The 60,948-nt window shown below is 43.5% G+C and overlaps 1 protein-coding gene and 1 long non-coding RNA gene across 3 annotated transcripts; one reads left to right on the top strand and one right to left on the bottom strand.

Moving 5' to 3' along the window:
* Window positions 1-206: 206 nt before the first annotated feature.
* On the bottom strand, window positions 207-9,211 carry LOC142601010 (uncharacterized). 2 transcript variants are annotated; one of them, XR_012834564.1, is made up of 4 exons: window positions 9,129-9,211; window positions 3,975-4,067; window positions 2,697-2,750; window positions 207-1,473 (listed from the first exon to the last, which is right to left on the bottom strand). It is a non-coding gene; the product is annotated as an uncharacterized LOC142601010 (long non-coding RNA). The 2 variants fall into 2 exon arrangements; XR_012834563.1 differs by lacking the exon at window positions 9,129-9,211 and adding an exon at window positions 5,197-7,258.
* A 402-nt stretch (window positions 9,212-9,613) lies between these two features.
* On the top strand, window positions 9,614-14,642 carry DUSP6 (dual specificity phosphatase 6). Its single transcript, XM_075748269.1, has 3 exons — window positions 9,614-10,599; window positions 11,234-11,671; window positions 13,097-14,642. The coding sequence occupies exons 1-3, from the start codon at window positions 10,197-10,199 to the stop codon at window positions 13,402-13,404; spliced, it is 1,149 nt and encodes a 382-aa protein (XP_075604384.1). The 5' UTR covers window positions 9,614-10,196; the 3' UTR covers window positions 13,405-14,642.
* The last annotated feature ends 46,306 nt before the right edge of the window (window positions 14,643-60,948 follow it).

Raw genomic sequence — 60,948 nt, 5'->3', positions numbered from 1 at the left:
AGTTTTCATGTTTATCCAGATCCGAAAGAAAGCCATTGGCTAGTTTGACTGAAGGATTTTGGTACCAAAGGCACAACTTAGAACAAGTAAGAAAGAAAACAGTTATGAGTTTTTGTTTCATATTTAATCTTCAGAGTGAAGTCTTCTCTGAAAATGCCATTTGGACACTGACCTAGTCTGACCAATTTTGGTATCTTGCTCTTGGGAAACAAACCAGTTCTCCTTCTTTCCATGTGTAATACATGTAGAAAGGCAGTTGCCTCGTAATTTAATCCACCACACTTCGGTGGGGTACCAAACCAACGCACCTTGAATATAGGCCATAAGGCATTTCAAGGGTTAGTCTGGAGGTCGTTTTATCATTCTTTAGACCAAAAACTATATAAGTAAAAAAGTCAGGCAAACCAAAAACTCAAAAAAGAAAAAAAAAAAGAAAAAAAAAAGAGAAAAGGTATTGAGGGTGGGTGTGATGATGAAAATGCTGACGGGCCCTTGCATTCAGTGGCAGTAATTAGCTTTACCATAGTAAATTCCAGGCATATGGCACAGCAACTTCCGCATCCTCTTATATGATTTAAAACGGTTCTCACAAATGTTCGTCTCACTGTAACTGTGAAAAATCTCCTGTTTTCTTAAGAATAAAACCACTCCAATATCATGCTCTGACAACTGATGCTTAAAAAAATGCCCCCCAAATCCACTTAAGGCAATGATGTGTGTTTAATGCAAGAGAACAACAATTAGTATATTTTTGACTGAAAAGAACTCAGTTAAGCTGCCAGAAATGTCAAAAGTTCTTCACTACCCTGACACTTACATAATTGTTCTGTGAACACCCACACGCCGGAATAGACCTACTCCACCAAAAATTGCAGGGCTGACTCACTAAGTGTTCCTCTACATATCTGAAGATCTAACCATCTAGGATACATCATCTATAGCGTAATTCCAATGTGATTTCCCTGATTCAATAAAGTTACACTTCACTCACGGGAAAAAAAAAAAAAAAAAGGATCATCTGTATCTTTGGGATCCTGCCCACCCATCACGGAGGAAGCAGCCAAGAATGGCAGTGCTGCGGAGGGTATCTGCTCTCCAAAATCCTACCTGAGCCCCATATAAGGGCAGGGCTGGGATTAGATGTGGCTGGCTGTGGTCTTCTGGTCTTCTACTTGCTGAAACAAGATACAGAAGCAACTGTACCTGCAGCCTACTCAGATTTGACCTCCATGCTGTGTAATGTTCGTCTTTCCAAATCTAGTTATTACAGCTGGCCATGAACCCTCTTATCTGCAGGACAGCACTCCCCTCCCTGCAGTTCATCCTAACCCTGCGCAGAGGCACTGACCTGGCGCAGATGGGAAACGGAGCAGGGCACTCCTTCCTGGTCCTTGCTTCCTGCACGCTGCTGTCTTATTCCCATTCAAATTCAGATGTGATCCAGAAATCCTTAACTTCTCCAATCTGATGGGACTGCAAAATGGGACTGGAAGCAAAATCAAAATAGTAAACCAACATTTATTAGTTACTGGAGAAAACCGCTAAGAAAGAGCAGGGAGACTCCAGTGCATCGTTGGAAAGCATAGGGGTGTAAGCATCTTTACAACTACCTCTTGTGAACATCTGAACAGAGATTTATGTGCACGGTTTAGCCAGAATTGGAAACTTTGTGAAAATGGTTTATACTTCACACCTATACTACAAAACTGCTCAGAGAAAGTAATAGTTTAATATAATTTACCTTTGTGCTATATGCTGGTGGCACCAATGTACCAAATGAGTAACATAAATTGTGACCATAAATGGTACTGTAATCATCATGCCATTGTGCTCTGGCATATCAAGTGACAACTTGGTATTTGGATGGGACGGTTCTACCATTACATCCTCATAAATATCTAAGCATACTAAAGCCGGGATAAACTTAACAGCAGTAATTCTCTTGTCAATATTTGCAGAGATTACACTTGTACACACCCAATCTTCAAGGTGTGTTGTACGCTGCAAAACTCTTAAATGCTGAATCAAAGACGAAGAAATAACTACCATCCCCATTTATGGCTATGCCTTGAGATGTATGCCTTTCAAAAGAACTGTACACCTTAAATATATACTTTCCTAGTAATGTGCACAACACAATACTGCCCCGGACATTTTTAATACTGTTTGATGATTAGGGCATTATCCTTTCCCCATTTGTTCTATTTACACCGAATTCTTTCTACTGGTTTCTCTTCCCTCTCCCACTGACCAATGTCTCTTCAGCTTCCAGATGAAGTTACTAGGTTGATCTGTGGGACTTAGGAGTTGTGGTGATTGACCCCTTGAGACCACTGCAGTTTGACAGTTTTTTTATCTCCTTTCTTTTTTTTTTTTTTTTTTTTCCTCTGGCGGGGTGGTGGCAGGGGGAGTGGTGGTGGTGGTGCAAAATGTAGCAAACTAAACCAGAAAGCTGGGCCCTTGCATGGCAGGACACAAAGACTTCTGTCACATGCTGTCCCTGGAAGCCAGCAACCAGCTGGTGCTTCAAATCCAGCATGTCCAACCGAGTAGGGCATTTTAGCACCTAGGTTGGGCCATCACTTGGGTGCTTCCCCCTCTATAAACTTTTCCCAAACTATGTCTGACAGCAGCACATCACCAGGGAAACCCCCAGCCCCAGTAATGAAGAAATTTGTCTCTGTCAATGCACTTACCCTATTTGGTGCAGGTCCTGCCTGGCCCAGGAGAGGTCCCCATGCAGGTTACATCTGTGAAAAGTAAAGCAGATGTGTTAAATGGGAGTTGCAGGTGCCAGGACATCTATCTGTCCATGTCTCTCTCCCTGTGACACCCTGGAGCCAAACTGTGTGCTCAGCTCAATCAGGTCCCCAGGACACATTCCAGTGGCCATATAAAAAACAGACAACGGAAAGTGAATTGTTCATGCCTGGGTTGGACTCCTAATTGCCTCTCTTTGGAATGAGAACATCAGATAGCTGCACAGCATTTCTTTTCCTGAATATGCCTGTCCCAGGATGAAGATCTTTTTCTTACGTAATTTGCTGTCCTTGCTCTGCTCTCTGCACAGCTGATTTACCCTGCACTGTGCAAACGCAGTCCTTGTTTACTGTTTTCACAGCCTAGAACAAGCCTTCAGTCATCCCATGGGCAGGCTTTATTCCCATGGTCAGAAGAAGAGAGAAATTTGAGATCGGGGGACCGCATAAAAGCAGAGGAAAATAAATCTTTAGCATTGGGAAGAGAGAGCTGCTTTCTACACTTGCTTGATGCTGTCAGGTTTGCTTCCGTGTAGGATGAGTGAACGAGATGAAAATGGGACAGTGCTATTGAAGGAACATACTTTAGCGATAGCACTAATGCCTCCCCAGGTAAGCCCACAGGTTAGTGCCCACTAAGCCCTTCCAAGCACATCAAAATGGGCAGCACTAAAGAGATTATAGCATTTTCTCAGCAGCCTCATCTGCCGTGATGTATGCGCCCAGTATAGCATGATACAGGCTGTCCCTGAATAGCAGGCAACAGCAGAGAGACACACACCAGCGTGCGAAACACGAGAAGAGGTTTGGGGCACTATTGAACCCTGGGACTGGCAAAGAAAGAATATAAGCACACTGTTGTCCCTATACAAATAGCACAATATACCTGCACCATGGATCAGGACTTTTGAATAAGGAGTTGCTGTTTTCCTCAGCTAAGGTAACAGAACCGTATGAATCTGGATTCCAATGAGTAAGCTAAATTATTAACTTAATCACTGCCACCAAATTTAAGGGCATATCAGTATTTCTACGCAATCACAGTCTCAGTACTACTTTAAAAATTTAGTCTGCTTCTCTTTTTTGGCTCTATTATACAGTCCATTTTTATTTGAAAGTTTTCAAATGCAAATGTAATTAATTATAAGAAAAGTATGCACACACATAGCCTTCTGTTCTCTTCATGTTTATTATTTTTAAGACAGAGCTGCCCACCTGTGCTACGTTTCTGTTGCCAACAGAATGTAAACCACTGTGAAGTGATACACAGGTCAGTGCCGCCAAAACTGCCACTACCAACAGCAGTACCTGGTGGGAGGAAAAAAAAGGAAAATAAAAAAGAAGGAAAAAAAAAAAGGTTAGAGTGCTGGCCTGTGTGCTTGACCAATACACTGTGAGCCTGGCTAAATGTGTGCCTTGCACTGCCCTCCTGCAAGCTTAGTTTCATTCTCTAAGAAAGGAGAATGCTTCAGCCATTAGCGCTCTGCTGTCAAACAAAACTGCTCACCTTTGCACACCCCAAGGAACCATTTGGAGAACTCACCTATGAGCTACAGTCAGAAGGGAACTTAGTTTATAGTACAAGAAGTCAAAAGCAAACAAAACCTCTTGAATAAATGCATGCCTGTAGTAGCTGTTAAGTATTTTAAAGCATCATTCCTAAGTAATTGCTAATTACATTACTTTATTACAAGGCACAATTAAATATGTGCTTGAAGTCATCCAGCTATTTGCTGTTTCAAGGAAAGCACTTGAGTCAAAAGGATTTCCTAAATGGAGTCATTCAGTGTTTTATTTCTCCAACTTCAGGAATTATTTCAGATGCAAATAATTGGACATTGAATAATCAGTTAAATGCCATTTCCATAAATTGTTTGTGCTTTACATAAAACAAGTAAAATGCTCTGTAGGGCAGTTTTGTTCTCCCTTTGAGGCACCCTGGACTGACCAGTTCTGCACCAAAGGCACTGAACTTTACGGCCAGTTTGGTCTAGGATGATTTGTTTATTTCTATTTTCAAATAGATCATTCACACAAACCAACACAAACAGACCATTAATTCTCACTTTTACTGAAATTAAAAGGAACTGTGAGAGGGACTTACAGATAAACCTAGAGGTGAGAATCACAGACTGTAAGGTAAGCACCTAAAAGTAAGGGCTGGTTACACGAGGCACCATTTAGAGACAGCGAAAGGAACTGAGCAGCTCCATAGTGCAGTTTGTCCTCTCTGAAGACCCCTTGAAAGTGGTTATTAAGCGAAATAAGTAACTAAAATGTGAATATGTAACTTCTGACGTCTAAAGCTGACTGACTACTAAGCTGAATCACAGGCATCTGCTGGTTCAGTCAAAGGTGACAATCAAGATCCTCAAAATTCATGCCTAAGTGTGATCTGTCAGTGGAGAAACCTGTCTCCACGACATTTTGCAAGCACCTGCATTTCCAGAGTTGAGTTGAGTTGGCCTCTCAACCAAAATCCTGATGCCAGCATGTTTCATGCTCTTTGGCCTTCTCCAGCAGGCCATCCCAGAGCGTACTTCACTCGCTTGACATCAAACAGTGCCGAGACAAGAAAGTGTCTCTGCCACTTTGATTCAGGTCATCAGCGGGATGTGGAAAACCAAGGCTGGAGTCCCTGCTTTCATAAATATTGATTGATACAACATGGGAAAGGTCAGACCAAAAAGCCTTCCCTATTTTAGGCTCCATCTTCTCATACAAAGACAGGCTCCTATCGAATTCCGCTCCAAATCAAGTAGAAGAGAGGAGTGAACATGCACCTTTAGAGGAAGAAAGCATGTACATAAGGAAAAAAACTTTCCCATCCCTGATGTCTACTGCAAGAGGAAACTTCATCAGTACTTAGCCTCCTGCTGCCTGTGCATCGCTGCCTCAGTATCCCAGGCTGTGAAGCATCTCACAGTGGCCCAGTTGGCCTGGTTTCAAAATGTCATAGATACCTGCCTTTTTGGTACGTCTCTCTCCCATTACACTATGTAGATAGCCTGTCTGCCTAATTCAGGGCCAGGGCTACTATTACAGGGAGAGACATGAAGGAATTGGGCAAAGCAACACTGAATTCTAATCTCCATCCTCCATGCCAGACTCTTGTCCTCTGTGTCTGCATCTCTGGCCAAGACAAGCTCAGGTTATAAACACTCATGGAGATCTATTCAGGCCTCTGCACATGCTAAGAATGAGCAGAAGGTTTACAGTCCAAAAACCAGTAAAATAGGCTTTTCGTGATGAATATGCTCTGAGCTGGGTGGAAGAGGTTTCATTTGCAGCCAGGAAGGTATAAAATGACGAACAAACCACAAACAAGACAAACCTCACCCAGAAATACACATTTCATGGTTCAAAAGCTAATTTTGCTAATGAATGGATGAATGAGGGGATCATGGTTAACAGGAATAGGCTCTTCTTGCTGCCTAGGTACTATAAAAACTTCTGGAAGTTGAAGATAAGTGATCTCCTGGTGAGGCTTGGGCTGTAGATTTGGTCTCTGACAAAGCACCAAATGGTAGCATGGTTAACTGAGTCCGCTCCTGCATCCTTCAGCAACTGACAGGACAGAGCGGTTCAGACAGAGAGGACAAGTGAGCACATACACACATGTGAACACAAAGATAACAGCGTCTCACATACAGTTTTCATTCCCCTTTGGAGTTCTTTAGCTGGTATGTGTTGATGGAAGTACTACTACAAATTCAAAGGGTGTAATTTGTATTTTACTTGTTTAACTCTGCTGCAGTGCAAAATCTCCTGCCTGGCTCCCAACCCACCAAATGCCACTGTCAGACTGCTGCCATGCAATGTGCTGGCTATAGCCATCATCGTTACAAGTCTCTGCCCCAGCTCCAGTTGTACTGGGAAATACAACTCTCTTGAGCGTGCTTCATCTAACATTGTATTGCCTTCATATACTTAACCTTAATGCTCAGAACATTTCAATCAGATCTGACAGTACTAATGATAAAAATCTCTTTAAATGCTATCATTATTTATTGTTGCATTTCTACTAGGCAGGTATCTCAGTGGGTTTGATAAACTGCTTGCATAATACGTAGCTTTCGGTTAAAATGTTGAATGACTAAGATTTTTATTTTAAACCACTGCCATAAAACGTCACTGAAAATGCCCTGAAGATGATAATCAGAACATATTTTCTTCCTAAAATATTTTAGTCATCAGAGGCAAGTTTACCTTGTATGAATATGGAAGTGTTAGATGGAAGTAATTTGGGGCTTGTTCTGTTTTCTTCGAATCCTAACTCTGCAATGTGCTGATGTTTTGCTGTGCATCTTCATTTTAAAAAATGTGATCAAAGTACAATGTAACCCTAAAGAACAATATTAATTAATAATAACATAGATTACAAGGAACAAATTGTATTTATCATTGTGTCAAGCTTGCTGGGAATTGTCACAATATTATACTGAAATTGTCCCTGTCTTTAACTTTCAGGTCACGTTCACAATAGTTTAACGTGACTCCTTCTGCTTGTTTTCTGTGTTGACCCCTTAGTTGACAATTGATTATTTGAGGATTCTTCTGGCTGTGGCTCCTGTTGAGATGAAGGTTAACAGAGAGAATACAGCTTATTACTAGAATAAATGAGTAATAAGAAATGTTCGAGATGGTTGTAAGACAAGCATCGCATTATACTGTACCTTAAGAGATAACTACAGTTGAGGTGGTTTGAGAATTTCTATTTCAGTTGCTCATGCTTTATAGAACTTCCATTTCCAGAACTTCTATTTCTCAAGACTGAATTCCATGGCTAGTAAGGCTGAGGTCTGGGTTATTTTATTTTGTAAAATTTGAACAAACATTGATCTGATATACTTGAGAAGAAGGGTAAAGAATAAATCTGGTGCTGATTTTAAGAAAAAAAAAAAAAAGTAGGATTTAAACTATGACCCGATTATTCATTTTACCAGGACTGTGCTATTTGGTGTACTAATACAGAGTGACCAACAGTGCCAGCCCCAAAGAATTTGCTGTCCTGCTTGAGCCCTGACATGGGTGAAAACAGAACATTTCGATATAGCGGGGGGGACGGGACGGGACGACAGAATATCAGAAAATAAATAAATAAAAATCAAAGGCTGCTGCTTTGATCTGTCACTGCTCTGAACATTTAAACACGATACCCTGAATACACGGAGCTGAATAGCAAGTGAAGCACCTGGTAAGAACAGCCTGGAAACTCTTTAATGGTGGGCAAGGTGGACTGGACAATTTGCCCCCACTGAGCAGTTGCACAAAGTACGTGTGGTGCATGTCTGGTGAGTTGCACATCAGCCTGGCCAAACCCCGTGTTTAAGAAGGGGGCAAGGTTTCTGTGACACCTCAGTCCCATTTTCAAGCAAGCCTCTGAAAGAGGCAGCAAGCTGGGATCCTCTCAGAATCTCTCCTGGGGAAGATGTTGTTAATACCATCTGGGGGCCAGCCTTGCTCGAAACTGCAGCAACTGATGTGCCAACTTCAATTAACATCACGGGTGTTTTCTGTGCAGAATACACGGGACTGCCCATGCCACTGCCTGTTCTCAGGGTCAACGCTCTCCAGCCACTCGGTACCTGAGGAACCTCCTTCAGCTGGGGTTAAAAATAATCAGCCCTGAAGCACAGCAACAGTGTAAACGAGATTAGCCTCTTCAGAACAATTTCACTCCCGGGCAGATGTTGGCGACGGGATTAGCATTTCGGCCAGGCTTCTCCCGATTTATTTTCGCTCCTCGCTTTTCACTTACCCATTTGCTAACCCGCACCTGGGAACAACCCCGCCCGGCTCGGCCCCCGGCCCCGTTCCACCGGCCACCCGGCGCCGCTCCGCCCGGTTACCCCCGGCCCCAGCTACCCGGCGCCGCGCCGCCGGGCCGGGCCCCGAAGCCCCCCGCCCCCTCCCGCCTCCCGGTGCGACGGAGACCGCAGTGCTCTTCCGCTCGGCCGGGGCCGGGGGGAAGCGCCGGACGGCGGCGGCAGGGCCCCACCCGCAGGCCGCCCCGCCGGAGGAGCCGGTGCGGCGGCCGGGAGCCGCCTGCGCGGGGGGCTGCCAGGTGCGAGGGGTCCCGTCGGGCCGGGCCGGACCCCGCCGTGCTGGCGGCGGGCAGGGCGCTCCCCGCGCCGCCGGGGGTGGCTGCGGGCTCCGCGCTGGCGGCGACCCCACGCCGCAGCCGGGCGAGCGCGGTTCAGGTCCCGGCTACCTGAGAGGGGCCGGCCGCGCCGAGGCGGGCCGCTTTCCCCGGTCACGTTTTTGGGGTGCCCGCAGGCTGCTCCCGAGGCGGTGCCGGCTCCCCGGCTGCGCTTCGTGCAGCGAATAAAGCCGGGCCGCGTAGGAAGAGATTAGCTCGGAGTTTACCCTTCACCCGTGTAGGGATCAGCTGAGGACAGAGGCTACCCGCCTCCCTAAAAACGGGATTCCCGGAACGCCCTAGTGAAAAGCCGGGCCGGGATCAGCGCTGGGGAATTAGGGGCGGGGGACGGGGACGCGGCCGGCCCCCCGCGGGTGTCGCATTTAGGGAGAGAAAACATGGAGGGAGACAGAAGGTGCCTTTCGTTCCGCCGGCGGCTGGTGCCCGCGGAGGCGAGGGGAGGGGAGGGCCGGGCCGCGCCCCCTCACCTGCCCCCACCGCCCCCGCCCGCTGCGCCGCGGCTGCCGCTTGTTTGCACTCGGCTTATCCGGAGCGGAAATTCCTTTCCGTTTTTGTGAATGACAAACTCATTAACGATTCATCAACACAACCTGTTCCAGCCGGCCCGTCGCCGCGGCAACAGCCCCTTCCGCGCGCCCCCATTGGCTGCGCCGGAGAATGTATCCATTGAGACGTCCCGCGGTTGTACCCATTGAGGAGCCGCCGGGAGCCGGGCTGCGGCCGAGGGGCGCTGCTGGCGGGGGCGCCGGGCGGGGAAGGGGCAGCGGCGGTGGCAGCGGTACCGGCACCGGCACCGCCGCGGTGTTTCCGCGCTGAGCGGGGGAGCCCCGCTCGGCGGCACGTTAATTGGATTTCATTCACTCGGGGCGGAGGAAAAGCCCAAAGGCTCGGGCTGCAGCGGCGATTAGGCAGGTTCATTCAGGGATTCATTGACAAAAAAAAAAAAAAAAAAAGAGAAAAAGCGGGCAGGCTGGCTGCGCGCACGCAGGGACAGGCGCACCGACACACACACACGCGCGCTCACACTTACACGCACGCCGGGGCCGGGGTTGCTTCTCCCTCCCCGTGACTCCACCGCCGCCCGGCGCGGGGGAGGTGGCGCGGAGGGGGGGGGGGGGGGGGGGGGGGCTGCGTGATTCATTTTCCTGGGGCGGAGAGAGATAAGTTGTGCGGAGTTGGAGGGGTGCAGCCCGCCCGCCGAGCCAGCCGCATGCCTCTGTGAGAGAGAGAGAGGGGCGCTTCCAGAGCACGCTCCGCTCCCCCCGTCCTTCCTCATGCTAGATACGTTCAGACCCGTCCCTTTCGCGTCGGAAATGGCGATTAGTAAATCCGTGGCGTGGCTGAACGAGCAGCTGGAGATGGGCAACGACCGGCTGCTGCTGATGGACTGTCGGCCGCAGGAGTTGTACGAGTCGTCCCACATCGAGTCGGCCATCAACGTGGCCATCCCCGGCATCATGCTGCGGCGGCTGCAGAAGGGCAACCTGCCCCTGCGCTCCCTCGTCGCCAGCAGCGAGGAGGACCGGGAGCGCTTCGCCCGCCGGTGCGGCACCGACACGGTGGTGCTGTACGACGAGCACAGCCGCGACTGGAACGAGAACACGGGCGGCGAGTCCGTGCTGGGGCTGCTCCTCAAGCGCCTCAAAGACGAAGGCTGCAAGGCGTTTTATCTGGAAGGTGAGAAGGGCCGCCGGGGTTGGAGGGGGGGGGAGGTCGCTGCCTGCTTGCCCGGGAGCCCGGGGCTGTGGGTGAGGAGGAGGCGAGCCCCGCGGCTCTCTGCCCGGGGAAGGGAGGGTGGGTGGGTGTCCGCAGCGTCCCCCGGGCATTGCGCGCTGACGCTCCGGGAGGACACTAACCTGGGCAGGGGGCTTCTCCTCTTGCCCTCTCGCCCCCCCCAGCATCCCTGTCCTCGCTTTGTTTAAAGAGACCTCGAGGACTGGAATCGCTGTAGCAGTGTGGGGAGGACAGGGCTAACGGGGAGCCCGGCGTGAGCCGGGGAGGGCAGACGGAATTGCCGCCGGGGCATCTCTCCAGAGGTCCCCGCAGGGCGAAGCGCCACAGAGCTTTAATCCTGAATATTACGAGCCCTCCGCCGCAGCGGGTGATTTCCTTAAACCTTCTCTTAGGTTAGTTCATCTGCGTGAGTGTATGACATATTTTCTTTTCTTTTTCCTGGGGCTCGAGAGGGTGGGAAGCAGATGCCCTTTGCATACAGGGCTGTACTAGGGAGGTAAATCGGCTTGCCATCTTATATCAGGTTGCATTCTCCCCCCCCCCCCCCCCCCCCCCCCCGCCTTGCTTTTCTCCCCAGGTGGTTTCAGCAAGTTCCAGGCCGAGTTCGCCCTGCACTGCGAAACTAACCTAGACAGTTCATGTAGCAGCAGCTCTCCTCCTTTGCCAGTCCTGGGTTTGGGAGGCCTCCGAATCAGCTCCGATTCCTCATCAGACATTGAATCTGACATTGACAGAGACCCCAATAGTGCCACCGACTCCGATGGCAGCCCTCTCTCCAACAACCAGCCTTCCTTCCCGGTGGAGATTTTACCCTACCTCTACTTAGGCTGTGCCAAGGACTCCACTAATCTGGACGTTTTAGAAGAGTTTGGCATTAAATACATCTTGAATGTTACCCCCAACCTGCCTAATCTCTTTGAAAACGCCGGCGAATTCAAGTACAAACAGATTCCGATCTCTGACCATTGGAGCCAAAATCTGTCTCAGTTCTTTCCTGAGGCCATCTCCTTTATAGGTGAGACCCGGTTATTTGCTAACAGTTATATGTCAAGTGGCACAATCCAATTTCTTCTGCAGGATTCAGGAGATTGCAGGCGAGAAGCGGTAGCAGCGTTTCTGGCAGTCTCTAGGGGATGCCCCGCATTCTTAAGCCGGCTTAAGTTGCGGGGCGGCTGGGGACTGTTTGGGGGGTTATTGAGGAGCCCTGGTGAATTGGAAGCGCCGTTTGCAGGTTGCAAGCGCGTACCTGGTTTGGCTGGCTGTGGGATTCTTCCCTGAGCCGCTTGTGTCGGAGCTGGGGACTGAGCAACGCGCAGGATGGGAGATCTTTTTAAATCTCTTCCTGGCGGTGTGTGTGTGGGGAGGTAAATGACCTCGGGGTTGATGGCTTATTCGTCCTTTGTTGTTGTTTTTTGTTGTGGGGTTTTTTTCGACCTTCTTGAGGTTACTGAAGAACAGTATAATAAAAGGAAACGATCAGGGAAGCTAACTTTAGCTTTGAAATACAAGTTATTCAAAAGCGGTATCCCTGGCAAATGTATAGTCAGAGCTTTAATTAAATCTCCTGGTAATAATGATATACCTCTCGGGCTCGGTGCCTCGGTTAGCCAGCCCTTAGGCATTACCCGTCAGCTTTAGAAACGCGTCCCCTTGGGCTCAAGGAGTTCTGGTTAGAATTTGCACTGTCCTTCGTTTTGGGGAGGACTAAAATCACCCCATCGGGGTGCAGTGGGGTGGGCATCGCATTATCTGTTGGGAAGCTGTGCTGTAATCCGGTTGAATGATACCGGTAATAGTGGAGAATGTAGGTAATCTGAGCCCAGCAGGAAGAAATGTGGGCTGGAAGCCACAAAGAAACTAATCTCCAGGCATTGTAATGCATTTCCTATTACAAAGGAACCCATTTTCAACCAATGTTGACATCCTGTTCCTCCTAATGGGCTGTCCCCTGTGACTTCCCTCATTCTTTTAAAATGCCTGAATACCTCCATTGTTAGCTGCACAACAGTTGGAGAATAATTTAATAGACCTTTGCAGTCTGCTGGTCTGTATAAAAGGCATTCAGTGACATATTGCAGGATTTCCATGCTGGGGCAAGGGGACTGTAAGAATTTAAGGCAAATCTCCAGGCAAAAGCGTGTCTTTTAAAACTGACTTTTGAAACAGTGTCATGCAGCGTATCCTGTTCCCTTTGTGTCATTCTTAGTTTTCTCAGCTCTTGGACTCGGGTACATATACGGGGGGGGGGGGGGGGGGGGGGGGTGGATTCTCCTCTTGTCCTGGTTTTAAGCCGGTGAAGTTAACTCTTGCGTTGCACTGCTGGCCACTGGGATCAGAATCGTCCTTTCTTCCTACCTGATACTAATCTCACTTGTGTTGAGAGATCAGTTACCAATCCCCTGTCTTACGTGTCCTTCTCTGCCTCTTTGTGTCTCTACAGATGAAGCTCGGGGGAAGAACTGCGGTGTCCTGGTGCATTGCTTAGCAGGGATCAGCCGGTCGGTCACAGTGACGGTGGCCTACCTCATGCAGAAGCTCAACTTGTCCATGAACGATGCCTATGATATCGTCAAGATGAAGAAGTCCAACATTTCACCCAACTTCAACTTCATGGGTCAGCTGCTGGACTTTGAGCGAACTCTGGGGCTGAGCAGCCCCTGTGACAATCGAGTGCCAAACCAGCAGCTGTATTTCACCACTCCTTCCAACCAGAACGTCTTCCAGGTGGATTCCCTGCAGTCCACGTGAGCTCCCACTGCCTCCCTTCTCCTGTCCGTTTCATGGGATCACTCCTCACTGGTTTCTCTTTGGCAGTGATAAAGAAAATGCAGCTTTCTCTTTTTCTGGCCTCTGCTATCAAAAAGCAGCTGCCAGTGCAAGCTAGGAAAGGTTACACAGTATGGAATTGGCTATTGCGAAGGGAGGGAACGTGGTGAGCTCTCCGGGAAGGACCGTGGTGACCAGGGGGCAGGTGGGCAGTGTGCTCATCCCTGCTTGCGCAGTGGCTTGGGTCCCAGGACTTCCAGGGGGGGTAGGTAGGGTAAGGCTGGACAGGCTGAGCACGTGTTCTCTAGAGACTGGAACTGTCCTGCTTCCCCCTCTGCTTTCGGATCTGTGACACACATCTTTGTCTTCAGTGAAGACTGGTTATTTTTGTTTGTTTGTTTGTTTTAATTTAGAGGAGCCAAAGAAAGAGACTTCAGCTTAGTGTATTTGGAGTACTTGTTTGCCGGGAGCTCGGTAGTATTCTACTTGATCAATGTAAATATCTAATCTTAAATCGATTTGCAATTTTTTTTTTTTTTGAATTAACATGTATTCAAGAAATCAATCCAAGGGACATCTATGTTTTTGTTCTCTTCATAAATTCTGCTTTATTTGTTTGTTCTTTTTATTTTTTTAATTGCAAAGAATAAATTTGCAGCATGCTTAATTTTATTGTTCAATTGAAGCAAGCTTTCCCTGAGGGAGAAATGGCAACGGTAAGAAGTTTGCAAATCATGTTTTGTGAGCAAGTACAGTCTATTCTTTCATATATTTTTCTTTTCCTTGTGGTGATTTTTTTTTTCCTCACGCTCTTGATGTAGTTTCCACATTATATATATATTTTTTTTAAATTAAATTAATTTTTTGCCTTACCTTTTGTAAATAGATCATCTGGGAGGAGATTTGTCTTTGAATGCGAAAGATTTTTGATCACTTTTTAAAACTTTCAGATGTGCTAAACGGTGCATTACCTCTGTACAAATTCTTCAGGGAGCTTCACCTCAAATGCAATATTTTGCGTCTTTTTCTTTTTTTTTTTTGTATAAAACTGGAAGTATGTGTGAGCATTTGTACCTGTGTATACGCACAGTGAACCTGCACATGGTTGCCAATAAGGGAGAGTCTAATTCACGGTGTAAAAGTTTTAAGATGGAATTTATTATAAGAATGTAAAACCTTAAATTATTAATAAATAAATAACTATTTTTGGCTATTGAGAACCTGGCTGGTTTATTCCCCCTTTCCCCTCTGTATGGGTGTGGTTAGTTGCATATACACATATGGTTATGTTTAAAGGTAACGATTGCTTTCAATAACTTTTGTACAGCCCCTAAGACAATAAAGCGTTGATTTCCCCTTCAGTCCACTGGTGCCTAAATGAATAAACAGTGCATGTGCTGGATTCTTGTCTTGCTTTAGTGAAGGGAATGCTTTTGAAGACCTTTAGGTTAATTGCAAAATATTCTGGCATCCCTTTGCTACTCCAGGGATGCACCTGACCCTGGGCAATAAGGATATTTTTTTAATTTTTTTTTTTTTGAGTAAGGAGCTGCTGTTTTCTGGATTTGTTTACAATTTTTGGCAACTCTATTACAGATGCTAGGAGATGGGTTCATGCTCTCCTTATCTTTCTGGCAGGAACTCATTTCAGAGATCCATCAGCAGTCTGCAGCCTGTAAATGATTTTTCTGTTGCTGTTCAGCCCCGTTACAACTTAGCAGGTGAAGGCAAGGAGGAAAAGTCTCTATATACCCTTAGTCACCTCATTTCCTCTTTGGACCCTTCAAGTAGTCCTCTCTCTGCAGAAGGAAAAAGGGGGATTATAGCAGATTGCAAAACTTCCTGCTGCAACTTATTTTCATTAATGTCCTTCCTGATGAGAAGTGGCCCAAGGTAGGATGATGCCAAAATCTAGAAGCAGTACCACAGTGATGGGCTGATGCTGCAGCTGTGGCTGTCGGCTGGAGTTCTGCAGAATTCCTAGCAGCCGGAGCACATTTCAAGTAATTTTAGAAACTGCAAGTGTGTGAAATGAAAAGCAAACAAAACATGGGAAAAAAGTGAGTCAGTGTCTCATGCAGTAGTGGCCTAGATTGAGTGCATAAACTGTGAAAGTAGAAGTGGGTTGCAGTTAAACTTGGCTTGTGTTAATCCAGTTTTGAACGGTTTCCGCTCTTGGCATTCCCTTTGCTGCTCTGTTCAAAGTGGAGATTTGCAAGCAGCTCTAGCAATTTCCTGTCCAGCTGCAGCTCAAGTGACTCCCTTGTTTTTTTTGTTTTTTTTCTTTCTTTTTATTTATTTTTTTTTTTAATATGGTCTGTGGATAATTTTAGCCAGTTTCCTCTTTGTGGATTATTAATCTGCTTTCCTTGTAGAACCTACATAGCTGTGTCCCTACTGTTCTGCTGAAGTCAACAGATGGCCTCCCCGCCACTTCCTCTCGTTTCGCTGTGGGTTTGTTGTCAGGCGGCTTCTGAAATTAATAGTGTTTTCTGGCCGGCTGCCACAGGCCATTACCACAAAGGGGAAGTAACACATCTGAATAGCAGGAAGCTGGGCAGGGTCACAGCGTGAACTGAACCTGTTGCGCGCAATCGGGCCTCTCCCGTTCAGCAAGTGGAGGGCTCCTCTTCCCTCCCCCTTTTTAATACGCCTCGCACAGAGAAGGGGCTGACATCGAATGTCTCAGCTGTTTGCACCGGGCAAATATTTCCGGCTGAATGAATTGCAAATGTTAATTGTGACTAGGTGCCCGTTAAGGTGAGGAGGTAAACAGCAGTGATGTAGCCCAGGGGAGGAGGGCCTTGGCTTTCTTTGCAAGCTGCTTTGAAAAGTTAGTGCTCACAAGGGCTTCCTGCTTCCTTCCTGCTTCGCCGAATGACTAACACCAAATGGGTACTTCTGCAATTCATCATTTTTTGGGACAAGCAAGCAAAGAAGACTAGCTTTGCTCACACACACACACAGACAGACAGAGCTGAGTTGGGCAGAAAACTTGTTCCAGACTTTTCCTCGAGTGAGGCCTGAACCAGGGCTGTTAGTCAGAAACCTTGGCTGAACTTGAACCAGGACTGGGTGAGAACAACTTTGGTCACAGGCTAAACCCAAACCAGAACTGGAGCCAAACCAAAACCTGGTTCCACTGATTTTGCTGGGGGTGTTCACACTCGCTCACGTGCCGGCTCTGAGTTACAAATGGTTTGGAGGGAAAAGCAGTGAGGGCTCTCAGCAGCGATGATCGCCCTTCCCACGCAGGTTCCCGAATAACTCTGCCCCAGCATGGTGAAGGGAACGGCTCATGCTCCATGAGCACTTGCTAGCTTTTCTGAGGCCGGGCTTTGCTTGCTCCTGCAGTCCTCCCCTGGCACTTGGTTCAAAATAACTCGCTTCCTTTCTCCCCTCCCTCATTTCAGTCCTTGCTGGGATGGGGCAGAGGTCTTGGGCTTCTGGCGAGTTTGGCAGCTATTGCAGTTCCTCAGCTGGTAAAGTAATTTGTAAAGGGAAGAATAAATCCTTTGTGCCTGTAGGGACAGGCCCAATGTGTATAGGGGAAAGGGGGGGAATGTTCCCCCTTTGCAGCCAAAAAATCATCAACCTGCTTCATAGTATAATGTAGGAGTGTGAGGTACTGAATTCCTTCAGAAGCTATGGAGATATTAGGAGGGAAAACCGTACCCTCAGGAGTGATCAGAACTTTCTCACATGACTCATCTGTGCCTTTAACACAAAGGGTGAAATTGTGTCCTGTGGCATCCAAGCCCCCTTTGCTCTGGTAAGGCCAAGGCTGCCCTCAGTGTTTGGGTGTGCATTAGCACTTTGCTTTCCATTTTCTGTGCAATAACATGGTGTAGCTCATTGTTCTGGTTCCCCTTCTTGTATTTCCTCTTTCCCACTCAAACCCTTTCAAACCATTCTATGGCCACCTTCGAAATATCTTCCAACTCTTTCTGGTTTTTGTTGTTGTTGCAGCCATAATTCTCTCTTTACCCATTCTCTTTCTTGTCCTTTTTTAATGCTCCTCTTTCCCCTATGCCTTCTGTTCCTCCACTGGCCTTTTCCTAAGCTCCCTGGTCCTTTCTTACTTCTCTTTTGTTTTCTTACCCTCTTTCTTTTCCCCGTTACTGTCTCACTGTCAATCTCATGTTTCCTAAATCAACTCCACTTTCACCCAGCCTGAACCCTCCCTGCTCCCCTTTGTTTTCACAGTGAAAAACAGGAGGAGTCTGATGGACTTGGTCAGTTGTAGTGAGCTATAGGAAAGATGTATATGAGAGGAAGACGTAAGAGAATACCACTGCTGTCCTCTTGACACTTCCTAGAAGATGACCTTATTCCCCGTCTCCGTTGCCTGTCGCTGTGTAGCTTTGGCTCCACATGGCTTCCCTGGGTCCTCTCTATGTAGCACCCACCACTCTGCCACTCCTAACAGGGAAGGTGGCCGTGAGGAAGCAGCCTTTCCTCGGCGCCCGTCCAGCGTCACAGGGCACTGACCCCCTCTGACAAGCAGGGACTGGTCAGGAAAGTGGGGAGAAACTGTAAATGTGACCCCCAAAGGCGGCTCTGGTAGCAAAACTGAATCCGGGCTTAACAATCGTGTCTGGAGAACATTTCTTCGGCTTCTCTGAAAACTTTATCCAAAATTTTTTCCCATTTGAGAAGCATGATGACACTTTATTCAGAGCTCTAGGAAAAATAATTGCATGTGAACGTTTAAACAAGGCTACAGCTTAGGTCCTCTCTCCACACTGCTATAAATCACCAAAGGCTTTGCCTGAGTGAAGGTGGTGGAACAAATTGCTAAGCTCAGTTCAGTGCCCCCCTGGACCTTGAGTGTGCGTGTTCAGCATTGCCCAGTTACCCCAGGAACACAAGTATGGGGCCAGACCCCTCCATCATGCAGCAGTGCATATGAGTGACTCCTGGGCCTCCAGTGAGATGCCGCATTCAAAGAAGGTGGCTGAGTTTACTCCAAACACCTTGCAGCCAAAGGGAAATAAAGGCTACCCACTGGTGTCTTCTCATGGTGTGTGGTGACACTGGGGTGTACAAACTCTGCCTTTTCCTCCCCCCACCAACAGCCAGAAATGGATGGTGCTGCATCATGCGTCTTCTGTCTTCATTGCCAAATTGAGAGATAAGCATGTGCTGTAAGTCAGTAGATAGCACAGGCAGAAAACTGGTATGGGAGTTGCTGTGCTCTTTTGAGTAAAGTGCTTGTCTGTGTAAGGAAAGGAAAAAAGCGTGTTAGATGCTTTCTGTTGTTTGTTATCGTAGGGATCTGCAAGCGCTGAGGGAATTTTGGAGTGCTCACAGCCATAGCTTTTCCTCATAAGGCAAAGATGAAGGATGTTGACTTACCACAAACACAAGGAGATGATTATCAGATGGAAAGTGGGGGTATGGAGTCTGTTTAGGAAATATTTCTTAATGACAGAAGTTGCATTCAGGACTATATTTGAGAGATGCAACGGAAAGTGCGCCCTGCTCTATTTCACAGCTGTGATCCCCAGGACGCAGGAAGCACGCAGAAATGCTGGCACTCTCCCATCCCTAGGCTGTTCCAGCACTGCAGATACCAGTGACATAAAATGATACTACGTGGGAGGTCTGTTTACCATAATGTGGAGACCATGGTGAAGCACTTTGCTCATTTTGCCGGAGGCACAAGTGCTTTGGAAAGTCCTGGTGCCGAGATCTTCCACCTTCCCAAATGGGCAATGTCCTTGCTTAACTCCAAGACTTTTATTTTAATGAACTTCTCTGTTTTTCTGTTAAAGCCATGTTTTGGGGCATTATGGAAGTCTCTTTTTTCATCTTTTTTTCCTGCTGACCTCAACTCTGTAGGAAATAAATTCCCATCTGCAAGTGAAGCCATCTGAAAAACAGATTGATGGCTGGCACTTGGTTTACTCAGTGCAAAAGTTCTTTATAGTTTAAAGGTGGCGGTTTTCCTCTTTGCTGGGAAATGATGTCCTTACAAAAACAGACTGGAAGCACTAGTATTTAGTATTTCTGAAAACACGTTAACTGTTCGGTTGGTGGGTTGAACACTCATATGACATCAGTCAGCATAGCAGCAGAGACTACCAGTGGAGACTCCACCACAGACTAGTTGTCCTGAACCCCTTGAAGACATTATCTGCCTCTGTATAGATACCATTGTGGACATTATTGATTTTTGTAGATCCTTTTATGCTGTGTACAGTAATATTACAGGATTCTGAACTAGGCATAGAGCTAGAAAGTCAAAACATCTCAATGCGGTGAGACAGAACTTTTCTCCTTATTTTTAAAAATGATAATTTTAGTGTCCTGGGGACCTACTAACACATAAAAAATTAATAATTCAGAATCAGTGAGAGTTCAGCTTGATTGATTCGAATCTAAATTGCATTTTCTGTGTCAGTATTTCTTTCACATTCGTTTGAGAGGTTTCTAGGCCAACCTTGCTCTCTGTGGAGAAATGTAGCGCACCTCCTCTCATCTGGGCTGAGACTCAGTCCATGCTGAAGCCCAGCACTGAGCTGATATTCCATTTAAGCATTAGGAATTCAGTAATTCTCAGAACCTGTACAGGATGTTTTTGTTACAAATACAGACAAAAATGTGTCTGATTTCTGGGAATATGAAACAGGAACAACAAATTAGTCTTTCACACACACACCTTTACAATCCCTCACCTGTTGGTTTTTTTTGTTTGTTTTGTTTTAAGTGAAATTTTGCAGGCTACTGTATGTGAACAAAAGCTTTTTAATATTTGCAAATTACCAGCAGAGCAGACAGCAATGTCTATTATTAAGGTGGACCAATGCTTCCTCTTCTAAAAGGACTTTCTTTTCAGATGTTTACAACTTGCTAAAGTTTGTTTGGACTCGAATATAAATGCCTTAGGCTGATCTATAAAGAAGAAAAGAAAGGAATATCCCTCTGAAAATGTCATCCTAAAAGACTTGGCCCTTTTTTTCTAAAGAAAATGCCTTGTTTTTTGTCTGTGTAACAAAATCTGTTACTGTTTCTTTGAACAGCTTCGGCACTCTGTGCCTGGAGGAAGGACACCAAATCTGGCAGGGTGTGTCGGGAATGTGCCTGGCACTGCTTCCCTGAAAAGCTCAGTTTGCCCAAGATTTGAGCAGTTGGAAGATGGTGATTTGCACATGCCAAGCAACTGCATCTTGAACTTTTTTTATAAGTTAGCAGTGATTAAATTTAGCTGAGCCGGCTCCTGGTGTGGAGCAGCCTGTGGAAATGCCAGCCCCACTGAGCAGCAGCGAGGGCACAGGGGGGGCAGCGCCGGGGGGGACTCCCCAGTCATTTCTGCCTCTGCAACGCAGCACCCTGGGAGGAGGGAGGGAACCTGTGATGTTCTGTCAGTGGGGTAGAGGATTGTGCAGTAAGTCTGCCCCCAAACTGGTAAGTTTGATTGCACAGCTATGCTGTTTCTGTGCCTGAGCAGTACCAGTCACAGCTAGCTCGAGTGTATCTATCTGCTCTGTGCAGTATAAATACTCTTTACATCCCTGTTTTCTCCGGGCAAAGTATGGGTGAGAACAGTCATCTAAGGAGAGTTTGGGGGTTAGACAGAGGAGAAAATGCATGTCAGCTGACAGAAAGCAGGATACCATGGTGATGTTGCTGAAAAGGCAAGAGATGAGAAAATGTAGCTTTTTCTGGGGTTCATCGGCAGTTAAACTTTGTATGCTTTGAGGCATCTCAGGTGGCAGCTAGGTGCACAAGTTCTTCTTGCTTCTAAGCTTCAAAGTGCTTGACATTGCAACCTTAATAATATTCTTCTAATAGTGTTTTTTACTTCATGCCAGCAATACATATTTCAACCTCTCTGACAAGATCTAAATGAATGGCATTCCTATGGCTTTACACAAGAGTAGCGGAGATCACACTCAAGCCTTCAGTTTGTAATTACAGTGTTAAGGTTTTAAAAGACTCTGTCAATTATGGTGGAATAAAATTAATAGGACTCTCATTTTTTATGCTTCAAAGTGTATGTAAGCTTCCTTTGGCAAGGATTTAATCATCTGGGCTGTTTATACAGTACCTTGGCTAATGAGAGCTGGTTAGAGCTATGGGGCATTATTGTGATGTTGTTAATAAATACGATAGTTATCTGTGGTCAAAAGAAAATTTCCCTTTTTCCTGAGTCCTGCACAGCCAGGTACAGTGGGTAGGTTGATTTAAATAATGTGCATATTGCTATATTCCAGAATGACAGTTCTTATCTACATCCTTGGATTGCTGAGTCTTATTACAGAGTTCAATGAGCTTATTCCTGTCAGTGAAGTTATTCACAAGCTTAACTATTGGCTAAATCAGACACTGGGGCATTCTTTTGGCTGTGAAAATACATTGCACACTGCAGGCTGCATAAAAATTGATAATATCGACTAATGATTGAAGAAGCCAGGAATTTTTGCACAGGGCAATTTCTCACATTACTAGAATTTTCTGAATTAACTAATGAGCTAATGAGCCCTTGTGTTTTGGCTGCTCAGAATAAAGGAGGAAGAAACAGTTTGTTTGGGAAATACAGAGCCCTCACACCCTGGGGAGCTAGTCCCACAGAGGACTATCAAACAGGGAACGTAGGCAACTCAGTCCTAAGTCACAAGCCACTTAAAAGTCCATCCTACCCTTTTCCTTTTGAGAGCATCACGGACGGGACACATAGTTCATGTTGTTGCAGCTCTATAAATGGAGCCCTTGAAATAAAGCTGAAGTAATACAGTGATGAATCAGGCCCAGGAGCTGTGTGTGTGAGTGCCATTACTTGAGGGGAAAAAAGGAAAAACAGACTTTCTAATGTATTCTTGTAAATGTGAATTACTGTTATTGAAGAAACATAGAAAGGAACCTGTATTGTTCCAAAGTGAATGTCAAATGATTCTGTTCCTTGTACCTTCTACCTACAGTGATGATGACGATTGATTCATTCCCTGTAGAAGTTTCTAGCTGTTTTCGTATCTTGGGTGTCTGCCTAGAAGTCACAGTTGTTGTCAGGCAGGTCTTTGATCTGTTGGTAATCACAGACATGGCTAAAGACAGTGGGTTTGCTTCTTTCAGAATCAGTACCAGAGAGTTTAATAAATGCTCTTTTATACAAAGATGGTAGGAAGCAGACATGGGTTATGGCCCAAGGCAAGGAGAGCATGACAAAGCTTGAGCAGTACTAAACCGCTTGGTCTGTGTGTGCAAGAACAAGAATATGATGGGCAAGCTGTTGTTTGTAAAGAAAAGAAAAAAGTCACCAGACTATAAGGGAAGCAGTCATCAAATTGAGATGGAGCAGACAGTCAGGGTGCAGGGTACAATCTGATGCTAGGCCAGGCAATCAGATGATCAGATGCCTCTGAAAAGGCAGTCTATTCCCTTTCTCCTTCTTCTCAGCTTTCAGTTGTGTCCTCTTGTTTCTTCCTTTGCTGTCAAAAGCACTTGCCTGTCTGCAAAACTTTGCAAAACTTACCAATATTTCTTCTGGTGTTCTAGCCCTGATGTAGCACACCATGAAGTCAGAAAAGCACCAGACACAAGGAAATGCTGGGGATAAGAGGATGCAATTAATGGCAATAGAGGGACAGACAGAACTGAATCTTTTGGCACTAGCTTGAGATGAGATTGCCTTAGCTATAAAATCCTACTATGGCCCCAGTGTCTGGGCTTAGAATTAATAGGAAAGACAGTCTGGGGGGTTTCTGGACAAGAAAAATGCCTCCTGATGTCTGCTTCTGTTAGGTTCATGGAAAAAGTCTTCAAGAATTAAAATGGGGTGGTACCAGAGGGCACACTAGACTCACATACTTGATTGCTCTCCTAAAGGCAACAAGCCTGCAAGATCCCCAAACTGGCTTGCTATCTGCCCAACAGGGTAACACCCACGTGCAAAACTATGAGTTCCTCAAGGAAGAAAGCTTTTATTCTGCAGCATCATTTTCTGTCTACTTTTTCTTCCCATTTTTAATAGACCTTTGTGTAACAGCCACATGTACTTTTAAATCATATTCTAAAATCAAAAGCTATTCTAATTGAAGAAGTATTGTGTGGTGTTTTGATGGGCAGTTTTCACCGACAGCCACAAAATAACATTTTGCAGAGTTCAAACAGAAAAGAGTATGGATGGAGGCATTTGAATTAGGAGACAGGTTTGCATTTCAGTCTGAGAGGTATCTGACTAAAGACCAATTTGTTATATTCACACAAATACAGAATTGCTTCATGGTACAGTTACACTGGTTAGTTTAACCTGTGAGGCATTTAAACCAGACAAAAGTTAAACAGATTTTGTGTTGCTGCTCATGTAGCAGAGAGCAGTTACTTCTAATCTGATCCTTGAAGAAACACATCCCAATGTCTGTTGTACCATGGGCACTGCTCCTGCGCTAGGTTTCAGAAAAGAAGGCACCCTTCACTTCGGTGGATTTTAGCAGAGTTTTTGTGCCATCCATCCAGGATAATTCACATGGCCATAATTAACATAAAAATGCACTTGTCATTTTCTATCTCCATGTCAGAAGAATGCTTCAAAAGAAAAAAAATATGCTTTGTGTCCATGATTAGTCATCACCAGTAATTTATTTTACTCTGATATAATTAAAAGAAAATATATTCAAAACCTACCCATCACAAAAGAAAGCTGTTCCTAATGAGACCTGTTTCATTTAGCTCATGTATGGAGAAAGTTTACATTTTCCTGAAGGTACTGCCAATCTGGGGTTCCTAAAAACCCCTGGGAAATGCCAACAAAATGACAGGGAACTCAAGAAGACTGGCTATTGCCTTTTCTTCTAGAGAGACTGGAAAGTCTCCTTCTATTGACAGCCCAGGGGGGAGCTCTAGGATGCCACCTCCTCAGGAGGAAGGTGTGGGGCTGGAGACATCCATCCCTGTGCTCCCAAGTGTCCCACCACGCAGAGCTGACCGTTGTTCTTGTTACCATTAGGCTTGTACAAAACACTTATTCTGCCGTGATGGTACCTGTGCCAGCTACTCTGGGAGCCTTCAGCTTTGCAGAGGACACATGAGAAGATGCTTCTGACAGCTCAGCTTGGAAGCACAAAGCTGTATATGCTTTACTGTGCTTGGCTTAATCCAGTTGGCAGTTGCAGCAGCATTAAATGTATTTTTGCCTTGAGAATTGAAGTGCAAGGCAATTCCACTGCTGTGCTAATTACCATCACACACTTAGGATTTCCAAAGATACCCCTTGCCTGGGTTCAGCCGAAGCATTTCCATCCATTTCCCAAAAGCGAGGGAGGTGGCCAGGGTGCCATGGCAGAGCCCAGCGGGACCTGGCATGGGAAATAGCTGGCCTCAACATTTCCACTCTTCCGCTCCCATATAGGGACTCAAAATCCACTGGCAGCAGCAGGCAAAGGCCTGCTCACAGCGACGAGGGAGAACAAAGTGCCGCCGATCCTGTTGGAGCTGTCAGCTTTGATAGCGGCGAGGGGGTAGCAGCGTATTTGTTATCCTTGACAGCAGTGAGCGGAATTAATTTTGGAGTGACTCCATGATGTGGAATGAGGGCTGCCCTGCTCCACGATGGATTTCCAGGCAAAATCTGTGATCTTATTTTGAATGATTTAATATTTTCAGTGGTTAGGCTCTAATCCCTTGAAAAATTGGAATCTCTCCTCGACCTATGCTATGTGCAAGCAGCGGAGGCACGAAAACCAGCCTTGTGCTTGCTATATCCAGGACATTGCACGGACACCACTCTCTTCTGGAGCACGTTTCCTCCGCTGTACGTGTGAGTCTGGGCTTGTTTATCCCTCCAGCCACCCAGCAAGTCCCATTTGTCCGTAGGACTTGTAAGCCAAGAGCAGAAACCTCTCCATTTCTAATGAATTTTGCACTGGGGCTTTGGGAGAGAGAGAAGATATTTAAGAAATAGATTATTTAATTTAGTAAATCAAACAGCTTTAGGAAATAGGGTGGCCCAAATACCAGGTGACATAAAAACCAAGATCTTTTACTTTTGTCTTACTGAATAAAGAGGCTAAAAATAAATTCCCAAATGGAAGTAAGTCAATAGATCCTTTATTGCTAAGTATGCTTTCACCTTTTGAAATAAATGCTCTAGCCTTCCCTTCGCTTCTTGCATTCAGCTAGTTTCCAGAGCAAAAGCAGTCAATTCTGCATTATCTCAGTAGGACAGTTTTAATTTTAACACTATCTGCCCTGATCTCTCTTTGTCCAGTTAACATTTCCTTGACCTAGAGTTCAACCCCTTTTACAAAGTAACCTCAGGCTTTGATGGCAGTAATTCTACCTTCACCCCAACACCCCAACGGATTCTGAATACACAACCTCCAGGCCCAAAGGAGAAGATTAGCAGACTTTACACTAATTACTTGTTATTGTGTAGTTGTTAAAAAAGATTTTGGCTCCACAAAATGAGGCTGTAGCCAGACAGAAGTTAGCCTGGGGTTCAAAAGTCTAGCAATCTTTGGCTCCACAGGCCTATAAAAGCAAAGTGTTGACTGAATGCAAACAGCTTGCATGGTGAGAGGCCCCCTCGGAGGGGGTGACAGCAGTCCATCCGTCACGGGAGGCAGCGGGGGTCAGAGGAGTCCTTCTAATGACTCCTCGCTGGCCTGTTAATGGATAGCTCCATTTGATTCCTCCGTCAGTGGGAATGCCAGGCTTTGCGATAGCTGCAATGCGCAGACCTTCGTGTGCACACTCTGCTCTTGGGGTCTTTGAAAGGATGAGCCATGTTTAACTCACAGCTGGAAAAAGTACCCCTGGTGCAGTAGGTGCCTGCAACGTACTAACCTGCTACTTCTCTAGATGCTCATTTTAGGTCGGTGTAATGAGCACCTATCAACAATTAATGATGGTTGTTGCACGGGGGTGGGGCGGGGGGGAAGGATCAGGGGTGCCTTTGGTCAAGTGAGAAGCAGTCAGTCAACTCCTCACCTTCAAGCATTAAATGTCATGAGAGGTCAAAAGGTTTTGTGAGGAATGCAAAGTTTGGAATATTTTTAATTAAGCTACATCCTTTGAAATTCTTTCAAGTCAATCTTCAAACAAATCAGGTCTTAAATCAACACCCTTTAAAAGCACATACACCTCTGATAAGTGCCTTCGTGCAAGCTCTACTGGGTATCACAGAAAGTGAATAATTTAATTTTATGTGAGTTATTAAAAACCTCCGCTTATTTTTGTGTTCATTCACCATAGGATATATTAATATTTCTTTTCCCTGAATACCAGGATTCCTTATCCTATGTAAAGTTGGTGTGTTTGTGTCTGAATAGGTTTACTATCTGCATTTACCAATGTGTTAAATATAAGGGTTACGAGGAGAGTTTGGAATATCGATGTTTTTGTTAACCTAAAACATGCTTGCTTCTTTGTTTGTTTTTTTATAATCTATTTTTATGAAATGCTTGTCTCTTAGAGAGTTACTGATTGGGGGATATTTTCATCACCCTATAAATAGAAGCTGCAGTTGACATACAAATAACTGTACTAGTCACTGGAGTTTAAGGCCCTTTTGGAAAGTTTTACTTGCATGAAAATATTTGGCAGCTGGCTAAATCCCACAACAAATTACATAAACCAGTGAAATCAAACTTGACCCAAACATTTAAAAAACACTAAATGCCATTAGAACTTAGCAGCTGATTTGGTTTCCATCCTGGCTGTCATTTTCAGATCTGTACACTTTCTGTGTTATTTTTGTGATCAGCACACATGGGATTCAAAAGACTCTCTGCTAACAAAGACCTTTGATCCCTGGATTAACTCTTCTAACACTCTCCTTAAGCAACTAGGAAAATAAAATTATTACCTCATTATCTATTTTGAGAGAATACTTTAACCGGCCTCTGAGGAGAAGGGCTGGAGGGGCCGCCCCAGCCTCCCCAGTGAAAGCTGACGGCGAGGGGTGGCACCTATCAGTGTGAATAGTTCAAATTCCAGCCATAAGCCTGACTCGAGCCCAGCGAAGTCCTCCTGCTGGAAGCTCCGGAGTCTGCCCTGGCTTCTCCAGGGCTGTGTCTGTGCTACCAGGGCAGCTGCCCCAAGGGTAGTGTCTGACCCCAGGCCAAGTGGTGCAAGATGACTCCCATCCATGTTGTTCAGGAGTAACTGCTCTCTTTAGAGCAGCGTGGCCAGATTTGGGATAGTGCTTGGCCCAGGTCTGCTCTGGTCCCATAGGGCCCTGAGAACTTATTATTAAGCATTTGTGATTTACTAATTCAAAGAATGTACTGCCTGCTTGTGGTGTGCCATGACAGCACGTAGGGGATTTGAGGACACAAGGCCTATTGGAATAACATCAGACAACTGTCATGGGCTGAGGGAGTTAAACTTGCTGCAGTCCAAGTCCATTTTGTCTGTCTGGAGCAGAGCCTGGAGCAAACTATTCTGTCAACTGCGTCCAGGCTTCCTCTCCAAGGAAACTAGTCATTTTGCTTCTGAAGGGAGCCTGGGAGTGAGAGAGCATATATGCAGCATGAATGATGAGAGGATCAGATGCTGGCAGCAAACAGGAAGCTGAAGTATGTGACAGTGGAGACGTCTGTTGATCTTTGATGGGGGCCTGTTTCATCCATGGCAAGGGTATCGTTTATGCTTGAAAATAACCCACATTTAGTACTTGATGCAGCCAATGCTTACTTCATTTAAACTCAGATACTCAGTTTGCAGCAGCGGAGCTACACAGCAAAGGCCTTTATGGAAAGCTTAGCTGCAAGTCCCCTTTCACTCTGAATACGGTTACCGCACAGGTGCAGCTACATCTGTTGTCAAATTTGGCCTAATCTGGAATGAAGACAGTATCTAATGAAATTGTACCTTGTCTGTACTCTGAAGGCCTGCATTTTTGCCACTATACTTTGAGCTGGTTCAGTTTTAAATATGTCACATATCCTGTTTCATGAGAAGCAGAACAAGGAAGCCCAACTTCCTATGGATTTTCATCTGACCTTCTCACAATAATCACAGTTTCTCTCAAAAGTCTGTAAGACTTCCCCAGTCCCCTCAGGTCTGCTACACATCCGCACATTAATCCTTACTCACTCCTATTTCCTCTAATTTCCCATTTTTTCTTCACCTCATTTCACCTCTGTGTCCCTTAACTGCGGCTGAGGTAGCACAGTGCTCCAGATGCTGTGACCCATATGCACGCTGATCAGAAAACAGAGATGCATGGTGATTGTCCAGCCAGAAGGTTTTGTGGGGCTCATACTGAAACTTTTCTCTGTTTCTCTTTTCTCTAATTTGCATTAGTTGCTTTCCTCTGCCCACCTGTTGATTTTCACAAGGCTTGTAGGAACTTATCTCCCATCGGAAATTCTCCCTTTTTGTCTGACATGATTGTTAGCAGCTGTCAGATTTAAAAGCTACTCAGGTAGGAGGTGAATAGCAGACAAACTGAGATTCAAATGGAAAGACAGCATGAATAGAGAAGCTCAGGTTCCTCCGGAAATGAGGCTTAAAGAGAAGGTGATGGTGAAATCACCTTGGAGCTCCACCGGCAGCCGGCATAAAGAACGCAGCTGCCAAGCAGGGCAAAGCTGTTCCTCAAAGCTGGTTTCTACCAGTTTCTACCAGTTTTTCTCAGAACATAGTGTGACCAGAGTGAAAAGGAAGTTCCTCTAAACGTGATTTCCTTATGCCTTCTTGCCAGGTTGCTGTATTCACACGGAATGTCACTGCAGTGTCTGGGAGACACCAATACCACAGTATCACTAGCACCGATGGGCAGAGTTTAAACAATTAAGCCGAGAGGCTTTTTGGCTATGTAACAAAGCAGTGTTACACATTATTTTACCACTTTAGCTTCACTTACACCTTCAATACATAAGTCACCTGAGATGAGTAAACTGATGATAATGCATATAAAGCAAAGCCATTTGGATACAGATAGTGAAGATCTGCTCTGTTACATGCCTCTGAAGTCAGCAGGGTCCCAAATCTGACACAGTGCATATCCAGAGTAACAGCCTCCAGAAACCTTTTACGTTTGTACTCTTGGTGAGTATTTTTGTCTGGACAAAGCTGACAATTCATGCTTATTTTTGCTTTTGAACTTTACAGCTAACACATGTGACTGAACCAAGGGCTATATACTGCAGAGGATTTTAATCCAAAAGCAGGAATGAGGGTGTTTCTGAGGAGCCTAAATCTAAAATCATGACAGAAAACCTTGTTTGTAGAAAAAGCTGCTAACCTTAGTATATGCTTACTCTTTAACTTGAAATTTTCCTGGTGCCTAGAGTTATATGTCTGTGCTTTGTCACAGAGATCTCTTTTGAGCAAAAGGACGTGCAGGTCTCATCTGAGACCAGCAGTAGCTATTCCATCATCTAAGTTCCTTGGGAGACACTTCATGCTCAGAGCATCCTTAATATAGGCTGGTGGCATAAAGCCTCTCAGTAAAGTAGTGCTGGCCACTTTCTTTTGAAAAGCTAGGGATTTAGGAGTCCAACTCTTGTGGAATGGCTTATATTTCTTCTCTAGAAGATCTAGAGCCCTTCTCAGCATGAGAGATTTCAAACCCAACTCACAGGAAAACCCATCTATTTTGTCAGTAATGGCACTGTTCAACAAGGGGCCAGGACTGCAATGCCTTAGTAGCAGTCGCTTTGTAGAGCTCACCTATGAGGGACAGGCTGACTGCTAGGACCATGGAGTCACTCCTCTTTCTCATCAGTCTTTACCTCTTTGCTTCATACTTTAGCAGAGGGATAGAAGTGTCTCCTCAGTTCCAGGCTAATCAATAGCCTGCCTATCCATGTAATCCCACTTTACAGGGGAGATATGGCTCTAATCCTCTGCAGGACATAATAGAAAAGGTTGGTTCCTTCTCTATGGATACCATGTAAGAAAAAAGTGCAGATTCACCCTTTCCAGAGATGAGAATCTGGGAGTTTGGACCTCAGGGATATTGCAAGACCCTTCCTTGCAGATGTCTGTCAGAGACCTTAACTCTCAAAGAGAAAAGTGATTTCAAACACAACCCTAATCTTAGTGTTTCTTATTGACTAACTCTAAATGACTGCCTCAGTAAGTGGGCTGTTTAGATTACCTGTCTGAGGTGTGTAACTAGCAGCTGGTACTGGATGTTCAGGTGTCTGTCAGACTCATATCCCTAAAAGTAAAGCAGTATGAGTGTAACTTTATCCCGTATTTCTAATAATAGGTGCTTAGGCCTGAACAGAAGACATCGGCCAAAATTTGAGATGCCACAGAGAGTATCTCACTGGAAAAACTTCTTGGTGGCTCCTACAGGGAGGCAAAACAGATAACTTAAAAACATAGTCAGACCATTCACTCTATAAATCAACACAGCCCAAATCACTCATCAGAGAGGAACACGAGGTCTATAAACAACAGCTCCTTGCCGCGGACAAGTTAAATCAATGATAAAGATCTGAAACTCATAGTGCGTCAGAGATTTCCTTCTTTAAGCTCTCTTGTGTATTTGCCTGTCTCCATTCTTACATGGCCCCTTTTACAACAGAAACAGAATGCCTTTTTTTGCAGGACAGCACAACCCTTTATGCAGAGAGCCAAAACTGACAGGCTTAAGTGCCAAGAGTCCTTCTGTAGTGACATCTCTTCTATGTTGTAGGAAGTATTGATGGCTTTTTGTTTGTCATTTCAGCTGCACAGACTAGAAATATATGTGGCTTCACTGTGTATTTTCTATTCCAGGCATGAATCCCATTGGCCTTTCACATGCAGGAACCCCTGGTGACCTCAGCTGAAGTTTTCTAGGGTGAAAAAGAAGGGTTATTCAATCACTGGAATTCTACGCCAGGCCTTGGGAGATCTTGCTTGTGATCTCTTCACAGCATTTCTACACTTTTTTTTTTTCAGTGAGTCATATAGTCTCTCAGGTCTTCATGTGTAAAACAAAGGTAACAGCACTTCACACAACACCGTGAAGGTTAGCACATGACTTTCCTCCAGCAAAACGGAAGACTGCTAATGAAAGTAAACCATACAAAAATTACTGCTGGTATCTGAATTCTTCCAACAACCTGAGACAGTTCTTGCTTTTACTATTAAGCCACACAGATGCCTAGAAGAACTATAGATCTGAACAGAAATCTTGGTGATACCAAGATGTGTTTATTGAAGAAACACTGTTACCACTATCATTTCTACCTGTGGAAAGCTTTTTTAATGTTCACAGAAAATAATCCTGGGTTCAACTGTTAGCAGGAATGTCAAGAATATGAATTACCCTGATTCTCTCCTTTGGGAATATTTATGCATCAGTCAGTGTAGCGGGCTACATTTATGAAGGTAAATAGGAGGTGAAGGGGAAGATAATGAAAAAAGAATTTGTTCCATCTCTTCAATGCACTTCATACCGTGTGGTGCTGCAGCAAGGGAAAATATTCTGGCAAAGATTACATCCATCCTAGCTCTGGTTCTTAGTCTGATTGCTAATCTCTTCTTGAACTTGCTACAATCAGTCATCAGCCTCAGGGTCTGGTGGCAAAACTACAGCTGTGCCCCTGAATGACCCAGATTCACCTATCTACTTATTCACCCCAAGAGATTTTAAGAGAAGTGATGACTGAAATCAATGTATATAAAACTTTAGCATGGAAGTGCGAATCTTTGCAATCTCAGGTGGCCATGTTATATTCTCTTCTTTACAAACTCATGAAGGTCCACTGAAAAAGTATGGCCCCACACTTGTAGGAGAAAAGCTGTTCCAGGTCATAACGTTCTGATGGTTACAAAATTTTTCCTAAGTTCTAGGTTATGTTGACCCTTGGCCAGTTTACACTTGGTCTTAATCATCCTGACATTGTCCTTTAGCTCTACTATTTTTTCCTCTCTCCTCTGTTTTACCCCTGAGGTGCAGCAAACATATCACCTCACAGTTCTTGTTTTGCTGGACAAGTTAAGTGCTTTCAGTTGCTTGTCATTACTTTGTTCACTATATTTCTTTCAGCTTGCATTCATCTTTCTTGAACACAAGCAATCATCCGAACTATATACAGAGGAGTTTTCACAATTACAATGACATTAATAGTTTCTTTTCTCTCCTGGAAAAAGGATTTATGGGAATGCAGTTGCCTTCTTCACAGACAGATCACATTGATGGAACATAATCATCCTGTGAGCAACTGATGCTCTCAGTTATTTCTCCCTCTCATTTATTTCCAACCAGTGTGTTCTAGTAAAAAAAAAAAAAAAAAATCTTCTTATTAGTAATTGAGAGACTTTGCAATCATAATCATAGAATCATAGGATCATTTAGGTTGCAAAAGACCTTTAAGATCATCTAGTCCAACATAATGTTGCATTTTACGCCATTTCTGTTATTCTAGACTTCAAAGTTTTCCTGTTCTTCCTTTAAAATAGCCTGCTCTCTCACTGTGATGACAAATATTTTCAAGTAAGAATTGTCACCAGCTTTCATTAGCTCATTTCTATTTCTGTGCCAATTTCTCTGGTGACAGTATTGAACAGGATGGCCCCTGACTGATCTTTTAGAAACTCCTTTGCTAGTCTTCCTCTAGCCAGAAGTTCTCCTTTCAACATTACCCATTGTCTTCTCTTCGTTATTCTCCTATATTTGCAGTAAACCTCTTTGTTGTATTAATAATTTCCCAGTGATGCTCCTCAAATGACTTACCCACCTTTCATTTGTCCTGAAAGACAGTTATCACAGGAAGATATCTGGATAGCCTGTCATGGTAAACACATGCTGCACTTTATTTGATTTCTTCATTTTTTTCCACATCTCTAACTAATATTTCTTCAAAATGTTATTTAGATACTGTTACTGATTTAACAAAAAACCCAGGAGGTGTTGGTATTTCATTCTGGACAAAGGTGGATTATCTGGAAATTGAAATCACTCTCTAAGCTGGGAGACAATACAAAACAGTGAGGTAACCTTTTTCTTGCATTGATTTTCCCACATCTACTCTAATTGGGAGACTTAATTTTATGATCTATGTAAATGTCATCTTTAGAAAAATACTTCTTTCAAAAAGAAGGACAGTACTCTCTTCAGGTGTAATAATTAAACACTACTAAAAAGATCTCAGAATATGATACCTTGTTTGTTTTCTGCTCTGATCCAGTATGTCTCAGTGACACTTATTTTAGGTACTTATCATTAAGAATTTATGGGATGTTCTTTTCAAGAGCCCTCATGGCAGTGAATAAAGGAGATATTTGTCTAGATATTGGTGCTCACATTAGCACTCATAATGCATTCTACTGTATTACCCAGTGGGGTCATGAATTACAGGAAACAAACTTCCACTTTCTGGGTGGCTCCTTTACAAAATAGTTGTAAAATCCATCCCTAGCAGAGCTTTGTACATAACTAAACAATGATCTGCTAATTGATCTTTAGGGATCATTTTAGTTCCCACTGAAATTAATGGAAAGGTTCCCGTCTCTTTTGCTAAGAGCTGGGTCATGCCTCTAGTGGGAAAGGTGATTAGATCAGGAATATTCATGGGAATTAATAGCAACTAAAACTAATCTAAAATAATTCTATAAGAAATGCTTATACAAAAAGACTATGTAACTCACCTTGCTTTAGAAGCACTGTGTTTGATCAAAATGTGTGGTAACAGACTCATCATCTGGGGAGAAATTGTTTTAACTAAAGAAAGATCTCATTATGAAGCTTCTAATTTCCCTGTTTAGCAATTGCAAAGTGAATGTTTTGGGAATCAAACAAACAAAAGTTTCACATATCAAATATTATCCATTGGCTGAATGTTGTGTGTAAGCAAGGATGATGGTTCTTTCTTCACCATCACACCAGGGTCTTGAGCTGCTGCAGTTTGAATTAAGGAGCCAAATCTCTATGGCAAGAGTCTGCAAGATGTTTGACTGCTGGATTTTGTCACAAAGAGGGATTTGTACCACTCATTCACCAGAAAGTTAAACAATCTAATCAGAAGTTTGTGGAGCTGTCCAGTTCGCATAAGCCTGCTGAAATTTAAAACAAACATTACGTATGTGGAAAGCAGCCGGAAGTAGAATATCCTTTAGAAACCAGCTGTCTGTTTACTGCCCAGCTTATAATGAAGCTGTTTGTTTTCAACTTGGATGTCACTTGTATTGTCAGATACTCAGTTAATATTGTATACACGTGATATAACCATAAAGGTGGTTTTTATGTCTTTGGTGTTTCCATGTTAAGATACATCTCTATTCGTGGTCATTCTCTCCTTCTCAAGAAATAATTGAGATGAACAACCATAATAAGACAGCTACTATGAAGTTTGGAAAGACATGAAGATCAAGGACCAGTCGTTCTGGCTAGGTTAAACAGATAATGACCAGAGGCAAGTATGTGATAATCAACAGAAGGCGCAAATACTTGATTTCAGATGAACCAAGTGATGAAGACAAAAATACAGATTTTTTTTTTTACCTTATTTATACTTTTCATAAACTTAAAAATAATTTATTCCACATGGGAGATCTCATCTGGATTTGGCACTAACACAAGATCATGCGTGCCAATGAATTCCCACATCAGATACCCTTGTAGAACGTAAGCTTTTGGGGAGGCTGTGGGTCCTTATCAGGTGTATTTACCCACAATGTGTAACTCCTGACTCAGAGAGCTCGTTTTACAACTTTGCTGAGAACATACGGGGAGTGCCTGGGTGTGGGATTGCCCTTCTGTCAAGAAAAGAACCAAAACAAAATTTATAGCAAGGAGTGTTCGGAGCAGGTATCCTATGTGAATGAATATCCTGTATGGGCTGCAGGCTAATTATGTCCTCTGCTCATTTGCTAAGGTGCTGTCGTTCAGTGTATACATGTATTTATTTTGCATCTTTACAAACAGAAAGTGGAAGTCCAACCTAGTTAGCCTAGTTTGATAGGTAGTTCACTATAAGTCTGGACAATTAATCTTTTCCACAGAGATATGCATATCCACTTGGTGAAACTCCACCTGACCACCTGCTGTTGGTTACAGCTGGTTACAGGTCAGGCTGGCGGGCTTCAGAGCAATGCTGCTGTTTCTGAGGCTGCTTGGACCTTCAATGGACCAAACTGAAAGAAACAATGTACAGGGCTTTAATGGTCCTGATGGTGTCCACCACAGACACACAGTGCAGACCTTTCTGTGCATCCTCACAACGCTCGTGAAAGCTGTGGCATCAACATCCACACACTGCAAGAGGGCAGGGTGCCTGGGTTAATCTGTCTTAAGAGAAAACTTGCTCATTTAGTTTACCACAAAGTTATATCCACTTTGTTGGGTCAGAAGGTATGCTAAAGTGGCTACCCTTAGGGAGCTGTGTGCTGTGTGGTTACACAGCTTCCTGGGGAGATGCTCGCTGGGCAAATGGCTCTCAGGATCTTCAGGTTAGGCTCTGCCAGATGGGACACTCAGCCTTGTCAGCAGGCCAGCACGTCTATGGGCTGGTAGTGCGTGAATTGGGGAATGGGCACAGTGGCGCAACAGCAGAAACAGAGGCACAGAGCTCAGGGTCTTCCCACCACGTAAAGAAGGAGTCAAAGGTATGAGAACAAGAAAGACATGAGTAATAGGCTGCAGCCACTGCGTTTCTATTTTGCTCCAGGAAGAGGACAGTTGAGGACATGCCAAGTAGCCCCACCATCTGATCCTGGGACAGGGACAGCAGGGACACGGCTTTAGCCCATACCATTTCTGTCATGGCAAGGAGTCACGCAGAATGTTGTCCTCAAAATCAGCCAGAATTTGCAGGCTGACATTTTACATGAACTGGGTGGAAACCCATGCTGAAATCTGTGGTGGTTCAGCTGTCCCAGGTTCAGGGCAGCGGTGTCCATTAGGAGGGTGGTATGTGTACACAGCTAGGGAGTAGTTGTGTTGACCACCTGTGTTTTACCTACTGGAACGAATCTGTCACAGCCCTAATTTTCACCTTTCAATTAAAGAGCCTTTTAAGGTCTCCGATTTTTGACCAGTGTTTTAATGAGTTAAAAAACTTTTAATAAACTGTTGGCATTATTGTGTCAATTGTATCATCTGGGTAAGAAGCTTAACCCAATGTCTAAAACTGAATGCATTTGTTGAGTCTATTTTTAATCTTTAAACATGAAATCTAAATATATTTCTAGACAGTCAGAAAGGTGATTATCTCTGTTCTCTCCATCTAAGGCAATGTGCTTTCCTAATAATGTTATTTATAGCTAGAGGCTGTTAAAGTGTAGCACAGACAGTCTGCCTACATATCATGTAAAACTGCTTGCTGGAGTAATTACACATTTTTCTTAAGCAATGTGGTAACAGAGAGATGGCTGAGTACTAAGTAGGTGCTTGCCTGGCTGCTTACCTGCATGTCCCAAAAGCTCATTTCAGCTCCAGACGTGCTGGATCTGAAGGATCTTGCCATTCTGTGCCATGCTCTCCCTTTACAAATTTTTGCTGAATGACTCTGATGCACAGCTTACAGCTGTAAGTCTCCTCTGACAGGGTAAGCTGCAAAGCGACCCCACACTTTTCAGACTTTAAAGCCATTGTAATTAGTCCAAAGTGAGCCACACAGATGGCTGGAGAGTGATGCAGAGCACCACCACCTGTCTTACAACTGAGAGGCTGTGCTTGGAACATGAGCGTTGGTCCCCAAATCAAATACTCTGTGGGTCTGCTCAAGGTGGTCCTGGATGCTTTTTGGAAATGATTATTCACCTCCTTCCAGATAAAGAAAGATTAAATAGATGAGGATTTCAGCTTAAAAAAGAGCTGGGGCCTATGAAGGAACTTCTAATATCATATATGGTGAAGGGAAGAAAAATTCAGAACCATGATTCACTATTTGTAGCGATTTGGAAATGAAAGCATACCCAATGAAGTGATTTGGTTTAAAACCCCCACAAAAAAGGAATTGTTTTCAAGCAGCACATACATACATAGCGGAACTCATTGCCACAGGATATTCTGGAAGCCAAAAGTTTACATGTGTTCAAAAAGGGATCAGACGAATTCTTGCAAGAACAGCCCATGCCAACTATTTTGGATGGAACCTCTGGCTCAGGAAGTCCATAAGCTGACTGTCAGAAGCGGGTTGGATACCTCAGGGAAAGATCACCATGTTAATTGCATATGTTTCTGCTATTCCTTAAACAACTTTTACTAGCCATTATCAAAATTGGTAGATTGGGCTAGACAGAGTTTTGATCAACTAAAGTACATCAGTTCTTATACTTTAATGTTCTGCTCCTTGCCTGCCAAAGAAACAACTTCAACTGGATGTTTTTATAGCTAGCAAAGAAAATGTAGAAAAAGGCAGACTGAAAATTGAAAGATGCAGTCTCAAAATAAAGAACTTATGACAAACTAGGAAATAAGTGTCATTTGAACTGATAATTTTTTTCATCATGATGAATTCTAAACAGTTAGATAGATAAAGGGATATTAGGGAACTCAGCAGGAAAGTTAAAAATATGGACCTTGATCAAGAGTATCCCAGTAAACCAAGATTATAGTGGATAATCATGCCTAAGCAAATCTCTAACTTAATAGTGTTAACTATTCTGTTCAAGGATGAGGAAAACAAGATGAAAGAGAATTCTAAAAGCAGCAGAACTGGCCAGGGAGGGAAAAAATCAGGAGAAGACTCATTTCCAGCAGCCAGGGGAGAGACAGATGAGTAATTTGAGATAAATTTTAAAAAAGCCAGCAAGATTTAAAAAAAAAAAAAAAAAAAAAAGAGCGAGAGACAAGAATAAAGCCCAAGAATACTCATATTTTCTTGTATTTACTCTGTGTTCTATGTGCTTGGTACATTTGCTGAAAATTATTAATAATGATAGGTTTGAAAGGTGGTTTTCAGACTGCTGTAATTCAGGGCCCAAATGTCAAAGGATAAAGGGAAACATTGGAACTTATCTGGAATGACCTTAAAGATAGAAAAATGGGGAAAAAAATGCAATAGTACGATGAAAGATTGATCTATAGGTTAAGGTATTAGGTATGCTTTGAGACACGGCTCCACTCCCTTTGCTCTGAGTGGGCTTTTCTGAGTAGTCACAGTCAAGTCTTCAGTGTGTTTGGCCTTTGGTACGCCATGTGTGTGGTCTGTTTGCACTTCTTGAGGCAGGACCAGTCTCTCCTTCCCGCAGTCAGCCTAAGCAGAGTGTCACCCTAGCACTGATGTGGTGGCATAGCTGTAAACCAGGTGGTACTAACAGAAAGCAAGACTGCACAGAAACCAGTAGCGAATCAGTCACTTTTATTACAGGAAAAACAGGAAACATCTGAAAGAGGCTATCAGACTTCCAAAAGGTGGCAATTTGTTTGTAAAGACATTGCTAAAACATTACAGTAATTTTCACCATATAAGGTAAAGAAAAGGAATAGATACAGCAAAGATTTCTTTCCTCCATAGGAAGCAGAATTTCTCAAAGAAATTGATATGTTAGGAGAAGCAAGCTGAAAAAAAGCAAAAATTAGGAGGAATGTTAAAGCTCTTGTGCTGGGAAGAATTCTTGTTGTTGTCCCCAGGCAAAGAAACAAGTTCAAATGCTTTAACCATCCTTTGGAATGAGGGATGTTTCAGCACTCTCCAGAAGTTAATCTTGCTTTTGCCATGTGAGTCGCTTCTATGGACTAGCCAGGAAACTATTGACTTGAGTAGCTATCCTATTAGGGAAAGCAAAGCTGTTCATGTAGATCACAGTTAAAGCACAGGATAAATTATGATTTAATTATAGCTATTAAATATGAAGTCACGCATGACTAATTGGAGGAATTGCCAGAAAGAATTTTAAAGGGAAGCCAAGGACTTCATAATCCTGGAATTCTGAAAAGTTTTCTATTGAGTGCAAGTGAAAAAACCACATTGTGGATTTGTCTAGACAGCACAGGTACATGAGCTAGTTCTGCGTGTGAGTTATCTGGGGACCCTGGACCAGCACAGCTGTTAGCACAGTGTTGTGCCCCTGAATCAGGGCTAATTAGTACGCATTGCAGTAGCATAAGTAATACTGCTTCCAGTTTGGGAGATATTTGTTTACTACCCACTCTGGTTATCTCTGACACTGCAATGAAGGCAATGACCCTCTGAGATTAGAAATGAAATATGTTCAAATGGTGTGAAGAAGTGTTTGAATAATCTCCATCAAAGGACAGATATCAACCTTCCCATAGAAGATATCCCAAAGATATCTAAAAGATGAAGTTGCTCAGAGTTGAAAGAGATATGATTATGGAGCATTTTTAGCCAGATATGCTTTTGCTACAGCGTAAGTATATGTCTCATTTGTTTCAGGAGAAGATGCATGCTGAAGTCTACGCAAAGGCAATTAATCACTGCCATGATGTAGACAGGGTTTTTTGGTGCACTTAGAAGACACTTCTGAAGCCTTGCCAATTCTAGACTCAGCTTTAGGGATTTTTTCAGACTAGGACGAAGTAACAGGGCATTTTTCCAACTAAGTTAGTGCAAGCTACCCAGCATAATTTAATGGAAAATTACCATCGCTTTTGCTATAGCTCCGTGTCTCCTGCTCAGTTCTAGTCAGTTGGGCAGATGAATGAGAAGACTGATTTTTAAATCAGAGGAGACCTTACTGATGTTCTTGTGTTGACCATTTGCTGGACTTGTACTTCATTTAGTCATTCAGATTATTCTCACATCGAGTCAAGCTTCAGATCACTACTGGGGTGGCAATCAGGGAGTACAACTGGATAAATGGGCTCTGCATTTTAAATGAGCAGGGTTGCTGTTATAGGAGGTACAAAGACAGCTGAAGGAAGGAAGGAAGGAATGGCTAGACTGTGTTCACTAGCTGAAAAAGAGGAAAACAGTAGCTCTGTAGTAGTCTTGTGGAGTCCGAGCATTTAGTTTCTTGCTAATGGTCAAAATGTAGTTCGGGCCTTTTGTCCCTGTGGTCTCATTTTGGAAAAGCTGAAAATTTTGAGAGCAAAACTCTACCTGGAGAAGATGATGAGGCTTAGCTTTTGGTCACTAAAATTAAATTAAACTGCGCTGTTCGTGACCGGTATGCATGTGTGTGTGGGGTGTGTGTGTATTTTACCTCAATGTGACTCATGTTTCATAGCTGTGACTATGTTTGCTAAATTCTTCCTCCAAATTTCCAAAATGGTATAAGCCTTCCTAGCTTTAAAAATGAAAGGGCTGCTACAAGTTATTAAAGTAGAGGCAGTTAACTTATATCTGTAGCAACAGAGAAGATTCAGTAGACTGCTCCAAAATCAATACAGAAAAAAACAGCCTATTAGAAAAGAGTAGGGAAAGCAGGTCTGTATTCTCTGGGGAAGTAAAAGGATGGGAGGCCCACATATTTCTAAATGAAGAGTAAGGAAGATGTTAAAAGGCTGTTGGAAGTCATGTCAGAGGGAAATAAGAGAGGGGAATTACCCTGTTACGATGGTGTTTCTTTAAACAAAGATTTTAAAAATATGTACTATAAATAGCGTTCTCCTGAGAGAGAACTAGTGTGTGCACACAGTTCTCAATAGAAAATGAAAAAATCTGGGAAGATAAAAAATATAGTTGGAGCCAAAAGCCACCCCAGATCAGGCTTGCTGACATATCATCACAAAATGTGCTGTAACCTTCTAGATTACAATAACAAATAAAACGTAAGTACCTGTGTGAGGGAGATAATCTCCCGAACCGTGTTTGGGACATTAGCAACATGAAAGTTATGGTAATGCATTAACTCGTGGTTTATAGAGCTATCGTGACATATTTCCATGGGCTGGTAGCAAAACTAATTTCTGTTTTTATACAGAACCAATAGGTACAAAGCCAATACAAATCCACAGACCAATAGCTTAGGGATACTCATGGCAAAGCTGCATGCCAGAACACAGTAGTTGGGGAAATGGCAGGTGTTACCTTTTAGTATGTGTCATCATTTGGAGCTTGTCTGATGCTAGTTTCCTGGCACATCATGTCTTGGAGTTGCTACAACAAAATATTTGTCCTCAGATATCACTACACCGATTATTTCTCATCACGTCATACAGCAGAGAAGAAAAGGGGAATCTCAGGTTTTACTTCTCTTTTTGTTTCCATGGACACCGTTTTCTAACTCTGTATGGAATCAAGATCTGCTGCCTTCATTAACTTCGTTTTTGGAATGAACTTCCCTATCAGCCTTTACAAGTCATTGAAATAATTTGGAAAAAAAAGAAAAGAAAGAAAACAAACACAAGACTGAAAATCCACATAATACAATTCCAAGTAAACAGGAAGCTGTAGGTTAAGGCTGAATAGAAAACATCATTTAAGAAATTGTCTTAGAGGGAGTTTTATGAGGGTGTAACACTACAATTTAATATAAAAGCTCTCTTTTAATATTTTTTAAAGATAGATTTTACACTTTTTGGTTTACTTTTTGCTTGCTAGCACAGCTTGTTGCATATTATGTGTAATATACGCTTGTGCGCCTTGCTTGCCAGGAACCTGTGGCAATAAGATATCTGTGTTTATAAAAAAAAATAAAAAAAATGTTCAGGTATTTTCATCTCGAATGCCTCCCACCTAACACCTTGTTAAAGTAACTCTTAGCAATTTCCCATTATTTTACTGTTTCTAAGGGTTACTTCTTTATACGTGCAGAAGCTATTGTTCCTCATGAGAGTTTAAACCTGTGGCAAGTCCAACATTTAAGAAAGCAAACTCTTAGCCTGTGGTTGTGTAATGAGTTGTTGACTAGCCTTGGGTTTGCAGCAGCCACCAAAAGCTGCTCAGGGCTAAGGAAAGGATTTGTTCATTGAATGGCAGGGCCAAATGAACACAATAGGGTCAGGCTCCATCTGCACCATTTGCTGCAGAATTTCCTTCCTTCCCTGTGCTGTGCATCTGCTGGGAGCTGCTGCTTGCCAGCTGCCAGTTCCCACTGTCCCCCTTCTGCCAAAAACCAGCTGAGGTAAGTGGGATGTATTGGAAAATTAGGGTCTGGGAAAGAGGAAGAACTGCACTGAGCCAGAAATACCAGGGATCAGGGAGAGGTGAATGAAAAGGTGTGTGACTTGGTGTGCAATGGACAGTCCAAGCTCACTCTTGCAAAGGGGTGTTTTGGCTGAGAATAGAGGACAGGAAACAGAAGGATTTGTGAGGAAGGATTTAGAGATGGGAGCAAATAGTTTTTAGAATGACAACACTAACATTAAGTAAATTTTGAATTTTATAAATATATTAACGATATATTTCTATCCAGTACTGCAGTTCAGTTGTAAAAGCAAATGCTAGTCAGTGTTGGAACAATTTTTATGCTGCATTGCCACTGCTTCTTACTTGGCTGCTGGAAGATTTCTACATAAGGAAACTCTAAACCAGATCCTTAAAGAGACACATTGGCCACCAGTCTTGTGGGTAGTGAGTAGGCTAAACAGATCTGCAGGATTTGTTTCCTTTTCTGTGTACTTTATACACAGGTGATTTAATCTACAATTTAAGTGTCTTTTGAGGCTAGTAAGTATTTCTGAAAGCAGATAAAATGCCTGTTCTATGTGCTTCTTAAACTAAATTTTATCAAACTTCTAGAAGTATTTACTTTTGACTAAAGAACAAGATGTTGGGGCCTAAAGGTTAATTTTTCTGCAAGTGGCATTGCAGTGCCTGAAAGACTTAGAGTGAAACCAATTCTTCAATTAAAATGATGGCTTCTTCCCATCAAAATGTACACTGAAAATTAGCATCAGTCCAGCACAGCAAAATTCACTTAATGGAAGATTGGCCTTGTTCCACAGAGGTGTACTCCCCTTCTCATTGCATTCCAGATACCCAAAGATTTATTGAGGTTGCTCAAAAGAGCTGCTTCTCTTTGAACACACCTTACTCATAGCCTGGTCTAGTTGTCAAAACCAGCCTACCCTTATGGAGGCTTGGACTCTAACGCTAATAAACCTGGCCAATGCATCTAACCTTAAAACTCAGAAGTTTTGCACTGCAAGAGGCAGATAACATCAGTAACTCTCAATCCCCTAGAAAATGTGATAGACTTTCATCTTATCTTTGTGCCATCTCCTGAGCCAGCAGATGTTCAGTTCCTCCTGGGCAGGAGAGTAAGAACCAGCTAAAATGTCTGCAGCAGCTGTTCATACTCATGCCTCCACCCTGGAGGACCTGAGCTGCTGCTGACAGCTGCACTCTACGTTTTGCAATCCTTCCCTTCCGTGAATCATCTTTCAAACCCCAACGGAGGCCACAACCACAATCTGAGCAAAAATAATACCCACACATAATGTCAAGCGGATATTTAGAAGTCCTGTTTTGGAACTTACTTGTCTGCAGAGGTATCAATGAAAATGTGTGCATATTTAGTGTTCTTAAAGTACAGGTTGTATTTCTACTTGCATTTGCTCTATGTGTGCATGTAAATGTATGGGAATATTAAACTTACAGCATCCAGTTCATATAGAGTCTCTCAACTTTCAAAATCAGAAGTCATTAAAATACTGCTTAGAAGAAACTTTGGTGGTCAATGTGTACTGCCTCCCATACCAAATGGTTGTCTGTAGCCACCATCAGATCAGGTCAACCATGACTTTGTCTAGCCAAGTCCTGAAAACCTCCAAGGATGGAGATCCCATATTCCCCTGGGCAATCTCGCCCTGGTGCTGCACTGCCCTTCTTGTGAAGAAGTTTTTGTTGTAGTTCAGTCTCAGCTTCTATCCATTGCCTGTGATATTTTCAGGCAAAATGAAATTAGACATGAAGTAGGACTTGTAAAACCTTTTGTGCTCCAGGTTGCATAGGAATCTGTACAACTAACACTGCCGAGCTGGGTACTAAAGCTTGCCTGAGCATGTGTTTGTATGCAGAAAACAGGCACCAGCCCTCCTACTGGCTGCTCCATAAATGACTGAAATCATTGTGCATGCTCTAATTGTGTATGTGCTACTCTAACCACCTGGGATTTTGAAAAAACAGGTTTGAAAGTGTGAACACGCGATATCTGTTTCCTTTAAAATCATAATTGTTCCTGGCTTCAGTTTATTGTGCCAAATGCAGCAGGAAGTGAATGTCAATAAAGGATTTTTAACTGGATGTAGACACTGCTGAGGTATACAAACATTTATTAGAGGTAGTCATGGTAACTAGAACAATGTATTACACAGACTTAATATGCAATTCTTATAAATGTAGTATTCCACCGCTCCAAAGACAGAAACTTTTGACTATTCCAGGCTCTGAACTGGCTACTCAAAATTGGTGTCAAATACATCACTGGGAATAAACTTTTAAAATTCATAGAAGAGTTAAAACTGATTGCAGGATTACTTAAATTCAAGAATCAACTTAAAATTCACACTTCAGAGAGTGGGAACTATCTCATTCTCCATCAGAAAATGATAACCTGAGTTAAAAGCCTCACAGGCATGTTATAAAAATATTTCCAGGATCAGATTATCTTGGATTTATAATATTTATCTTCCTTCAAGCCAGAAATTTCTCTCTGCTGGGAACAATAGTCTGACTTGAATTTGTTCCTTCATTGATTGGTGCATTCAAATTTCACAATGAACTGACATCAACACTTGCTGTGAAAACTGCCTGCAGATGCAGGGCTGAGTGTTTGTCCCTGAACTTCCACCAGCGGACTGTGCAAATATTTCTGTGTAGAAGAATCTCTCCTGGGTGACAAATAACCGCACCATTCTAGTGACAGGGCTTTAATTAAGTCTCTCTTCTGTGATCAGCAGAACCTGCTCTGCTTGACATGAGAATCTTCTGTCATCTGCTTTTGCCTCTGGTCATCATTAGGAGAATGAAAGTCTCAAAATCAGTCAAAGCAAATGAAAAGGAAAACGTAAAATTACTCTCTAGAATGTTTAAAATAATTTTCCACTTAGAAACAGGAAAAATCCTCTGGTTCCTTGCTGAATTTTATTTTGTCCAGTATCACATATGAATTCTGACTTGTTATTACTAGCTGCTTAAAAGTCAAGTTGACAGATTTGTCATTAATCATAGAAAAACAATAACACAAGCATATTCTCTTAGAGGAAAATCTCCTCTCCCAATTACACTCACTCATTTTTGCAATACCTTATGCTGGTACTGGAAATAGAGGCCAATTTTGCATCTTTCAAGCTAAAGACTGCCCTTTTAATCTCTTAAATCTGAAATTAGATGGATGAGATGTGTGATGTGTGGGTGTGAATGTGCATGTCAGGACACAACCCTGCAATTCCTTTCGTCTTTCTTCAGAGGTGAACACTGAATTATGCACAGCTTCTAATCTTCAAATGATTCAGATGTTCGAATCCTTATTAGTATCACTATCTCAGCCTGCTTTTAGAAAGAACTAGATTAGCAGAGCAGGTACATAGCACTCTGCACGTCTCCACAATGATTCACAAGTCTGGTGTCTCTGTGTTTGCTATTGCCAGGTGACCCAAGAGAGGAACTGAAGTATTACAGAAAATTGCATTGAAGTTGAAATTGAGGAGAGAGATTAGTGGAAAATCCTCAAGAATCTGGGAAAAGGGGACAGTGGGGAGGTACAGAGGAGGGACACGATGGATAGAAGGGTTGTACAAAGAGAAGGGAGATCTGTAAAGATGTGGTCTGGCAGGCATAGACCTGGCTTTGGTCTAGTGGCACCAAACGGTGGATGTGATTTTCCTTGTGACGGTCTCTATTGTATCTCTAAGTTCTGTGCTTGCAAAGGGCTTTTTGGGGAGGATTTTATTTTTGGAGGGGGAGGATAGCAATTTTGTGTTTCCTCTGAGCCCCTGGTGTAACAGTACACAGCCATCTGATGTCTCTCTGCTACAGCCCTGTCTTCTGAGACCAAAGGGCCACCAAAGCATGCACTTAACATTTGGTGCCTGCAAAATAAAAACATTTTCAGTCCTTTTGGCTGCAGCCACTTGAATAAAGTTTAAATGTTTTTTTCCTCCTTTCTTTCCCATTTGAACTAACAACCTGAGAGCTGACAGAGCAGCTTGACTGAGTGTGAATCAACAAAAACCTCCATGATAATTGACATAAATTTCTAGGTTACAGTCGAGGCACTGTACAGCTCATGTTTTGGCATGCAGCTGGCCACTCAGGACTGGTTTGGTGCCTTTGACAGTACAGAGTGCATCGTGAATGACCCCATCTTCTGAAAAGCTTCCATGATATGGCTATTTTCAGGTTATGAAGAAGGTGGCTTATGGTTGCACGAAAGCATTTCAGGTCACAACAGAAGTCTTTCCTGATTCCTTCAGGAAAGAAGGTAGTCCTTTCAAGTCGTGGTAAATTATTGGCACCGATTACAGTGCATCACCTACCATTTCTGCTATGATCCGCTAATCTACAATGCAGGAACTAACCGTGCCTAAGGGAGCTCCTCTGGGATGAACATCACTCAGCATGTTGGTCAGCATGATGCTCACCAACCAACTCCTGCACTGCTCCAAAACCACTGCTTTCTGTAAAATGACGTTATTTCCCTCAGGTCTCCGTTGTAACTCCACTGTGACAGCCTAAGCTACACTGGGACCCTCCTAGACCCAGGAAAAGGAGGTGTAAGATTTTAAGAGCAAAACTTAAATATTACTTATCACTGTTGTTTTCTTTGGTCCAGAGGAAAGATGAGGACAAATATTGAATGCTCATGAAAGTGCAAAACTGGAAAACAGGATTTAGACCCAGGAAAAGGAGTGCAGAAATTTTCCTGATTATTACAAAAAGAAGCTGAACTACTGCATTTTTAATAGTAACTACTGTGAATGGGGGTTTGAATAAGTTGGTTCAGCAAGCCCTTAGAATGACTATAAATCTGTGAGAAGTACAGAACTGTATAACAGCTTCATTAGGGTAAGAAGTGCCCAGTCTCTTGCAAGATGAAGGTAAGATGTAAGCAGGCCAATCTGTGGTTATTATCACTGTATTTGCACCAGATAGTATGAATAATTAGTAATAACAATAAAGCCACTGTGTAATATCTGTTGCTAAAAATGGCAAATATTTTGTGATAAAAAGAAATAATTTCAAATGAAGAGTGAGTTTTGGTGACATGGTAAGCTTGAAATGACGAATGTTCCCATTTTTCGTGGTTTAACCCCAGCTGGTAACTAAGCACCATGCAGTCGCTTGCTCACCCCTGCCTCCCCAATGGGATGGGGGGGAGAATGGAAAAAGCCTCATGTGTTGAGGTAAAGACAGTTTAATAGGATGACAAAGGAAGAGAATAATAATAGTAATAACATAGAATAATAATATTAATAATAGTAATAACAGCAACGACAATAATAATAAAGTGATGCACAAATGCAATTTTTCACCACATGCAGAAGGGAAAAAACCCCAAACAACTCAATGCCCAGTCTGTTTTCAAGCAGCAATCCCACCTCTCAGATTGCTTCCCCAGTTACATATGGAGCATGATGTTATACAGTAGGAAATATCCCTTTGGCCAGCCCGGATCAGCTGTCCTGGCTGTGCTCTCCCAGCTTCTTCTGCACCTGAGAGGGCACAGTGAGAAGCTGAAAAGTCCTTGACTTGGTGTAGACACTACAACTACCTAGCAACAACTAAAAACATCAGTGTGCTATCAACATTATTCTCATACTAAACCCAAAATACAGCACTATACCGACTACTATAGAGAAAATTATCTCAACCAAAACCAGGACACCATAGATTCCAGGAAATAAGGTTTCTGATGTTTTCTCTGAATGATTGAGGAGATGCGTGTGGTTCAGGCCTGCCTGGTGATAGATACACATGTACATGCCATTCTGTAAATGCTGTGCCTATCTGTCTATGCACAGATAGATACTTCTATAGATAGACATATTTATATTTCTGGGCAGATACATAGGTAAGTGTACATATTTATAAATTTAAAGGATTATACAGTGGCTGTATTACTCAAATATATTGCAGATCTAAGTGGGAAATCATCATTGAAACAAGAGAAATGTAGTGTATAACTCATCTTTTGAAACATGTTACAGGAGTGTACCTTCTCGTACTCTATAATTTAAAACCCCCAGACCCTTAAATGGGCAATTTCTTGCAGATCCAGATAACGCAAACTTATGTCTTTATTGTTCATTGCAACTCTGGTCCAATCAGCAGCTGAAGTCATGGAGATTGTATATGTTTACCAATATCATAATAGATGTAATGGGCAAAATCCTTTCCATGTTCCTCATTCTGCCAAAAGCCCAATGTCTTTGACTTTTCACTTTGAATGATCATTCTCCACAAGCCAAGCGTGAAGAACTCAGGCTAAGATTTCACTCACCTTCATTTTATATCATTTGCAGTGTACAATGGAGAATCAGACTGAATGATTCTATGCAGTTTGTTAAATCATTCAGGATTTCACCCCATGTCATTCTGATTACCTAAAGAAAATTTGTATATTTTTGGGGACTAGGTTTATAGAAAAGAAAAGAATAGTCCCGAAAGGAAGATTTATTTATGACTAGAAAAAAATAGGGGCCTGTGTATGTGTGATTCACTCTGTTTATATTTATTCATCTATCTGCTTGGACCACATGCATAAAAATTTAGTATAATTCAAATAGAACAGAATCTGCTCAGTCTTTTTTAATGATGCAGCATAAAATGGTGCACATAAGAGATTTTATACTGCATTTCCTTTTATGTTAAGCTAGGAAGAAATGAGAAACCTGCAATAATTTTTTACAAACTGGGAAGATTTTGTGTATTTTTAGCTTGATCTGGAAGCAATAAAGATATATTCCTAATTTCTTGCAGTACTTAGATTTTATGACAACCCAAATAAACCCTCCCAAACTTGCCAGTAGTACCTATTAGATGCAAAACAGAGTCAAATTCAGTGGTTACCCTCTGACTGGTTAGAGTGTAGGAGGGTGTTAATTAAAAATTCAAATTGTCATTTTGGTGTCAGGAGGTCAAGTGACCTGGGTTAACAACTTAAAGTTACAGGACAAAGCCCTCTGGTTTTGTGACTTTGAAGATGCTTTGGTCCTGCAGGCTGTCCCCAGCAGCCTTGGCAGGAGCAGCCCTATACCCACTGTCTTCTCCAGGCACCTGGACCATCCAGCCTTAATGCCCTGAATGCACCTCCCGGAAAGCACAAGTGGCACAGCTGTTTTCATGTTTTAAAGGAAACTTTTGGGGGTCTAGAGGAGAAAAAGAAGCTTGAGGAGAGTGGTGAGGTTTTGGCTGTGGCAAAGTAGGAGAGACTGATGTCCCAGCTTCACACTTCCTAGATGAGAGCCTGTGGGATGAGGGATCTTGATCTCACACTCCTGCAGGGAGACAGACACAAAGAATAATTTTTCTCCAGCTCTGTAAGAGATCTGTAGGAGAAAAGATGTGGGCTCCAGATCCCAAGGGGCTGGAGGTGCTTGCTGTTAGCTCTGAAGTGGGAACTCAACTTCTGAAAAGGGAGTCAGTTGAGACACTTTTCTGTGTAATTTCTAATTGGTTGTATTTATGTAACTGCCTAATCAGAGCTGGGATTCATCTTAATGAATGTCAGCTGCTTAGAAGAGGTAAATGCCCAACTCTGGGTTTGGGATTTCCCTCTGGGAACCAGGTATGTAAAACACAGCACAGGCATTGTAATACCTGACTTAATATGCCGTGGCACTTTATGAGTTACATCCTCTAGGTATTTAGCTAGCAATCTCTGCAAATATTATATAAATGCAAATATAAAAGACCTGGCTTCAGTTGTCCCTGCCTTATTTCTTTTGTTTACTTGTAAATGGGTATGGATCCTCACATACAGGATGTTCTAAAAAATAATGATCAAATTCTTTTTATCTGAATTAGAAAAAATGTTTGTAACTGCAGTGTAATTATTAGAGTTACACCACTATGTCAGTGGAACAAAAATGATACACATGATCTGTAACCAATTACAAGGACACCTTAGAGTTCACATTTCAGTATCTTCAAGAAACTGTTCAGAGATGGCCTTAGTCTGGTGCCTTTGCTGATGTCTCTTTGCAAGTTAAGTGATGAAATATCTGCTGAAATCAGTTTGCCTTTCTTTGTCGAAACCTTTGTAAACTACATGAACAAGGGGCAGAATGAGGTCCCAGCAACCAACAGAAGAAGAGCTAGCCCTCAAAATACTGTGTTGATCCCTTTACCCGAAAAAGACATTTGCTCTTTGCCAGCCAAAAGTTGGAATTTAAGTAAACCATTCGTTATCCTTGTTCCAACCAAGCAGGTGTGTGACAGATGATACAACAAAGCTGCGAGCAAAAGGGGAGCACAATGCGAAAACCATTAGATAATAATTCTTATTGTTACAAGAATAATATAGTTGTTATGAGCACTACAAACCATTCATCTTAGTACCAAAGCACTAAAAGCTGAAATCCATCTTTGTTTTCCTTTCCTAAGGCACTAAAAGAAATGAACTCAAAGATCTACAGACCCCACAGGGACATGTCACATTTTCATTTCCTCCTCCTTTAGAGATAACAATGGATCCCTGAAGGCTGTTCCTCTTGTCTAGTTAAGGTTAATGACTTGTGCTTGATGACATTAAAACCTGCTTCTGCCACTGTTTTGTCTGCTTTGATGAGTGATTGACAGCCCACCAGAGCATGGGGGAGAAAGGAAAACTCAGTGCAGCCTGCCTCACCTGTAAATCTCCAAGCTGAACTCTGGCAGCTGGATACCAGGGAGCAAAAGTGCAGCCGTGCCACCTGACCTTGGCGATCCCTTCTGCTCCACAGTCTAGGGATGGAGGGATGGAGCTTGCGGGAACTGCCGTGGGCAGGTGGGACAAGGCCCTCGGGGTTGGAAAGGCGACTGGGAGAACAGCAAGGCGCCAGGAGCCCAGCACCCACCGCAGAGGAGCAAACAGGGTGGTCATTTGCCTTTGTGCTGGTCTCAGTCACTTTCAGGGAATGCGAGAAAAAAACTTTATTCTTCGAGTCACGTGATGTTAAAATTTCATTGGAGGGGAGCAGGCAGAGGTGTCTGTAACCTCGACAGAGTTCTTCTGAGAACTGTTAAAAGTGTGTTCTCCCAACTCCTCTTTTTCCTAGAGTGGGGTTGAAAAAAAGAGCAATCGTTCACACATATCTTTGTTGGATATAATTTTCTTACATCTCGATCCTTAAAGATTAGCATGTCACAGGCATCTCTGTTACCTAGCAACTAGGATAAAGCCAAGAAAAAGGCCTAAATATCAATTCCTAAAGAGTAATATAAACACTAATACAGTAAGCTTTAAACTCTTAAGGAGTCTTCCTTTTATTATTAATGAAACTATCATGCCTTTTCCCAACATAATAAAGAAATTCTCATCTTAATGAACTCTGCCGCTATTGATCCATGTCTATCTTTGAAGCAGCCCTTGTGCTCTTCAAACGTTTTGTTGGCACAGCTTTACACCATAAACCTTTCATGTTAGCCACTGAACATCAAAATTACTTTGGTGACTTCTGGCATGATGAAAGTAAACAAGATAATTCCTTATCTAGAGGCAGCTGAAAAAAACCCTCATCTTTGAATGATCTCAGATATTGTGACAACTTGCAAACCTGATCTGTACCTCGCATTTCTCCTCTGACATTCCTCCTTTGTAAAGGAGGAATTTTTTGCAGTTTGAGAAACTGCAGAACAGAAGTAGTACCACAGATCCTTCTTGCTGTGTTCGTTCATAAAGCTATTCAGCGTGATTAACAAACAAAGTTCCTATTCTAGCTGCTCCAAGAGTCATTACATACGGGAAAGGACTGCTCATTAAATAGTGATAGGAGCCAAGTCTCTATCAGACTCCAGAAAAAAATGCAGTCCCTTGGGGACTGCAAAAGCACCAGAAGAACTTGTAGCAGGCTTCACAGTAATCTTCCAGGGGGACGATAATGGCTCTGAATTCCTGTTCCCACAGGCCAAAGATGACCTTCTGATTCAGTTAGCTTGCAGGCAGAGCTTGTGAGTAACAGTTTTACACAGATGCAATTAAAACCAGAATTTGACCCAAAGACTCTTCTGTACATGTATTCATAGAATCATAGAATCAGTTAAGTTGTAAAGACCCTTAAGATTATCGAGCCCCGCCACCAACCTAGCACTGCAAAATTCACCACTAAACCATGTCCCTAAGCGCCATGTCTACTCATCTTTTAAAGACCTCTGGGGATGGTGACTCAACCACTTCCCTGGGAAGCCTGTTCCAGTGCTTGACAACCCTTTTGGTGAAGAAATTTTTCCTAATATCCAATCTAAACCTCCCCTGGTGCAACTGAGGCCTTTCCCTGTCATCCTGTCATTTATAAACATGAAGTAAGTTGCAAGTATACACCTGATCTAGACAGGTGCGTCACCACTCATTTCACATGACTCACTCTCAGTTTGGTTGGTAAATCCGCTAACAGTCTTGTTTTGTTTGATTGGATTAGTTCATTGGTCTCGTGGAGCACTCATTCAACTTCTGGATCAGGCCAAGTTGATTAAGACCCGATGCCATTCAGGGTCTTAATTGTCAGGGCTTACTTCTTGCATTTGCAAAATGGTCTGTCAGAGCACTTGTGGAAAGGAGATTTCCACAGGTAGTGCCTGAAGTGTCTGCATAAAAACTAATTTTCCTGTCCCCCCTGTTCCCAACAGATCTCAAATCAGGAGACGTAGTAGGAATGTCCCAATGTTCATCACCTTTGGCTCAATGCAATGTTACAACAGCCACTTGTAACAACGCTCTCTGCGATTCGTCTGGGCCCTGCCAAGAGAACATGTAGCCCTCACCCCAGTCTTGGTAAGGGACCCCTCTTGCCCAACTAATAGATAGAGTCCATAAGATCCGAGAGGCATCTTCTCGGAGGCTGAGGAAAATTCCAGGGCCTAGGTCTAAATCTTCTGCCTCTCTCACAAATAGACCCTCTTCCTGCCCTGTCACACCAAAGTTGGTATAACCATTCAACTGTTGATTCCCCAGGCTGTTCTTAACATGTTATCTGAATTTTTCACAGATCATCTGTATTAAAATAATGAACTTCAGTGGTATCCTGTCTCTGTGGTTTGTCTCCAAGTGGGTCACTTCTTGTATAATCAGGAGCCATATTGGTACAGAGTCATTTACTTTTCTTCCTCATCAGACCCATCTAGCCTATTCCAAATGTCTCCATCCTAGTTGCTATCATACATAGCTGTGCAAACTTTTATGGGGTCTAGATCTCTACCTTATAATAGCGTTTCATGGTGTTTTCTTGCTTTCTCTATGCCCTGTGGCACTAATTGTTTTTTTGAGATGTGCTCTTTTCCCAGACTCACTGCCAGTCAACTCTCAATCCTTTGTTGAAAATTCACTCTTCCACTTTCTAATTTCTTCTTCTAACTTCTCAGCCCGTTCTCAATTTTCTATATTGCAGCTAACAGCCAGCACATCCCTTCCTTCCCTCCATCTTTCTTCATTTTACACATCTCCTTCCAATTAGTGAATTCATTCCATACGTCTTTCAGATTGTGGCTTATTGCCTTTAGTAACTCCTTATCCCACTTAGGATCTTGCCATCCATTTTCCCTAAAACCCTTTTGCAATAGATACCATTTATCAGGGGAATCAGTCATCATTCTAATTCAAGGATCCTGCTGACTCCACTAATTAATTCCATCACCCCATGCTATGGGGACAGGCAGATTTATTTGGTATCCTTGGTAGAACAATGACACAAAAAGTTGTTGTTGCAATCAAAACTTTATTTTAACCTGGACCCTCTGCAGATTGGGTCCTTTTACAAAACTAGTATCAGAGATACTCTGCAGATGAGGTCATTTTAACAAATTAACTCAAAGTACACATACAAAACTCACTCAAGCCTCAGAGGAAGCAGCCTAGGGTGGAGGTGGCACCAACCACTGGGGGATCACGGGCCTGCTATCCAGCAGCAGCTGCTCTGGTCTAAGTCCCATATAAGTTTCCAGGCACTCAGGACCCCTTTAAAGGAAAAGTGGATACATAACAAGCTTGCCCACATCTAATGGCCACCAGCCCCACAATATGGCACATTAAGAGTTTGGAGTAGGGGGCACAGTTCACAGTTCTCTCCCTGACCATGGGTCTCTGCATAGTTTCTCTGTTCCTCCTTAGTGGCCTTGACCTTTGCATCCTCCCCAACTGGGTCAGGGTCAGGATGGATGTCCTTCCTGAAGACCTGAAGCAACCACCAATTCATAGAATCTGGTTTGGGTTGTGTGGCAAGCCCCCCCCTCCAAAAAAAAACCTTGCTACATAAACCCACAACTGAATCACAGAATAGTTTGTGTTGGAAGGGACCTCAAAGATCATCTAGTTCCAACCCCCCCACTGGACATGGGCAGGGACACCCTCCACTAGACCAGGTTGCCCAAAGGCCCATCCAACCTGGCCTTGAACACTTCCAGGGAGGGGGTATCCACAGCTTCTCTGGGCAACCTGTTCCAGCGCCTCACCACCCTCACAGTGAAGAATTTCTTTCTCATATCTAATCTAAGTCTACCCTCCTGCAGTTTAAAGCCATTACCCCTCACCCTGTCAGTACATGCCCTTGTAAACAGTCCCTCTCCAGCTTTCCTGTAGGCCCCCTTCAGGTACTGGAAGGCTGCTCTAAGGTCTCCCTGGAGCCTTCTCTTCTCCAGGCTGAAAAACCACAACTCTCCCAGCTGGTCTTCATAGAAGAGGTGCTCCAGTCCTCTGACCATCTTCATGGCCCTCCTCTGGACTCGCTCCAACAGCTCCATGTCTCTCCTGTACTGGGGCCCCCCAGAGCTGGATGCAGTACTCCAGGTGGGGTCTCACGAGGGCGGAGTAGAGGGGGAGAATCACCTCCCTGGACCTGCTGGTCACACTTCTTTTGATGCAGCCCAGGATACGGTTGGCTTTCTGGGCTGCAAGCGTGGATCGCCGCCTCTTGTTGAGCTTCTCATCAACCAACACCCCCAAGTCGTTCTCCTCAGGGCTGCTCTCAATTCATTCTCCATTGCCCAGCCTGTACTTGTGCTTGGGATTGCGACGACCCATGTGCAGGACCTTGCCCTTGGCTTTGTTGAACTTCATGCAGTTTGCACGGGCCCACCTCTCCAGCCTGTCAAGGTCCCTCTGGATGGCATCCCTTCCCTCCAGCGTGTCGACCACACCACACAGCTTGGTGTGGTCAGCAAACTTGTTGAGGGTGCACTCAATCCCACTGTCCATGTGGCCGACAAAGATGTTAAACAGTGCTGGTCCCAGTACTGACCCCTGAGGAATGCCAGTCATCACTGGTCTCCACTTGAACATCGAGCTGTTGACCGCAACTCTTTGAGCGTAACCATCCAGGCAATTCCTTATCCACTAAGTGGTCCATCCATCAAATTCATGTCTCTCCAATTTGGAGACAAGGATGTCATGTGAGACCATGTGAAATGTTTTGCACAAGTCCAGGTAGATGACATCAGTTGCTCTTCCCTTATTGCAGAGAGCCTGGCCTCCAAATGGCCCAGCAGCATTAGCCTTCACAGCCCCCATGGCTGGGTCAGGGTCAAGAGGGATGTCGTTCCTGAGGACCTGAAGCAACTGACTATTGGTGCAGAGAATACGGCCTCAGACCTGCCCCTGGGCCAGCTTTGGGGCTACCTTGCCCAGGTAGACATGACCTGGCTGCTTTGCAGGGACTGGGAAACCGTGTGACTGCTCTGCATGGTTTGGATTGAACTTGGCCTCTGGAGAAATGTGAAGAGACCCCAGGGACAGGTGAGCAAAGATCAGTCACACAGGAAGGGACCGGGTTGTGGGGAGCAGGGAACCACAACAACCTTGGTAAAAAAGGATTGCAATGAAAAAAAAGTCCAGCGCAGGCAAGAAAGCCTCAGCAGGCCCTGAGAGGTCCTCTGCCTTTTCGCCAGGGACATGCCCCCAGCATGACACAGGGACTGCTGGAGGCTTCCTCAGCCTAAGGTGCTGCCTGGATCAGTCCTGCAAGGCTGGAGTTCTTCCAGAGGAAGCCAAGCCCAGAAGGATGTTTCTTGGTTCCTGAAGCCCCCGCCCACTTCATTCTGCCCCCGGCCCTGTTATTTCCAGGGAAGGGGACAGATGGCCTCATTATCCATGGGGACGGACTGCTGGGGAAAGGGCACCTTCATTGACTATGACATGGTCTACTGGCTAGAAACCAACAACCACCCTGCTGGTCCGGCACCTGAGGCATGTTGACTGCCTCCGCCTGAAAGAGCTCTGGCACCAGTGCTCCAAGAAGGTGGTGTGAGGAAAAGGCAAGAAAAGGAGAGCCTTCTCTAGCTCCCTGTACAACTCCAGCTAGAATGTGCATCTGGCAGATTGGGAACATGAAAGGCAGCGGTGCAAGTGCTGCTGTCCATGCGTGGTGGGACATGAGGTAGGAGAGAACAGGCATCCATCGCTGTGAGGTGCCCCAAGGGTGCAGAAGAGGGGCCCACATCCTGGCAGGGTGCCTATGTCCCCATGAGGTTCCCGGTGGGTGTCCATGTCCCACTGAAGTGCCTGGTGCGTTCCCATGTCCCAGTGAGTTGTGTGGTGGTTGCTCCCCATGTCCCTGTAAGGTGACAGTTGTCAGTGCCTGTCCATGACCCATTGGGTTCCTTAGGTCTTAGGACCTCCAAGGCTGATGCGAGGGCAAGCATCACACCAGGAAGAGGGGCAGGTATTAGGAAGTGGATGGATAACAATTCCAACTGTGGCATTTTCATCCAGCAAACAGTGAATTCTCTTCACAGTGACAGCCAGCTGGTGCATCAGGACATGCCTCAGCCCACCAAATGCTCCCGGGGTGAGGGCACCTCTGCTGACTACAACCTCTTCTGCTGGCTGGAGGCCATTATCACCCCAATATTCATCTGTTTACTCTCTAGGTGCCAGCAAATCTTGCCAAGGACAGTTGGAAAAACATTATTTTCTAAAATAAGCTGATATGAGAGAAGATTGTGAATTTGACTGTAGACTCCACCATGCCCTCTGTAATCATTTGCCATGGCAGCACTGTGTTTAAACAGTTTAAGCCAAATTCTGCTTCATTCATTCCTATAATTCCACCAATGTCAAATGTTTTCCGTTGCTCACATTATTGCTTCATAGAGTTTTCCCTAGTTGAGGATGATTCCTGTTAAATTATGTAATAATTGCCTTGAATTTGCCAGCACATGCTACATAAAATGTCTTCAGCATCTCAACTTCTTAAATACAACTCTTTCTCTCATTGCTATCATTATTTTCCTTTTCTGATCTTGTTCTGGCCTGAATCAGAAATACATGAAAGCTCAAACCTGTGAATATGAGAGTCCTGGAAAAGGATATAATAACTACTTGAGTAATATAAGGATATAATAGTACTTAAGTCTGTCTAGATTTAACTTTCCCTGCTCCCATGGACATATATTATATGGTTGAAACTGATTTCAGAACACCAAACTGTCTGATTATCATCTTTCCCTGAACACATATTTTCAGGAACAAACCAACTTTAACAAAGGACTTCAGTTTGAGTAGCCATGCTTGTAACATGTTAGGCACTGTATTTTGGTTTTGTCCATGGTGTTAGAAATTGGAATATCTTGGGTTTATTTCCAGCTTGGGGATATCTTGCACACTACCGAGACCAGAGCCTTAGGCTGCATATGTCCACTGTACAGCCATATTCAGGGAATAAGAAGTAAGGGATGATGAGATCTGCAGCTACTGATGTTTCACATGATCTGTGATCACATTTAGTTTTGAGCAGTGAGAATGGGAATCTTTTCAATTTTCTTCAAAATCCTTCCCCTCTCCCCCTGCCCCCCCCCCCCCCTCGAATCTTCCATCTTTGGGCTCCATGCAGTCATATGAAGATGCAATTAATCAATAAACTGTTTGGATATAAATAAAGATTTAAGTCCCTTTGAAACAAAACACTTGTTACACTTATTTATTTGTCTTCTTCTTATTGTTCTTGTTTTTGTTCATGTTCTTATATTGCCTTATTTAATTACTTGGGACATAAGGGAAAGAACTGATCCACTAGCACTTGCATGGGAAAGGAAAAGTAGATCTCTACAAAACCCCTAGTGCCTTTCCTATTCAATTGTCTTCTGTTATTTGTTTGATTAGTACATTTGTTTTACATGATCATTTAACTGGGAAATTCGAGCTTTAACTGGTTTCAGACTTCTCTGTGAAAGCAGAGAAAGTAGGACTTGGTCGTTGGGAATAGTGTTTTCAGGCCACTATTCTAAACATTTTTCATGGGAACATCTTCTGGGAGTTGAAGTTAAGTCCTCCTACAGTTTTGAAACTACTGTCTCACTTTGTGAAGGGAGGGCGGGTTTCCTGCAGATTATAGCTCAGGGCAGAATCCACACTTTTTTCCCCACATGTATGTAGGAAGTTATGAATCAGCAAGCATAAATCCAAAATGCTTTCTTAAGGCTGGCTATTTCTCATCCTTATGAGTCAGTAGCACCTTTTCCATCCAGCTTGACTGTCTCCCCACCTACTCTTCTGGAAAATAAAAATAATGTGAAAAAAAAAAAAGGAATTCAAACGATTTAATTCAAAACCCCCACAATACTCCCACACAAAGATTGTCCTTGCCAGTTTTGACGTACAATCACACAGGAGAAAACTCTGAATAAGGCAAAGACTTGCATAGTGTTGTTAGAATGGACTTGCTGGCTACTTTGGAGAAGTCTGATATTTCTACAACGGTCACATGTTGGCTTTCTCCTGCAGCCTGTCTGTGTCTTTCCTCTAACTAACTCAACAATGAGAACTTTGCCTGTTCTCAGATTTGGAAACTGTGACAGAGACAGAAACAGGCTTGAGCAGAATATAGAGCAAGAAGGCTTGAGCAAACTGGAAAAATGGTGAAGACACCTGCCCTAAGCTCCACAGGCACTGCCATCTCAGAGGCTAGAGTCACATCTACACAGAAGTGGTTACAGTAGAAGGCAATGATGGAAGTCTGCTGGGCAGTGATGAGATAAAGCATCTGTAATGCCCACTGCAAACCCACTCATTATCCCTTCAGATGCCATTATCCCATAGTGTTTGATGTAAATTAATGTGGATTATTTATGTGACTTGAGAAATGCTCAGCACTCTGCCACACACTGAGTGTGGTCAAGAGAAAACTTCGCCACCAGAGGTACATGAACATATAAACTATGATGTGGAACAGATAAAATGGGGTGGACCACCCCATATGAGAGTTAGGATGCTTTGGAATAAGAGGAGCTGCTGTAGATGTTTCGGTGTTTTAAATGAGAACAGAAAAAAACCCCAACAACCAAAGCATAAGGGCAAGAGAAAGAAAACAGGTTTCAGGCATGGTAGGAGGTATATATGGTGTAGTGACATTGATAAGGTATATATTAGTCCAATATACATTTTAGAATCCTGAAGATTCATTGAAATCATGCTTAATTGAAAAAGAAATAGGAGATGTGCATAATTTATATAAACACTCAGAAATAATTTTGCATTCTTCTGCATTTGGCTCTATGGGAAAGAAAATAAAGCATTAGTTGGAGAGCAAAGTTGAGTATTTGTAAGAACAGACACAACAGAATTAAAGTTGTATATGGATCAATATGATATTTAATTACACAATCATTTCTTTTTTTTCAGGAGCCCTGCCCCAAACAGCATACACTACTAGGCTCTTCTCTAGGAGCACATCAGGAGCGTAAAGTGAGCAATCTGCTCTCCCAGATTCCTGTCTCAGTTGTGGAGAAATTTAGGTGTGCAGTGAATGAAGCTGAGAACATCAGAAGCAGCAAGGATAATCTCATAGTTGGGGTACCTACAATGTGGCCGTGGCTGAGATATTTGAACATTTCCTTGCTGAGTGGAACTCCACTCCTGTGTCTACCAGAGTCTTTATACACAGTGATAGGCTAAACTTTGACAAGATGCCTCCAAATGCACGTTCTTCATCTTCTATGCACCCATGCGAGCCTGCTGAGCACTCCCAGACACAGTCAAGGGGAGCTGGGCTTCATATCTGGAGTTGTTAAGTAGGCTAAAAAGTCAGGCTGCAGATGTCTCAGATGAATGTTCCTTACTTGTATATAGTTTTTAGCCTTAAAGCCACAATTCTGAAGTAAATAGGGGAAAATGAACCCTCTCCCCACCTCCCCCCACATATCAGTGTCAGGAAAGGTAACACCCTGTTTCTACAGTGATGACAGCCATAAAAAAACTGTCAGGCAATTAATTATTCTACTTTCAGAGATGGTGAGTAGTAAGCATTAAATAAGGCTTGGGGAAATAACTATAGGAAAATGAAAATATTGAAGACTTGCTGTTGAAATGGTATTGGTAGTTAAGGCAAGGATAGAGGAGGCATCTTATGCAAATAATGGTAATGCATAATCATCTAATTCCTAGCTATCATAATGTGTATGGTTGCTCAAGGAAATCATCTGGACTTTCTTAACTCTGAGTATGCTGTTCTGCTTTCTTCATGTTCTTAGAATATAGCTTTTTTTTTTTTTTTGATTCTGTAGTTTTTGGGAAAACGACAGGGTGAAATTCTATCATCTAGTATTATACTGGCTTCTACAACAGAAGGTAGACAAATTAGTTACAGTGGCAGATATCTATGGAGCCTCTGGAGCTAATAGAAAAAATGGCAGCAGGCAGTTAGGGTGTGAAATAGGCAGT

This window comes from Balearica regulorum, chromosome 1 (genome assembly GCF_011004875.1).
Source record: "Balearica regulorum gibbericeps isolate bBalReg1 chromosome 1, bBalReg1.pri, whole genome shotgun sequence".
Lineage (NCBI taxonomy): Eukaryota > Metazoa > Chordata > Aves > Gruiformes > Gruidae > Balearica > Balearica regulorum.
This window is presented reverse-complemented; position numbering and strand designations above follow the sequence as displayed.

Bases quoted from the DNA above. Each gene is read 5' to 3' on its own strand.
- DUSP6 (XM_075748269.1), top strand. From the start codon at position 10,197: ATGCTAGATACGTTCAGACCCGTCCCTTTCGCGTCGGAAATGGCGATT. The intron at 10,600-11,233 runs GTGAGAAGGGCC...TTTTCTCCCCAG, and splicing joins CAAGGCGTTTTATCTGGAAG to GTGGTTTCAGCAAGTTCCAG. The intron at 11,672-13,096 runs GTGAGACCCGGT...GTGTCTCTACAG, and splicing joins TGAGGCCATCTCCTTTATAG to ATGAAGCTCGGGGGAAGAAC.